The sequence below is a fragment of the Solanum pennellii genome, chromosome 11, assembly GCF_001406875.1.
Source record: "Solanum pennellii chromosome 11, SPENNV200".
NCBI classification, from domain to species: domain Eukaryota; kingdom Viridiplantae; phylum Streptophyta; class Magnoliopsida; order Solanales; family Solanaceae; genus Solanum; species Solanum pennellii.
The window spans coordinates 37,834,238-37,888,062 of NC_028647.1; the positions used below are offsets into that span (position 1 = coordinate 37,834,238).

Sequence of the window (53,825 nt, forward strand, 5' to 3'; positions counted from 1 at the left end):
TCCCCCCCCCCCCTCCCGACTAACACGGGACCTAGAACCATGAGTAACCCCAACTTAACCCTAAAATTACATATCATAAGCAGGCTGAATATTCTATAATTATTAGAATTGATGCGAAAATAAATTATGATAAAACTTATTAGGAATACCCACAACTGTTATAAATAAATAGGATACTTATGAGTTCAATAAAGATGAAAGATTAAACTCAATTCTAAAGTTGAAACTAAACTATGTCTGAAAAGAAGCCTCTACTGAATAAAGCTACAGGACATGCCCCCAGTTAACTCTACAAAATACTAAAAACTAAAATAAATGATTGCATATAGAAACATGTCTATTGTCCTCTAAATGTGAGGACTCACTACTGAAGATACTGAAAATATAGATCAGGATTCGATCTAAACGTGATCTGGATTCTAAGTACATGAACTTACATCATGAAAAGATGTAGCGTAGAGTATGCGTTAATACTTGGAATGTATTGAACGTGTAAGATAGGATAAAACTGAACAAAACATACTAAGGAAAAGTATAATCTGGACATACTGGAAAAATACTAAAAACATACTTCGAATGAACTTAAATAGATTTAATGACCAAGTACATAACATGCTAAGACCGAATACTGAAATATATCTGAAAACCATGATTCAATGGATTAATGTTTGAATTCGCGAGTTATTAATTACCGATATAAAACCACGTGAGCTAAATGTGGAGTCCAATATATACGACCTATCAAAAGAACCCAATATACCTTGCCAAGGGTACAAAGTCATGACTTGAAATGTCACTAAATATAATGCCCACAAAAAGGACTTATTTACCTACACAACATGTATTTCTGGGACTATATGGGTGCACTGAACCATAGTACACTTGGTATAAGACTACTCCCAACAAGAAATCTGAATAAACAACATAACTGAATTATACTTGATAGCTTAATATTCTAATATGTTAACTGAGAATATAACATTTTTGTACTAGTAATGAAACATTCAAAATATGAGGCTGGTAAATATGTGTATTTGACATCGCTAGTGTAATTCATGAACTAAATCAATCTACACCACTACGTTTAGGAGTTTCATGCAAAAAGCTAAGCACAATTTCACGCAAACATGATAATGTGATTTTGAATACCATAGCTGTTAAATCACATCAATTTATCTAAAGTTCTAGAAACCCTAAGTCTAAACAATACATTGGGAGTAAAGATTCTAACTGAATTTTAGGGACCTAATGGATGAAAAGAACCCACTAGTACAATCCCACATACCTTGTGATGAATTTCATGATTTTTTTTGTTATTTCGTGGATTGGAATATAAGAAACTTATCACATTCTTGGAGAGTGCTTCTCGACTTTCCTCTTTTGTTTTGATCTAAGAGGGATGAATTTTGGGTGAAATATTGATTAGGGAAGGTTCTTATAAATTTAATAGGCTTAAAATGACCAAAACTGCGTAGTTTAGGGGTCAAATGACATATTTAAGTGTCCAATTCATAGGATAAAAGACTAAACAATCCCTAACAAAATCTGGCGAGGCTGACCACGATTCCTTTGACGGACTGTCAAATGGACCAGGATCGTCAAGTGGGTCGCGGTCCTTGGTCTAGTGGCTGCTGGTTTTGGTTTGTCCAACAACGAGCCCTACCACGGGTCATGTGAAGGACCATAGACCGTAAAGGTCACAGTGGTTCTTCCCTTGTGTTGGGGTTTGGTGGCTCAAGTCAACAGACCCTCCCATGGACCGTCATCAAGACAACGATTCGTTGAGGGATCTGTGGTCTGATGCCAAAGCTTGGGAAGTTCTGCTGCACCCTCAATAGCCTTCCCACAGCTCATATGATTGTTCACAGCCCGTGAAAGGATTTTTGGTCCACCAACTTCGGGGTGTGAACCATGGGTAGGTCGATGAAGCGTGGTTCCTTTCACGGTTCGTGAGCCCTATCGTGGTCCACTATTTTCTTGTGTTTTCTGCTGCAACTTCTAGGTCTGATTTTTGAGGTGTTCCAAGTTTAAATACATTATATTTGATTTGGTAAAATATATTTATTTCTAGAATATATTGAACTATTTTAAGAGTTTTTGAACTACTATGCATATATTAAGAAAATTGCTTATATGTGTATGTACACAAGACATGTTATCTTCTGAAGTTTATTGGAAATCTAAATATTTAAATTATTTATTGTCTAATTTAATGCTTAATATTATATATTGCAAAACAATATTGTTGGATTTTAGTTAGAAATTGTGGCATATAATTATTTTATAACCAAATTGGTATTACCACACTTAAAAGTGTAGCAATATGGTTGTTAATTTTGTAGCATATTCCATGTAAATTGTGGTATGCACATGGGCAAAGACTACACTTCAAGGTGTTCTCATACATAAGATAGAAAAGACAAGACTTTAAAGTAGTGGGCAATAAGGAAGCAATGGCCACACTTGTTATCTGAGATAGAATGTTGCTATAAGAAGTACGTCAAATCGTGGCCTTTTGTCTTTTATGCTATGCTTTTAAATGTAGCTGATAATGCAACACTTGAAAAGTGTTGCATAAACTCTAAGGTTAAGCTTCGTTTGGACAACCCTTAAAGTATGGCTTAAAGTAAAAAAGTGTGGCCTTTCATCAAAGGACATACGTTTTTAAAGTTTAGGCCACACTTTCCTTGGGTGGTTGTAGACATAAAATGTTGTAGTATCATACTACTCTTTTGCTCTTTTCTTAGATGCAACACCTAGCAAGACTCACCACAGTCAATCTTCACTAAATCAACATCCTTTTGTTATTCAGATTGTGGTGAGCTCGTCACATTTAGAGGTGTCACGCCACGAACTACCCTTGAGGCGTGTAAACGAGACGTAGGATCAGAAGTGACCCCAAGCTAACTTGCTGACATAATCATGAGCATACTAAAGATAAACTGAGAAATAAATCTAATGTGGAAGCTAGTCATAAGTAAATTTGAAATGATGGGAAATACCCATACAATAACTCAATATATAAATTTTGAGTGTTTTAATACAAAGAAATATATAACTCGAAAGAATAACCTGAATCTAACTATGTATGAAATAAGCCTCTAAACATACAAGAAATTTTAGTACATGCCCCAACTAAATCTAACAAAACTAATATAAAAGACTTAAATCGATAAAGATAAACACGTCACTATTCCTCTAAGAATAAGGACTTACCACTGATGCTGCTAAACTAGAGATCTTGAACCGATCTAAGCATTATCTACATATTGAGCTCCTGTACCTACATCACGGGAAGATGTAACACTGCCTATGAATCAATACTTAAAAGGTACTGAGCACGCAGGATAGAATATAACTGAAATAACATATAACTCCCTAAAGTAATAAAGCAATGATATAATCTGAACATGATACAGATAATGAACATTGAGATAACTGGATGCAATGACAAATTTATAACATGCTGAAACTGAATACTGAATGTACTATTAATTAGTCAATGCAATTGAATCGTACTGAATTGTGGGAGTTACTAATAACCAATAATAAAATCACATAAGCTGAATGTGGAGTCCGATGTATACACCCCACCGAGAGGACCGAATACACCAGGGCAAAGGTGTAGACGCATGTTGGCGTGATCACTCAAATGAGGCCCACAGAGGGGACTTACAGCTATGTGGATAGTAGTTCTGGGACTATATCGGCAACTTACCCTAGTCCAACTCGATATTATACTACTCCCAATAGATTAAGTGTTTATGACATTACGATGGAATTATTGTAATACTAGCTCAGAAGTTAAAACACAAACTGAGAAGGCAACAAATAATTTGATATTGATGCATTAATATCTTACCTATAGCATGAGTAATTCACGAACTAAAGAAATACATATCTAGGGTTCTGAAGATCATACAATAAACTAAGTAATAACATGATAAATTAATTGGGATCATTTACCTAAGTGATTCATGGTAATCTTCTAAAATTTTAAAAACACCAGGTTTGTTTTTTATTAAGGAATTAAGAAACTTATTGAATTATAGGGAACTAATGGATAAAAGGAATCCCACATACCTGCTGATGAATTCCTGGAGAACTCTTTGTATTTTGGGGCTTTAACTGATAGAACCTTGTTCCATTCTTGAACTAGGGTCGTTGGCCTATTTTCTCCTCTTATGCTCTAAGTTTATATGTTTTGATTAAAGAATTAACTTAGGTAAGTTCTAGTGTTGTTTCTAGAATAAAACTAATCAAAGAACATATTTTAGGGCTAAAATTATGTAATTTAGGGGTCCAACGCATAAGGAAAAGATTAAAAGACCCTTGAATTAAAATTTGCTGAAACAACATAGAGAGTGGTCGACGATCCGTCCTGTCAGTCTGTTGATGACTTAAGAGAATAGGTTCTGCGATATCGACCTTCAGATTGATTGATGATCCATCAACGGATCCACGATCCATAATGTCTATCCGTCTATCCACTTAGACCAGTATCTAAAGGTCACGACCAATAGACTAATCAAACATCCGTTTATGGAGTCACGACCCGTCATGTTAGTCTTTTGGTCATGCCTTAGAATGGTTTTTTGTCTGAATTTCTTGGGATGGTTGCAAATGCAAACTACCGAACAACAACATAGGCAGTGGGTTACCCTAAGGTCCCTTGGTCACCCTATGGTCCGTGGGTGGTAAAAGTGGGTTGCACCTTCAACTTCTGGAAATCTTCTTTACGTTATGTTTACGGATATGAGGTATTATAGGAGGCTTGTTGATTTTCCCTATGTATTTATTATCTACATATTTTGTATTTTGTTAGAAATTTATGTTATGCATAAGTCTACTTGCGTCTTTAGATTATCTTGTACCTATACTATATTTTAAGTTTTGTTCCTTGTATACATTTCATATCCTTCAGTCCTTTTTTGAGACTTTATGTATATTTTACTTCATTTTGTATGTATCTATGATGGGGGTGATCATCATAATTTTTTTATCTTATAATATCATGAGTCCAACTTGCCTACATGTAATAACTCGCAAATTGAAATAACTAGTGAGAAACTTCGAAGTTGAAATAGTCAGTTTTGGAAAGAATTAAAATCTGGTAATTTTCTTAAGTTGGACAAAAGTGAGTTTTTGGTCAACTTCAAACGGAAGTAACTCCTATCTCAGAGTGAGTTAGAGGTAGTTCTTGATATGGTTGGAAATACCTTGAAGATATCTTTCCAGTGCCGCTGAATTTGCACGATTTCGACATCGTATGAGTGAGTAATGCCTTTCGGATGTTGGGCTGTTGGAGTAAGGATAGTCCAATACGGATTTGGGAAGGAAAAATTTGTGTTTTTCTTACCTAATTATTTTATTTCATTTTTGGGTAATAAATTGGGGTCTAAAATGTTCTATTCAGTTCACGCGTTTAGAAAACAAGTTAGGCTTTTATGAGAAGAGAGATGAAGAGGAGAAAGGAGAAGAGGAAGTAAGAACATTTAAGATCGTCAAAGTTCAGCTTGTGGAATACGTCGGATGCGATCCATATAAGGTATATGAGATGTATCCGTGTTGGGTTAGTTTACCCACACACCAACTTGTTTATTTCAATGATTTGACTAGATTGAATGATGAAAGGTGAAAATCTTTAAGAACATTGTTGAATTCTTGTTGGTTGAGCTATTTCATGCCTAAAATTAATTTGTTTAATGTTTCTGGGTTGTTTTTCGAGTCAAATATATTGAGTGTTGATGGTATGAGTGATCCTAAGTGTTTGGGGAAACCATGGAAGTTTAGAGGGTTAAGAGATTAAAAAAGGAGAGGAAATATCGAAACGCCTGTCCGTCGGGCCCTGGGGTGCCGCACTTCCTATTGTAGCGTAGGACAATCTCTATCTGTAGGGACATGGGCGGCGTGCCAGCCAGAGTACCCCAACTTTGCCTCTGAATTTTGGACCTGGTGCCCCACGCCTCTGAAAGAGCCAAGGACACAATTTTCACCAACTCATTTCTACTCTTTCGTACTACTTCCTAAGTGATGTACCCATGTTTCCTAGTTTATTGCAACATTCTAATATACGTATAAACATCATGAAATCATCTATAAACATGAGATCATGAACCTTGAATCCATAATCCAATTCAAGGAAAGTTAATATTAAAGTAAAAGAAGTTAAGAGTTAAGTCTAGAAGTGAAGAAGTAAGTCAAAACAAAGTTTCTTAAGGTACCAAGAGTTTTTAATAAATGCTTTAACTTTATTTAAAGACTCAAGTTTCAAGTAAGTAAAGAGTTGAAAATCTTTCTTCAAAGAAATATTAGGGAAATAAGTATTTCCTAAAAATTGATTTAAGAGAAATGTTTTCTTTCACATTTGAACAAGAATGGGAACTAAGTTTTCCAAAGATCCTTCAGGCTAGTTTTCACAAAAGAGTTATAACTTTATAAAGTAAAGCAAGTAGAGAAGCTGAGATTTGCAAGATAGCCTTTGAGCTATGTTTTGAGCACTAATATCAAATCACAGGAAAGTTGTTTTTAAAACATATAAAATAAGTATATTTTTTAGAGTAGTATTGAACACCGTGGTAGGGATGTGAGTTTCATATTAACTCAAGTATCCATGAATACCATGTAGCCATTATTAGTAGAAAAAGTTCATACTTTTTAGATGAATCCTTTTCACAATAGACTAGTGGATCCACTTAGTAGTTCAGGTTCTATACTGAAGGCAAGGTATAGGACGATCCTCTTGCAACGTGAGGCAAGACATTGTACCATCACTTAGTTTCATAGTGATGGTTTTCAGTTAGAGAAACTTCCACAATATTAATTTCATTGTTCCTCAAGGGGTTCTACTTAGTATGAATGGGGTTATGGGACTTCATCCATGTATTGCACAAGTAGACTTTGCGAGGAAGCATTATATGTCATTTATTATGACTATGAATTGACATCTGTTTATTTTGTATTTTTACATACATCTCAGAGTTATCTTGTATCTTTTATGCTCACAGAGTTTACATCATCAGTTTAAACAACTTATCTTTATCATGCACTTGCTTTTAAATTGCTTAATATTGTAACGAGTTTAGTTAATTATTCATGAGTTTAGAAGATTCAAGGTAATTGTTTCTTTCATAATCTTTCCAAGCCTCTGTTTTTATAGAAATTCAACTCGCATACATCGTACTGAGGCCATTAGGCATGCATCATCTTATGATGTAGACGCAGGTAACCAAGATCAGCATCCAGCGCTCCATTGATCGAGTTTGAGAATTCAGAGTCAGTGGTGAGCCTCATTGTATTCTGGAGGTCTCCTTTATTTCTTTACATGTTACTTATAAAATAATTAGGGGTTTGTCCCAACATTCATCGTAGTATTATATAGGCTTCATAAACAGATGGTCTGTCAGATAGTCAGAGTTGAGTCTCTCTTTATTTTACATTATAGATATTCTATTTTGAGACTTAAGGCCATTTTGTCCAAAACATTTATTTAAGTTATTTTATGAGAATGTGTCTTGCCTTATGATTATGTTAATCCTTCCACTGAGTTAAGTAAGTTATACCAAGGATTCATTCAAGAAAAACAATTTTCATTTGTTGCCGGCCACGTCTACGGTGTATGCTCGGGGCATTACAAACTTAGTATCAGAACCAAGAGTTAAACAGTCCTAGGGAATGTATGGATTCGTGTCTGTAGAGTCTTTGTCATTGCTGTGAAGTGCGCCACATATATGATTAGAAGGCTACAATATTAAGGAATTCGTCACTTCTTTCATACTCTTTTCGTGTGTTAGAGTTTATACCTAAAAGTTTCCTTTTAATTCTTGCATGTACGCATTTTCAGATAATCATGCCTCCACAAAGAGCAGTCAGAGGTTGTCAAGTTTGGATGAATGTTGGACAACAAGAGTTACCAAATGCACCTGAAGTGCAACCTCTAGGAGAAATTACCCATGCAAAATTTTGTAAGACTATCCGGATGTTATGTCAAGTTGCAACTCATCAAGTTGGAGAGAGATTTTATTGACATGAATTGGATGATACCTCAAGGATTCACTAGTTTTAGGGATGAATCAACAAAGCTTCACAGGTTAAAGTATCAAAGAGGATCCAAAGGACTTTGTTAAAGTACTTTAGAATTTTTTTGATACAATGCATGTTGTTGATATTGGGAGGGTGGAACAAGATTCATACAGACTAAAGGGTATCGCTAGAGTCTTTTTCGGCCAATGGAAAGAGAATAGGGCTGAGGATGCGCCAATAGTGAGTCAGACTGTGTTTGAGAATTCACTAGTAGGATGTTTCGTTCCCCATGAGTTTTGAGAGGCAAAGATTAGAGATTCTAACCCTTAATCCGGAGTCTTAGAGTGTTCATGAGTACAGTTTGAATTTTGCACAACTTTCCTGTTATACTCCTGACGTGACTGCTGACATGAAGAGCAGAATGAATTTATTTATTGCTTGTTTGTCTTGTCAGTCACATAAGGAAGGCAAGGCAGCCATGTAGATAGGGGGTATGGACCTAGAAAGTTTTATGACTCATGTACAACAAGTTGAAGAGGATAAGCCGAAGGATAGAGAAGAGTTCAAGAATAAGAGGGCTAAGACACGAGGGAATGAGTTCAGGCAACAAAAGAGTGATGACAACTGTTAATTCCTCCAACAAAAGCAGAAGGTATCTACTCCATCATATGCGAGTGCACCTACGTCTTAAAAAAAATTGAGTACAATGGTCAGAGATTCAGAGCTAAGCCTGCCTTTTCTCAAGGAAGTAAGGCACAAAGGAGTAGTAAGGCTCTTACATGTCCTAGGTGTGGTAGAAAAAACCCGTGTAAGTGTCGTGATTGGCAAACTGGTTGCTTCAAGTGCGGGCAAAAAGGTCACTTCATGAAAGAGTGTCAAAAGAACATGCAAGGAAATGGCATTGGTGGAGGAACAAACCGCTTATATGTTGTCAATGGTCGCCAAGAGCAATTGCTAGATGTTGTCACTGGTATGATTCAAATCTTTGACTTTACTGTTTATGCTTTGCCAGACCCAGGAGCGAGTTTATCTTTTTTAACTCCATATGTTGCTAAGAATTTTTATGAGCAACTTAGTGAGCCATTCTGTGTTTCCATATATTTTGGTAATCCATTCTAGTAGAGAGTGTCTATTGTGATTTTCCTTTATTCGTCCATCACAAGAATACCATAGCTGATATAATTAAGTTAGACATGGTAGATTTCAATTGTCATTCTTGATATGGACTTGCTTCATGCTATTATGTATCAATAGATTTCAGCACTCGAGTAGACAAGTTTTAGTTTCAAGTGAACCAGCTATAGAGTGGAAAAGCATTTTAATAGTGCCTATGAGTCATTCCATTTCATACCCTAAGGCAAAGAAGTTAGTTTCCAAGGGCGTTTCTATCACTTAGTATGTAGTGAATCAACTGCTGAGATACCTCCAATTCAGTCAGTTTCAGTAGTAAGTTTCCAGAAGCCTTTCCAAGTGATCAAACCGTAGTTCCTCAAGAAAATAGACTTTAGCATAGATCTTGATCCAGATAATCATCCTATCTTCTGTTCCGCCATATAGAATGGCACTAGTAGAGTTGAAAGACAAGTTGAAGGATTTTCTAGAGAAGGGTTTTATTTGAACAAATTAACTTAGGAGACAGTTAAGTTTCAATAGTTTGAAGGTTGTGAGAAAAGTTTTTATGAATTGAAAAAGAAGTTGACTACTGCCCATTTTTAACTTTACTGGAAAGTACTCAAGTTACTTTGGTGTATTGTGATGCATCTAGATTTAGGTTGGGTTGTGTGTTAATACATAATGGAAAAGTTATAGCTTATGCCTCTAGAAAGTCTAAAGTTCATGAGAAAAATTATTCAACCCATGACTTAGAGTTGGTTGCTGTAATATTTTCTTTGAAAGATGACGCCATTAACTTTATCGTGTTCATGTGGAAGTGTTTACAAACCACAAGAGGTTTCGGCATGCGTTTAGTTAGAAATAGCTTAATCTCAGGCAAACAGGACAGTCTATGGGTAGTATCGCCCATTTTGAGTAATATAAGAAAGAGTTAGCAAAAGAGGTGCGTAGACTTGCACGATTAGGAGTTTGATTAATGAATTACACAGAAAGAGGATTAGTGGTGATGAATGGGTCTGAATCATCATTAATGTCAAAAGTAAAAGGCGAGCAAGACCAAGACCCTATCTGGCTTGAATTAAAGGCAAATGTTCATAAGCAAAAGGTAATGACTTTTGAACAAGGAGAGATGGTGTATTGAAATACCAAGGTAGGTTTTGTGTACCAATGGTTGATTATTGAATTACTTTAAAAGTTCACCCATGAAGGGTGTTATGAGATTTGGTAATAAAGGAAATCAATTTGAACAGAAGTTACTTGAGAAGCTAAAGAGGATAGGAAGAAGAGACACCACATCTACTCGAATTCGGAGAAGTTCCAAATTGAGGTAATAATTCTTTTCTTGGCATTGATATTAAGTTGGCATGTTGTTTTTATATTTTTATGTTTGGTGTTTGAGCCGAATGTAAGATGTTACACCATAAGCCTAATAATAAGTAATCTCTTTCGAGGATTAATGTTCTCAATGGGGGGATATTGTAACATCTAGCAAATTGAAATAGCTAGGAAGAAGCTAAGAAGTTGAAACACTCAGTTTTGGAAAGAATTAAAATATGGAAATTTTCTTAAGATGGGAAAAAGTGAGTTTTTATTCAACTTCAAATGGTCATAACTCCAAGCTCATGGTGAATTAGAGGAAGTTCTTGATATGGTTGGAAATTTCTTGAAGATATCTTTCTAGGGCCGCCGAGTGTTGACACCCAATTTGGACCCTCCTGATAGGAATTAATTCACGAGTTTCTTAAATTCCAAACAAGTTAAAATGATTGATGTTTTAATACTTTTTTAGCAATATATTTTATATGTTTTTATATATTTTGAATAAGGTTGAAAGCTCAGAAAAAAGGGTGTTTCCCCTTTAATGGTGAAAGTGTGGAATTTGAATTCAAAATGGATCCTGGTTTTCTTTGAAGACTGAGATAAAAAGAAAGCATCACAAAAATTGAGAGTTACAGAGTATTCATATAGCAAGAGCTTCTGGTTTTGCTGTCTAGAATTCGAATTTGCATCAAAATCTTTAATAATCTGGTGAAGCTCGTTCTGTGCTGGGAAAAGGTCGTGACTCTGCTCGTTCTATCTCAGTCCGCTTCCCAGAAAAGGAAACATTTTCTAGCATGAGTTTCTTTCCATCATCTTATAACTGTGACATGACTCAGTTAGTTGCGAATATATGATTTTTTACGTCTAATGTATCTTGGTTCCTGAAGGACTCGATCAAGGTTTTTTATATATATATTATTTATTTTGTTTGCCTCATTATCATCCTTCTTGTATGTCTGTTTGAATACTGTTGAATCTATACTCTTTTATTTTTCCTATTTCTTCACGTTTTGAAAATTCCATCACTGATATTTTCTCTTTTTTTGACACAAGGCAGAACCTTGAGGATTGGTTGATATGGAGGTTATATGTGGGCATTGCTCGTAGTTTGTTAAAGATTGTAGTTGAAATTTGGTTGAACTGTTGTGTTCGCTTTGACTTTTGTATCTTTTGTTTTACGCTCGTTTAATGATTACTGATGAAGCCATATCATGTTTTTGTGTCTTTCATTTAGAACATTATTTCCTCGCATATTTCTTCTTGTTTAAAATCTAAAAGGTGTGAGTACATTGAAGTATCTATTTCTCACTTCACTGCTGTTTGAGTAAAGTGAATATTTGGCTTACATTGAGTAGATGTCTTGACACCTATTTATGTGTTTTATCTGGTATGAATTGATAGCTTGTTAAAGTAGTGCTACGGTCACCTCTTTATTGTTTGATTTCCTCTTTTTCAAATGAAGTTGCAAAATGCTTTCTTCAAGTGGTTAACCATATTCCAAAATATATTAATCCACCTTTAGCCTTAACGTTATTAGTCACATTTAGTAGTTAGATTTGAATATTTATTTAATGGTTATCTGATCAAGTTTGCTCTTTGTTTAGAAGAATGATAAAATTAGTTTATATTGAGTTGTATGTGGTGTTGTTCACTGTTAATAATGGGTTTGTGGTCTACTCTTCCCCTCCCTTTTTTTTTGCAAAGTCGTAAGTTTCAAACTTCTCTTCTTATTTCTGTTTGGGGCTAGCATGAATCATTGTTACATTTTGTTAGCGCCATCTTTCCGTTTTGTCCATGTAAAAAGTGCCCAACAATTTGGTTCACCATGCACGTTAAGTCAGTAGTTAACTGCTCATTTTTTAGCTAATCCTAAACTGAATATAGTATGTTGATTTACTCATTTTTTGCACATTTCTTTTTCTTCCATGAATAAACTATTTTTTCGATTTGTTCCCTCTTGAAACAGCGTATCATTTCGTTTTTGCTATCTTTACGTAACCTTTTTTGTGCATCCATAATATAATAAATTAATCTTTAGCTAGTCGTATATTTCTGTAAACTTCAATAGCCTACTGTTAGCCTTCCATATCTTCATTATTCTTGATCTTCTATGCTAAGTCTTATTGACAATATATAGAGGTCACTCTCTGTGCATTTACTGCTTTCTTTTTTTATTTGTTTCCAATGTCTTCTAGTTCGTACATATCACTAATATTAATAGGATATGTTCTTGTTGCTTTTACCTTATTCTTATAATCATTCATAATATTCCTTGGTGATAACTGTGTTAGTTTTGATCACTATCTTTTAAGACATCTAATTTTCCAACTTCTTTTCTCTGTGCTCTTTAGTTTGGATTACTTATTAGCATGGCTTCCAATTTTAGTCAATGTCATTTGCCTTGTTGTGTTGTTCTGTTCCTATATGTGTCTTGCTTGTTTAAATTTTTTTTAGTCGTGTTTCTTTGGACATCTTCTTCCTTAGTAAGCTAATTTCTCCATTTCTTGAGGTTATAATTCCGAGTGCTGATTCTTACTCTTATTCTCTTATTTGCATGTGAAATATGTTTGGTTTCTTATGGACTATGTATATGCATTCTCCTATTGGGCCACAAAGGCCCAAATCTCCATATTTGAGTCATCTTATCAAAATAAAAGAATATGTTCTGAAAGGCGTACAGGTGCCGGAGTTCGAAGAATTCGAAGCATGTTGGAGAGTTGAAGAAGTTGGGCTATTTATTTTTTTTCTAAATTTACTTATTATGTTGCTTTGGGACTAAGACCTTGTATCTTTTTTATTTATTTTACTTATTAATATTGTTAGAATTTTAGGACAGGCACAACTCAAATGGGCCTAAAGCCCCAAAACCAAAATGGGTCCAAATACCGGTCCAGGCGGATAAAAACCGGGTTTTGACCCAACATCTCTCTCTCTCTCTCTCTCTCTCTTTACTTAATCGTATTTTCTTGTTAGTTAATTATCGTTAGTTTTAGGGTTAAAGAATCCAAATCCCCGCAAAATGCCACTTTGGTTTTAATGACTTAATCAAATCAAGTTAATAACTTAGAATAAATTTTACAAACTAAAATTCACTTAGAGAGTAAAATTAGTACTTCACTTTTCAAACATCTCTAAATGTTTCGTTATCTTAAAATAAGTTAGACATTTTATCAAAAAAAGTTAGTTGCCGCGAAACCGTATTAACGGATATTTTAGGTGCCTTAAACACTTTCCTAAAATATAAATAAGAATCCCCAAACCCCCTTTAAAATTTTCAATCAATTTCCTGTTTTAAGTCTTTTTGAAAACCAAGTTTTCTTAATTTTTCTTAAAAAGTTAAGTGGCGACTCTAAGTCCTAAAACAATAAAATATTTTTTTTTCCGAATAAAACAGAATGACGACTCCGCTGGGGATTTTGAGGATTATAAACTTAAAACTAAATTTATTTAACTTTGTGAAACAACTGTCTATTTGTTCCTTTATCGTATTATATTAACTGTTGCGTTTTCATGGCATATCATACTCCATTAAAAAACAATTGTTCATTTATCACTTAAAGAACGATTATGCCGGCTCATAGTCATTCTTAACAAAAAGAATTTCGGGGCACCCTGACGAATGTAGTTGGCTACTTGATAGCCAACGATCGTTAGCTGTCCCAGCCCAATTAGTCCGCTTTGGTCACCCTTTCCACTATAAATGAAAGTCAATCCTAGTAAAACTAAGATAGAGCGAAACCATATCCGAAAAGTAGAACATTGGCCTAAGATTACCCAAACATCCAAGGAGTGTTGGGCCCATTAGAAAGACCGCCCTGAGTCCAAAGATCCCACGGCTCGATCGGATGATCATACTTATATGCTATTTGAAGGATGTTTGCGTGTTTGACGAATTGTTGTGTCTTGGGGATGGGGTGGAAACTAACTATTTGTATTTTTTTGTAGATGTCAGATCAATTACTAAGTTTCAAAATGGTCACCGAGACACCCAATCTTTTTCGTGTGTGGTGGAATAACTTCAAAGACTGTCAAAAGAGAGAAATATTGATTCACATGGGCCGCCTACCTTTGAAAATGGACTTTAAAGTTTGTCTTGAGTTTATCGAGGTAATTACTCAGTTTTGGGACGACAAAAGGATGGTTTTCTGATTTGAGGATGTCGAAATAACACAAACAATAGAGGAGATAAAAGATTGTTTGGATTCTATCGGAACGTGTGGCAAGGGGAAAAAACATCCAGATCATCACATCCTGCTACCACAAAGGCCGGCTAGTCTAAAAGTTAAGGACACGTTACTGTTATGGGAAGCAAACTGGTTAGATACTCAAAGTGTACCATTGTGATATCCTTTGAACAGTGGGGACAAGACATCTATTTCAGAAAATTTCCAAGCGAGTTCCATAATCATAGTAATTGAAGACAGACTCAGACTCCCATTCTCAACATTCCTCTTAGGAACAAAGTTATTCCCTCAAATTGAAGGAAATGAGATCGATACCTGCATTGTGATGGTTGTAGACGCTATGTTCAGAGGGATTGGAAAAGAAGAAGAAGGAAGAAACACTACAGTTTGTCCCCAATTATTTTGGATGACAACTATCAATCTTTGAGTTTGTGTAAGAATGGATTTCCATTTTTACAAGTGTGCAACATCTTGCTTTAGAGGTGGGTGACTTAACATCTGTGTAAAAAATACGGCACCCAACAACAGGAGTTGTCCAAGCCGACCCAGATGAGTCCCCTTGACAATTACAAGTTTTATCTAAGCATCCGCAAGTTCCCAATTCACACCACAAGGGATGCATGGGCTAAAGTATTCTATGACCTGAGAGAAGGAGACATACAATGGATGTTTCAAAACTTTATGTCATAGAAGATAACGGATAGGGGGGCCAAACGTCCTTTTTTGGTTCTTCATGACATCAAAGGAATGTGACCATATAATCCAAGTAGGGTGATGCGGCAATATGGTAGAAGACAGATCACACCTATTCTATCCAAGGTGATGCTAGCTCCTTCATCACTGATTACAACGTCTGTGTTAAGATACCTTTCATCATAACATCCTCCAGGAATGGGCCGCGCGGGTCAACATGAAAGGAAGTATTGTTAAAAGCAGGTACGAAGCGGGTATGTTTATGAGTACAAAAAATGGTAGCAGGATGATTTGCGTGGTGTAGTAAACCTGACACCACGCGTGGGTCGCGAAATCGAAGACGTCCAAGTGAGGCTTCAGATACAAACATATCTTTTTCAGTAGGAATGGGACCAAAGGGAACATGAATTTTTTATAAGAGAGCAAGAATACCAATGCAGAGAATTTGAAGCCAGAGGGCCTTAGCTGTGATGTCACAAGAGTTAACCGATGCGAGGGCCTTTGATGTGTCTAGATACAACCCTGGATGAGCATATCAACACTCTCCGGGTCGTTCCGCCATCTTCCAAAGCTGAGTTTGCTATGTGGTAACAAGAAAGTACATCATCCGCGAAGAGGTAGAAAACGCAAGAGGAGGAGCGGAACCTTCAACTTTCTAATTCCCCTGCGTGGGATTGTTTTCAATTTTGTATTTGTAATGTATTTCCCTTCCCGCAAAATGTATTCCCATTTTGATTAAAACTCTGTAACGAATTTTATAATTATTTGTGAAGCTTATTTTGGGGGGTGCAACAATATGTTTTAAATGATGCAATACATCGTTCAGATCGCTAGGCCTACCTTTGGCATAAAGGGCCACATGCATGATTAGGACGTGAGATATGTGTTTTTAACTTTTTACGTGATATTTTGCTTTGAATGAGGGAATCAGTAACCCACTCCATTCCGTAAACTTCCGAAAAAATATACACAAGTCACTACTACAAAGTCTGACCAAATTTTCAGAGTCTTGAGTTTCCCAACCAAAAACAAATCTCATCCCCAAATCCTAAACATTACTTTATCATCTCTGGAAAGCTAAAATCACCGCTATGGTGTATGTCAAGAATATCCAGACTGAACCAATAGAAGAGGAGATGATCGACATACGGAGGCAGCGCAGAAAGCGCCCATATAACATATTGTTTCCCCCTAAAAACACTGAGTTGGAGAATATTGAAGAAAGTAATGAGGAAGCAATTGCCCGCAAACCTTTTATCCAAGGACGTCTGGCAGAAGGAGACATCAAATTCACTCTCGAAGCATATCCACAAGAATACCAAATAAAGACAGAAGTCATTTCGTGCACCCTCACTTTCGAGCACTATCAGTCTAGGCGTATATTGAGGCCTGCCGAAAGAGCATCTTCCCAAGTAGGATTAGGGGACGTCCGCAAGACCTGTGACTGTCATCCTAATCAGAAAAGGCACACAACAGAGAAGTGTGTGGGGTTCAAGAATGCGGTTCGCTACCTGCTCAATAGGGACAATATTGCAAACAGTTGGGGTGATGACATCATCATTGCGTGTGATGAACCGAGGCTCGACATACCGGTCATCGAGAAGACTAAGTGATACCATTGCTCCTTCACGCCTTTCAAGAAAACAATGGCGGAGGTCTACTTAGAGTTCGTTAGAAATGGGGTCTTTACCCCTCTCTATAAGGACGTGGGAGTGTTATATTCCTTTGGAATAGAAGTTCGGAAACGTTGCCCCTATCATTGGGCCACTGATCATAGCATTGAAAATTTTCTTGCATTCCAGCACGACGTGGAATACCTCATCAACATAGGAAAGATTCGGGTCGAGTCTGTTCCCCGTGGCTGATGTAACGTCGAGAAGAAAATTGGTTGAGATAGAGCCATCTTTTATCTTTAAGGCTTTGTTCTTTATCTTTCAATTTCCCTGTAATTATATGAGAATGAATGAAAACAAGTATTTCTTTTGTACCCGAACTACGTAGAGCCTGAATTCTCCTTGTGAGATACGTAGGAAGCCTTTCAAGGCCCGACCCCTATCTTTAAAAATTTTCATTCTCCTATTTCCATTTCACAAGGAAATATGAGTATTATATCAAAGGAGGTCGAAAGAGATGAAACAAGGAAGATCTTATCTCAACGTTATTTATCTTTTCTGGGATAATCCCAAATCAAAACGAGCAAACTCCTGCTTGTTCAAAAAATAAACCAGTTTCTCCTTTCTCGTGGGTTAGCATGTCCTTAAACAAAGTAACTTTTATGTGTTTACCTGTTCTCTATGCGATATCTAGCAATATATATTAAGAAATCAAACTAACAAATTTGAATTTGAGTTGTTTTCCTCCACAGGTACTTACAAACTGGTCTGTATCGATTAAACTGGTTGATCATCCCTACTTCACTAGATCTAAAGGGTCCGCAGATTCCCTTCCGGGCCAAAGTTCAGATAAGGGAAAATTGTAATGGAGGACAACAACGAATAACTCAATCTTCCTGACGTTGTGGTGGCTCGACCCACCATACCGGATCAGAATGAACTAATTATGCAGCTAATGCAGGAGATTGTCGAGATGAGGGTGAAAATTCAAAGGAGACATAATCGTCCTCCACCAAGTTTTACTGCCAACGCTGCAACAGATAGAAGGCCTCAGCTTTACCTTCCCTCTTCAAACATTACAGGTTCAGAACCCGCCATCCACTCCTGCTCAAAACCCTTCAATCATCGACTTAACCACGCAAATCCTCAAAATGCATAGGTTTCTTACCAAACCCCACCCACTCCTCAAAATAATAATCCCCAAATACCACCTTCCCCTCAAAATGCCCATCACCAAACCACTCCACCTCCGCAAAACCAAAATACATTCCATCCCCAAACATCCCTTCATCACCAAAATCAACATACTAACCCCCAAACCTACCCTTAAAATTACCAAGCTACTCAAAACACCCCAATTCCTTCGGTTTCTCCACCACTAACCAGGAAAACCACCTTCCAAATTCCCGTTCCAAATGAGCACGACGTGAATGAGCTCGACTATTATGGGGACAAGGAAAGAGAATGGAGGTTGAAAGAAGAAGCTGATAAGGTGGATATAAAAGAAGAGATATGAAGGACAATGAAGGAGCTACAATGCCTTCGTGATGTCGCCGGTTTGAACTATGAAGACTTATGCATTCATCCAAATCTGGACCTTCCTGAAGGGTTCAAAATGCCAAAGTTTTACATTTTTGGAGGAATGGGGAACCCCTTAGAGCATCTAAGGGCCTACTGCAACCAACTCGTACGAGTTAGGAGAGAGGAAGTCGTACTTATGCGGCATTTTAGCCGAAGTTTCAGCGGGAAAGCTTTGGAATGATTTACATCTCACGAGACCAGACAGTGTCCCAACTGAAATGCTTTGGCTAAAGACTTCATTGAATGATTTTCTTACAATGTAGAGATCGTCCCTAATCGTTATTCCTTAGAGGAGATGAAACAGAAATCCTATGAAAGCTATAGAGAGTTTTCGTACAGATGGCGAAAGGAGGCAGCCAGAGTTCGATCTCCCATGTCTGAAAAAGAAATTGTTGAGGTGGTTGTGCGGGTTCAAGAACCTGAATACTATGACAGAATCATGCTGGTCGTTGGAGCAAAATTTTTTGAGATAGTAAATGTAAGTGAGACTATCGAGGATGGTTTGAAAAACGAGAAGATTGCCCGCTTTGCTGCTTCACCCGGATCCTCAGACTTGTTAAAAAAGAACAGACAAGACGTGTCAGTTATTTCTTATGAGGGGAAGAAGACCCCGAGAAGATCATCATTGTACCAAGGACGTTCTCAACCTTCAGAGGTTTTATACCAGGCTTGTTATATGCAAGGCGATTATCAAAATTCTCCCCCTCCAGGCTACTAAAATACTCCTCCCCCAAGTTATCAAAATACTCTCCCTTCCATTTATCAAACTCCACCCCTCATCTACCAAAATCCTCCCCCATCTTACAAAACTCCATCTCCTTATTACCAAAGCGCTGCCCCTAACTGCGCCAACGTGCAGTCAAATTACCGAGCGCCTCCCCCAATATAATAAGCTCTAGTATACAAAAATACATCCACAAACTACCAAGCTCCATTACCTAATTACCAAACTAATCCCTATTCCAAATATCAAGCTCCCATCATAATGTCCAAAACTATCGTCAGATGCCTCCTCCTCAAGGCAACTACAATCCCCATCGTCCTAGATTTGAGAAAAAGCCCGCTAGAACTTTTATCACACTTTCCAAAATCTGAACAAAGTTGTAAGAGAGATTAACTGAGGTAGGTTATATACATCCTGTGGGACCCAAGATAGTGTCAACTCCAATAGCATTGGGCATGATACTGAGGATTGTATTGACCTCAAGCACAAAATCCAGGATCTAATAGACCAGAACGTGGTCTCCCTCCAGACAGCCGCACCCAACATAGACAGTAATCCTTTGCGAATTCATGGGGGCATCAATATCAATATGATAGAGATGGACGAAGATTGGTGCGTGACAAAGGAGATAGTATCGATTGTTTATGAAGAGCTGGAACGAGTCGTGGCTTTGTTGTGCATCAAGAATAAGAAGGAGATCGCGATTCTGGCACCCGCAGAGGTTGTTGCCTTGGTGCCAATAAAATCTCCCGCTAGGCCAAGGTTTTTTATCGAAACCACTTCAAATCAGGATATGACGAGGTCTGGTAGATGTTATACTCCAGAAGATTTGGCCCATGGAGGTCAAAAGAAGGAACAAGCAAAGATCCAATAAGGGAAGGCAAAGATGAATAATTCTGGAGAAAAATGCAACCGAAGGACTATTCTATCGTTAAGCATTTGGAGAAAACTCCGGCTTAAATTTCCGTGTGGGCCTTGTTGATAAGTTCGCAGCTACGTAGGCAAGCCCTGATGAAGGATTTGGATGATACATATGTGCCCGTGGGCACCAACAATGACAATGTAGCGGCCATGATCAATTAGCTTCTGTGATGAAGAGCTTCTCTTCGAAGGGAGGATGCACAATAGGGCATTGCATATCACCGTAATATGTTGATAAAGGGTTATAAACCGTGTCTTGGTTGATGATGGATCTAGTCTCAATATTTATTCATTTTCGACTCTAAGGCAGTTAAGGTTTTATTTGGGGAAGCTTGAACAAAAAAACCAAGTTGACGTGAGATCCTTTGATGGGGTGCAGAGATATACACTTGGAGTATTGAACCTTGTCATTCAACTGGGCCCTGAAGATTTCAACGCAAAGTTCCAGGTCCTGTACATGAACACTAGATACAACCTTCTTCTGGGAAGGCCGTTCATCCACATGGATGGGGCTGTGATTTCTACCCTTCACCAACTGATGAAGTTTGTCTTGAAGGAGCAATCATTGGTTATTCAGGGTGAAGGAAACCACTCCGGTGGAAATTCCCCAATCATAAATGAAGTCTCTCGAGGCACTAATTTCTTCACGGTGGATATGGTTAATGCCATCGATGATGATTTGGCTCCACCACCTCATGTTCCCTCTGTGTACAAGATGATTGCCACGATGATGCTCCAAAATGGATTCGAGCCAGGTTTTGCATTAAAAAGGAATTTCAAAGGAATCATCGAGCCTATTCAGGTTCCCAACAGAAAAACAAAGTATGGTTTGGGGTACGTCCGCATAGATGATGAATTGCTATGAAGATCAAGCATTGGCTAGACCAATCCCTCATTTGTACTAGTCATTTCCAATCTGAGAGTACGCCGATGATGATGGCCTTGGGGAAGGGATATGGCACCTTTCTTAAGAAATTGACGTTGTCATAGAGGATGAGGACGATCTAGATGGTATCCGCGATGCTGAGCCTGGAGAGCAGCTGCAAAACTGGACTTCCACACCAATCTTGATTCCCCGATAATCTTATAATTTTAATTAAAACCTGCCAATGTCATGTCATGTAAGAAGCTGAACGAACAAAATGAGGCAGGTGATGACAAAGGTGAAGAGTATGAAGAAGAAAATGAGGTATCAGAATATGTTTCTAAGAAAATTTTGGCAGTTTTAAAATAAAGATAAGCCAAATCGGGAAGAAACTAAATCTGTGAATCTGGGAGACGAGGAGTGTGTCAAAGAGGTCAAAATCAGTGTCCACCTAAATGAAGCTCAAATAAAGGATCTGATTAATTTGCTTACTAAATACATTGATATGTTCGTCTGGGGAGTCAGCGACATGCTAGGGCTGAGTACTAATGTGGTGTCTCACAAGTTTCCGATTAATCCGGGGTTTAGTCCAGTGAAATAGAAGGCTCGGAAGCTCAAGCCTTAGTTAAGTTTAAAGATTAAAGAAGAGATCACCAAACAAATCGAGTCTCGATTAGTGGAAGTGATGCAGTACCCCACTTGGTTGGCCAATGTTGTTCCGGTCGCCAAAAATCAGAATTTGTTTCGATTATAAAGATCTCAACAAAAAAATCCCAAAGGAAAATTTTCCATTGCCGAACATTCACATTCTGATCGATAATTGTTGTAAGCATGAAATGCAGTCATTTGTGGATTGTTATGCAGGTGATAACCAGATCCTGATGGATGAAGAAGATGCAGAAAACACAGATTTTATCATGCCCTGGGGTGTATTTCATTATGGGGGGTGTTATTTGGTCTCAAAAATATTGGTGTTACTTATGTGAGAGCTATGAAGACCATATTTCATGACATGATTCATAAGGAGATCGAGGTGTATGTAGATGACGTCATAATCAAGTCCCGCAAGAGCTCGGATCACTTGACGCATTCAAAGAAGTTATTTGAGCGTCTGCGCCATTATAATTTGAAGTTAAATCCCGCCATATGCGCTATTCGGGTGCCTACTGGCATGTTATTGGATTTGTAGTCAATAGAAGGGTATTGAGCTCGATCCTTCCAAGATCAAGTCCATTCAAGAGTTATCTCCTCCGAAGACTAAGAAGAAAGTAATGAGTTTCTTTGGAAGGTTCAACTGCATTAGTAGGTTCATAGCTCAATCCACCGTGGTGTGTGAGCCTGTCTTCAAGTTGTTGAAGAAAGATGCTTTGACAAAGTAGAATGAAAAATGTCATACTGCTTTTGATGCTAAGAAGAACTATTTGTTGAATCTACCGGTGTTGGTGCCTCCGTGAGAAGGGAGCCCATTGTTGCTATATTTTTCCGTCTCAAATAATGCATTGGATGCATACTTGGTCAACATAACGAGACAGGGAAGAAGGAGCGAGCAATTTATTACATAATCAAGAAGTTCACTCCGTACGAGTCTCGTTACACTCTGTTGGAAAGCACCTGTTGTGGTTTAACTTGGATTGCCCAGAAATTGAGGTATTATTTGTCTTCTTATACCACATACCTCACTTTCAGGATGGACCCACTGGAGTATATTTTCAAGAAGGCGATGCCGACTGGAATATTATCCAAATGGAAGATGTTTTTGAGCGAATTCAACGTTGTGTATGTGACCTCGAAGCGCGCGCAGTCCTTCGCTGATCATCTTGCAAAAAACCCTGTCGATGAAGGGTATGAACCTCTCAAAACTTATTTCCCCTATGAAGAGGTATCATTTTTAGGTGACTATATTTCTGAGGCATACCTTGGTTTGAGAGTATTCTTTAATGGAGTGGAAAATCACCAAGGAGGAGGTATTGGAGTTGTTTTAGTGTCAGAATCCAGTCAGCATTTTCCTGTGACGGCCAAACTCTTATTTAATTGCATGAACAACAAGGCAAATATGAAGCATGTATTATAGGATGGCCATGATATGAATGTTTATGATCTTCTGGTTATCGTAGATTAAGATTTGTTGATTCATCAGGTTCAAGGAGAATGGCGCTGTGAAAAACCCGAAGATCACAGCGTGTGTGCAATATTTACAGAAGTTGTGCAAATGATTCTGTAAGATTGATTTCAGACACACTCCCAGAACGCATAATGAGTTGGCTAATTCTCTTTCACACCATCGCCTCAATGATTAAACATCGAGATAGTGATTATGTTGATCCTCTGGATATAGAGCTGAAAGAACATCCGGTCTATTGTTCACATGTTGAACCAGAACTAGACGGTTTGACATGGTATTCTGATATAAAGAAGTATTTGGAAACTTGGACTTATCCTAAGAATGAAACATTCAACAATAAGAAGTCGATACGTCGTATGGCCCTCAACTTCATTCTAAGTGGGGAAATCCTTTATAGGAGGACTCCGGACTTGCGTCTTCTCAGATGTGTTGATGCTGCCGAATGCTGCGAAGCTTATTGAACAAATACATGCCAAAATTTGCGGCACACACATGAGTGGGCACACTTTGGCGAGGAAGATCCTTCGAGACGGTTATTTCTGGATGACTACGGAGCATGATTGGTGCAAGTTTTTGCAAAAATGTAAAGTGCATAGTGATTTGATCCAAGTTCCGCCTCACGAACTCAATGGTATGAGTTCACCTTGGCCATCTGTAGCTTGGGGCATGGATGTCATTGGTCCAGTAGAGCCAGCCACCTCTAACGGACACAGATTCATTTTGGTTTCCATTGATTACTTCACCAAGCCGGTGGAAGCAGCTTCTTACAAGTCAGTGACCAAGAAAGTTGTAGCAGATTTTGTTCGCAACAATCTGATATGCTGGTTTGGAGTACCAGAATCCGTCATTGTTGATAATTGTGCAAATCTCAATAGTCAATTGATGAGAGATATAGGTGAGCAATTTAAGATTACTCAGCGAAACTCAATTGCTTATCGTTCTCAAATGAACAAAGTTGTAGAGGCTTCAAATAAGAACATCAAGAAGATTATGAGGAAAATGATCGACAATTATTGAGGTTGTCACAAAATGTTCCCATATCCTTTGTTGGGGTACCGAACGACCGTCAGAATGTCGGTTGGAGCTATTCCATACTTGCTATTATATGGATCAGAAGCAGTCATACCTGCCAAAGTTGAAATACCATCTTTGAGAATCATCCAAGAAGCTGATTGAAGTAACGTGAATGGGTCAGCAAGCTGATTGATCAATTGAAATTGATTGATGAGAAAAGAATGGTTGTTTTTTGTCATGGTCAACTGTTTTGAAAAAGAATGATTCGTGCTTTCCACAAGAGGGTTAGAGCCATAATTTTCAAGATCGGTCATTTTGTCCTTAAGTGCATTTTTCCTCATCAAGATGACTACAAAGCGAAATTTGCACCGAGCTGGAAAGGACCTTACATTGTTTGCAAATTATTTATATGGAAGTGTTTTGGTCTTGTCGTAGATGGATGGCACCGCATAGCCTTAACCAATCAACTCAGACTCTGTAAAGAGATATTATGTGTGAAGCTTCAGTTTGCATTTCTGTTATTTCCTTGTAATCATCCTATTTTCTTGTACTTGCTTTGTTTAAAATTTATTCCCTTATGTAATGAAATACGTCTGACCTGAATTCTCAAGAATGAGATACGTAGGCGGTCTATGTCGGCCTCGGTCACCCTATTTGTACCCTTTAATATTTCTTGTTTGAACTACGTTCGGCCTGAATTCTCAAGAATGAGATACGTAGGTGGCCTATGTCGGTCGTTTTCTTTTAAAATTTCTTATTATCGCTAACCTTTAACAAGGAACTATATTTGACCTGATTTCTGACTCAACGGGATACGTAGACGCCACAAGGATTCGGTCATATCTCCCACAAGTTTTCTATATCTCTTTACAATAGAAACTGGGATAGAATTTTTGAGAGGGACTCAAAACTCTCGAGAAGAAGATTTTTCCTCAACAAATCAAGACTGAAGTTGCTTTGAATTTTGCAATTGGGACGAAATTTTTTAGAGAATCTCAAAAATTCTTTGATTTACTTATCAGCAGTTAAAGATGAGCCGATACAGTTAACTGGGACAAAAATTTTGAGGATAACCTAAATATTTCAACATGGGCTTATCGACAGTCTAGAGTAACTTTGAATACTCCCCAGCAAATAATCAGATAGACCTCCAAGCATCAGATTCAGAGAAGTTCGCTAAGCCTGATATGACATGATACTTGACAGTAACCTTTTTTTCAAATACTACTTTTCGAAAATTTATTTTTCTTAAAATGTTTGCTTTATGTTTCATTTGTTTTGGCACAAAATATTTTGTCTTATCTATCAAGAGTTGGGAGATCAGAAAATGAACCGGAGATGGAAAGACAAGGAGCAGGCAACTAAAGAAATCGACACAGATCAGTTTACTTTAAACTAACAATTTTTCTGTGGACGCAGGTTTATAGGTTTACTTTGAAATTAGCCAATTCCTCCAATCCATGTATATGGAGAAGTCAAGGGGGAGAGTTTTCCCAAAATTTACAATTTTTGGATTATTTTATGTTGCTTATATCGAAGACTTGGGAACGTGAAAAACATTGTTTCAGCCAAGAAAGACATTTTACAGTTTTCATCAGGGACGTCATCTGCATAATATTTTCATGCATGATAATATTACTACTCGGAGGTTAATTTTATTTGTATTGCCGATTGTGATGATACACTATCCAGAGGGTCATTTTATCATTTAGTTGATAAACTACCTGGAGGATAATTTTATCGTATTTTCAATTGAGATGATATCACTATCCAGAAGGCACCTAGAAGACACTATGTCACTGGATTGAAGCACTATCCTCATTTGGTACAAACGATGCCTAGCGGAAAATCATGCATCGTGAGTTGATATTCATGCATCGCGGAAAATTCATGCATCGCGAGAACATATTCATGCATCACGGAAAATTCATACATTGCGAGAAAATTTCATGCATCGCGAGAAGATATTCAGGCATAGCGGAAAATCATGCATCAGGGAAAATCACGTATCGCGAGAAGATACTCATGCATTGCAAGAGGAAAATTTCATGCGTCATGGGAAGATATTCATGCATAGAGGAAAAGTCATGCATTGCGGAAAAGAAGTCATGCATTGCAAGAGAAGAAATTCATGCATCGCGAAAAAGAGGCCACGCATAGCAAGAGAAGGGATTCGTGCATCGCGAAAAGAAGTCACGCATTGCAAGAGAAAGAAATCGTGCATCCCTAGAGTATATTTTCCAATCAACATCCACCGCATCCTTTTATTTTGACAAGAGTAAACGCCAAGAGAATCATGAAAGACGACATCAAGAGAAATATCAGCATAATGCATCAACTTTCATTTATTTTGGCATCCAAGGAAGAGTACATTGAAGATTAAATTGCAAACATTAAGACATAAGCTTTATTTGTCTTTACGTCAAACCCAGTGGAGTTGACGTCAAATTTTGAAGGAGTGTAATTAGGTGTCAACATGGTAAAAGACACTATCTCCCATTTGAATTGCATTTTTATGCTGACAAGTTTATCTCAGTCTTTGTCAAGAGCATCCGAAAGGATGAATTCTCCAAAAAACCACAGGTGTGGGCAACATAAAAAAGGATGCAGCACAACGTGAAACTTTTTCTTAGCAGCGAATTGGGACATAGTCCAAAGAGGCGTCAAACTCTTAGGACACGAGCAGAGGAGTGACTTCTACAACAATCAAACCACACCCCTATCAGAAGGCATGTGGGTTTTTCTTTAGATTTCTCAGTTTCAGTTTTGCGTTCCAAAATTTTGGTATCTGTCGGAAGCAAGTTACCAATCTGAGTGACAATGCGCCAAGATATTTGGAAATTATGTCCGTGTAAGTTCTTAATTATGGGTGTGAAGCGCGCCACATTCATGGATAAGAGGTAACAAGCCTCTTTTTCAAACTCAACTTACTTTGTCACTTGTCCAGAACCGAAGGTATTCTAGCATAATAGATTTCCTTTTCCGTCAATCAAGTCGAACTACAAACATCCTCATTCCTAATATTGGAGGATATGTAGGAAAGCTCAATGTCGAAAACTCAATTGTACTCCTATGTTTGCTCTTAAAATCTTGTTCTCGAGCATTCTGGTCCCTTCATAATTCGATGTCAGAGTGGCTTTTGATTTTTTTCATATTCGTGTGTTAAGTCAAGCGTATTGAACTACAAGTGTCGTGAATTCTCATATAACGTGAAATATGCCGAAAATCCGTTTCCAGTGTTCGAACATAATTCTTAAAATTTGTACCAAAATCCTTTCCAAAATATGAATGAGTGGTCGGTCCAAATTGGGTTGGTCAATTTCATTTTTCTCGAATTTCTTGCATCAATCTAAGTAAAATGAGGGACAGTTGTTGACACCCAATTTTGACCCTCCGCGATAGGAATTAATTCATGAGTTTCTTAAATTACAAACGAGTTAAAATAATTGATTTTATAAGACTCCAATGTTTTTCAAGTCATTTTAAAGTAGCTTTAGTCGATTTTTATAGTTTTGAAGCGATATATACTTTATATGTTTTTATATAATAAATTTATTTCATAAAATATTCGAAAACCGTCTCAAAAATATTTTGGTTTTACTTAACGCCCTTTTTAATTAATTTGTCTAAATCAGTATCTTAAATTTTGAGTCCTTAGTTTATAATTGTGTTAGCTGTTTTATCTTGTTAAAGTTTAAAAAACTCGTTCATTAACTAATGTCGATTTAACTTTATTTTTTAGACGAATTCGCTAGTCAACTAAATTTCGTTACGTTCTATTTTAATTTGGCCATGACATGTTGTACTCACTGTGTCAAATTTGCCCAGCCAAATATACCAAAATGACCCACATTTTCTTTGAAGGGCAAATTTTATATATAGCAAAGAAAAAATTGATAATTTTATGTTTTAGCAAACAATACAAAATTGCGTTCCGTAGCAAACTAAAAGTTTGCTACATGTCTTCTTTTGTGTATAACAGATACTTTTTTACACTTCCAATTTAAAAAAAGAAAAAAGAAAAAAGGCGGCAGATAAATAAGGAAAATATCCAACAATTCACGCGAAATCAATTTTAGTTTCATTCTACCTTCTTCTCCTTCGATCGAAGCAGCTTCATTGTAGACATTTCAAAAAATTGATCAAGCTATTAAAAGTTTTAAGCAATCAAGCAAGATAAATTTGTTTTTAGAGATAGAAATAAGAGGTAATTTTGATTTTGTTTTTAATTTTGTCGACAATGGTGTTTAAAATTCAAATTTTGTTTTCAATTTCATCAAATCAGTTGAATGTATATTGAGATGTGAATATTTATCCGTAATTAATTTGATTAGTTAAGGTTAATTATAGAAAATTTTTTGATAAATTTGTTGTTTTAAATTTTGAATTACTGATTTGAGATTTGCTACAATCATATTATTGTTTGAATTAGGAATTGTATATGAGATATTATTTGAGTTATGAAACTATTATGTTTGCGTTCTACATTACATCTTAATTTTGTTTTTTTGAATTTTCATAATATTTATAAGTGTATTAGATTGTTGTTTGTATGTTCGAATCTATCATATATAGTGTTATTTGATAAATTGTATAATTGTAAGGAACTATTGTCTATTACATACGAATTTGTCCATTATATTCATGTAGTTTTTAATTGTTGCTATTGAATTCTATACTTCTATAAAGCTATAATTTTGTGTATACAGAGATTTTTTTTGTATAATTTGAAAATGTGTATAAGTTTAAAACTGAAGTTGCTATAATATGTATAAGTACATTTTTTGTTTGTGCTGCATTTCTTTAGCTTATAAATGTATATGTATATAATTTAATTTTTTATACATAAATTCTTAAAATGGCTTCACTGGCTATATTGGATATGCATTCTGGTAGATGGGACGATGACAATTGTTACGTTGACTATACAGTTGAGGAGGTAGTTTTTAAAGACAGTTCATCATATAATGAGTTGTATAATGTCATTGCAATGCAACTAGGGATTGATATGAATGTCAATAAAATCAAAATTGAGTATAAGATTGAAGAAAGCAAGACACCCATGTTGATTCACAACGACATGGGTGTTAGTGTTTATATCATGCTTAAAAAGGCTGGTAATGAGTTCAACAAGTATCGACTGTGTATTAGCAAACTGCCTAGTATAATTGGTACCAATGAACTGTGTGGAAGTTCAAATCAGGATAGTGATACGATTTCATCTATTAGCAACAATGAAAATGATGAATTTGATAATAGGCAGCTGACTATTGGTGAATTGGTAGAGCCTCTTTGTATTTTGGGGTTAGGGAGCTGCGATGGAGTTATTTTAGATCCTTGTAATAAGTAAATGGAGGTAGACCAAGTGTATAAGACCAAAGACATATTGAAATCTGTGATGGAAAAATATGCAATGGAAAAAATATTTCAATATAGAACAGTGAGGTCAAACGCAATTACGTACCTGCTTTATACATACAAATATTTAACTGTATATGTTGTTTTAATTATTTGTATATTGATGTGTTGTGTTGTTTTTGCTAATGTAGTTATACGCTGGAGTGTATTTCTGATGAATGTGAATGGTTAATGAAAGCATCTAATGTCAACAAGTCTGGTATGTTTAGAATAAGAGCATTTAATACAGACCATAATTTTCCTTTGAAGGATAAAGTGTATTCACAAAAACATGCCACAAGCATGGTGATTGGAGGGATCGTTAAACCCAAACTTGTTGATCACAAGAGAAAATATACAACTTCTGATATTCGCATTGATGTAAAGATATATTTGGGAGTTGAAGTAAATTACTCGTTGTCTTGGAGGGCTAGACAAAAGGCTCTAGTTTCATAGAGGGGGACTGTAGCTGCATCTTACAGCAAACTTCCAGCATATTTGTATATGATAAATATTACATATCCAAGCTCACATATACGTCTAAAGAAAATAGATAAAAATGAGTGCTTGTATGTTTTTGTTGCATTGAATAGTTTTATACAAGGCTTTGAACATTGCAGGCTTTTAATTGTTGTGGATGGAAGTCACCGAAGAGGACCGTATAATGGAACATTTGTTGCTGCAAGTACAACGGACGGAGCAGGTATGATTCATTGATTTTTTAATGTAAATTTTTTATTAAAATTTTAATATGTGTGTAAATTAAAATGCAGGATACATTTTTCCATTGGCATATGGTATCATTGATTCGGAAAATGATGCAGCTTGGTTTTGGTTTTTTCTACAATTAAGGGAGACTTATGGTGAAAGGATTAATATGTGTGTAGTGTCAGATAGAAATGAAAGTATCATAAAGGCAATGAATCAAGTGTATAGAAAGGTGCCACATTATGCTTGTATGTGGCACTTGTGTGGTAATGTAGAGAAGAAATTTAGGAAGGCCTCCAAGGAGCTAAGTCTTGTGTTTTATACAATGGCAAAGACTTGCAACAAAGTTGAGTTTGACAGGCTGATGGATACTGTAAAAAAAAAGTTGATGTAGGTGTTAAATAATATTTGGAGCTAGCTGGATATGATAAGTAGTCAAGGTTGCAGAAACTCATTGGGGATGGGCTATGACGTCTAACATTGCAGATAGTATAAATGATACATTAGTATCTTCAAGGGAATTACCAAAATTCAGTTTTCTGGAAGAGGTCAAACTGATGTTTGGGAGATGGAATCATGATAACAAACACGAGGCAGCCTGCACATTTACTCTGTTGACTGGAAAAGCTCAAAATTTACTAATCGAATATGAAGCAATGAGCACACGAATGGGTCATACCTGAAGCCATAATGTATGATGAAGTCTGACCTCCAAAATTCAAAAGACCTCCAGAAAGTCCTAAAAATAAACCCCTTTCAAAAACTAAACGTGAATTGCTTGGACTAAAAGGGAAGCATACGTGTAGCACATGTGGATTTGCAGGTCACAATAGGCGTTCATGTAGAAATAGATCTCAAGAAGTTTAATAAGCATTTACGATTCTATTGAACTGTAAAATTTGATTTGGTATACAATTGAATTTTATTCTGAACTAGTTTTGTGTTTAAACTGTGTGAGTTAGTATTTTCAATATGGAATAAAGTTGTTATATCTTATTAATTGTGCTAATCGTTGTTCTTTATTTTGTCGTCATGCTATTTCTAGGAATTATCGTTTGTGTCTATAGTATACATCATATACATAAATACTTTATGTATAAGTTCAATTGAGCAATTATATACAATTGTAAAAATTTTACCAATTCATAAGCTTGGAAAATACATAGTTGTATAGTTTGTTGTTTAAGATGAATGTATATTTATACTTCATAAAATTTGTATAAATTTTACAGATGCTTAATTGTATGCTTATACAGTTTATAAGGAATTAACAATTGTATAACTATCGAGATTTATACAGTTAATGTATAAATATATGTTGTTGTTTAAGTTGAATATATATGTATACTTTATAAACTATTTTGTAAGCCTTGAAATGTATATGTATATGTCCAACATAAATGTAATCCTAGTTTTATATTGATAGTGTATAACTATAAATTGTATAATCTTGTTTGTAAATTTGAAATTTCTGAACAATTGTATAATCCTAATAATGTATAATTATACAGTTCATAATGAATTAACAATTATATAAACTGTCGAGATAAAGTAAAATATACACATAGGTTTATACAATTAATGTATAAATATATATTTTATAATGTAGTTTGTATAAGTATTAAATTGTTAACAAAAATAACAAAGTGAAAGACTAAATTGAACAAACAAGTATATTATAATAAAAAAACATAGAAGTTCACAATGTTAAAGGTTCTTATGTTTTTGCCATATTCAAAAATACATAAATCTAGTACTACAGTTCTAATCAATTGTAATCATGTCACTGATATCAACATCCCTATGAATCCTGACTGGCCTTTCTGGTGCCTCATTGTCACTGGTGGCATTAGCTTGGATTTGTTGCATTCCATAATTCCACAGTAAAGACGCGTATTGAATACGGATAAACTCTGCAACATATGTTGGAACCAAATTCCCCTTACTGAATGGTCTGCATAAGCAACAACATATAGTCCACAATCACTGAAATTATACGCAAATGTCGCGCCCCATTTTCGCAGAAAACGAGTTTTGTGCACAACCTAACAACTGTTTTGGGATTTCGAGTTTGGAGTCGCCACCTAACGAATTAAGGAGCGTTAGGGCACCTATCTTACCTAACTAAGTCTAGCTAAGGTCAACGAGCCAGATATCGGGGTAAGGGTTCAAATTACCTCGAGGGGAACGTGTTAGGCATCCTCGAGGTCCACAAATGTGGGTCCCGGCCGTATCTCATGCAATCTATGTGGGGGTTACAAGTAGCAATCAAGGTCACTTCATTATTATTTATTAATATGCTTGCTAAGTGATAACAAGTATAAAACAATTAAGACTATTTATTATTATTATTTATTTAGATATGCAAGGCTAGGTGATAGCAATAAATAAACAATCAAATTTATTTTTTATTATTTTAACATACGAGACTAAGTTATAAACAAAATTGGCAAATATTAAGCAATTAATATGTGCGAAAGTAAAGTTTTGAAAATTGAGCAAGTTTTGAATTAGGAAATTTTATTTAAAAAAATGTTTGTTTCTTTGTAGGGATGATGCCACGATATTGTTGATCGCGCTCCTCCACCCTAGAAACAATTTTGATTTGAGGTCGGTCTTTAAAAAATAATAGTTTATATTTTGAAAATGATTTTAAAAGATATAGTTTGCATATAGGCACATGAATATTTAAGTACACATAATTCCTTAAAAAAAATCATGGGTAGGTGGTACTTCCGGGGACGCATCGGTTTAATTTAAAAATTGGAACTAGACCTCGTAGTTCCTTTGACTTTCCCACTAATGATAGGTTAGGAGATAGTGCTTATAATTTATTTTTAAAAAAAAAATTGACAATGTCATAGTCAATCCAATGTTTTAAAGGAGAATTGAATAATGACTTTTTAAAAAAATTCATGTTGCAAAACTTTGTAAGAAAAAAAAAACTAGTAGAACATTAATGTGGTAAATTTATTAAATGCAAAGATTTTGCTATGAAATATATTCAAAAAAAACAAGTAATTTGTTAAATGCATGAAATGATTTAATTTAATGTCATTATTATTTTAAGAAAACAACATATTGCATCATAAGTGCGGAAATCTTGAAAAGGTCAAATTAATAATATTAGCTAATTTAAAAGGGGGCAAAAAATATACACAACAAATTTTATTGGAGTGGGTATGTTAAAAAAATTTATTTATAAACCTACAAATATGATTTCTAAGTGTTCAAAGCGGAGTAACACATATAGGCATGATTTGTAAATCTAATTGATATGAATATTTTAATCCTTAGGCATGATTTCTACGTGATAAAACAAATGAAAAGTTATAACATATTTTTAACATCTAACAGCCTACTAAATTTTTAGGATTTGATTTTAACATTCAAAAAATTAATGGAGTCTAGTTATTTTTTAAACTTATAAACAAAGCGTCAAGCATGTTGAAAATTTGTTAGATTACAACACCTACAAAAGAAAATTCTAGGTGGTCAAAGATAAACCTATAGGCATGATTTCTAACTTTAAAAATTACAATTAACAAGTAGCAAGTAAATCCCCTTCCCTTAGACGATCCCCCAAATAAAATTATATATGAGAGCTTTAGAGTTATACAAATATTACAAAATTCAAATAATTAAGAAATATATAGATTCAAATATATGAATTGAACAAATAAATCTTTCTTCATGGCTAATCTTCAACTTGAACTTCAAGTTTGAGACCTGTCAAAGCAATCAAATAACTATACAAGTAATCACATTTATTTAGGCGAGATGAGACACATATAAAATTGTTTAATCAACAAGTTATATATATAGAAGCATAGAACAATAAGCTTTCGTAGATGTATGAATGCGAAAAGAATACAAACCGGTTGAGTAGAAAGGGATGATAGCAATGAGAACGAGTTGACCCAACTTCTATTTTTACAAAGCAAGGTAGCCAAGTAATAGCAAAGAAGAACACCGAAATCTTAATTTGCTTAAGAGTAATAATAGTATGAGGTGAGAGGATGAGAGCTCTTGTGTTGAGAGAGAGTGAGTGAGTGTATGAGTTGATGAAATAATGAAGGGAGGGGGTCTTATTTATATAGCAAAAAGGGGGAAACAAAATAAGGAAAAGAAATATTTAAAGGAATCAATTAAATATACTGTTTTCCTTATTATAAAAGAGGACCAAATTAGAAAATTTTAAAATATTTCATTACCAAATATAAACAAGTAAGAAAAAATTAATAGAGAGTAATATATTTTCTCCTTAAACAAAGATGAGCCAAAATCAGAAAGATATTATTCTACCATAAATAAGCAAGTAAGAAATCAATAAGCTTACAAATAAGGAAAAATAGATCATATTTTCCTTATTTCAAAGGAGCCAAAAAAAATCAAAATTATAATAATATTTCAATACCAAATATAAACAAGTAAAATAAAATAAAAAAGAGTAATATTATTTCCTTTAACTAAAGAAGAACCAACTTGACTATTGATATATTCTGTATTTTTATTCCCAAATAAGAATATGAAATTACCATGAATAGGATAGTGACAAACTTCATTAACGGGTGTAAAACGAATTAGGTGACTAAGAAAAATTCAATAAATACACATAATAAAGATTATTCCAAATTACAGAAGGATACGATATTAATAGTCTTTACAGATATATTTTAACTCAAACACAGAAAATATACAATCTAAACAAGGATTTCTTCTATTTGAATCTTAAGAGTGAATGATTCCTTAATGACACGCTTTTAACAACAGATTACACGCAATTAACGAACAACATTTAAGCAAAGCAAGTACAGCAAGATCGAACCAGACTCAAATTCAAGAAATATTCATCTTATGATAACTAAGATAAAAAAACTTAACAACATTTAAATTAAAACTTACTGAGACGGATCTCAGCAGATCCGTCATCGAACTTTAACGGTGATGAAGGCGCGAAGGCCTTGCTGGTTACTGTTGTTGCTCGTCTGGTGGCTGTCGCCGGCAAGAGCTGCGGCTGTTTGATGCTGCTGGTTGACGCCGGTGGAGCCTGCCGGCATCGACTGCTGCTGTACCTGCAAAATAAGAAGAAAGAAAGAAAGGGAGGAGCAGAGAGGGGTAGGCAGTCGGGGAGGAGAGAGGAACGAGAGGGGGTTCAAGCGGCAATGCCTGGCCGCTGGTGGAGCTTGCTGGTGGCTCAAGCTGTTGCCGCTCGCCAGTTGATGGAGCCGCTGCTGCTGGGAGAAAAGGGAAGAAAAAGAGATGGGACGAGGGAGAGAAGAGGATAAGAGAGCAGGGGAGAAGAGAGGAGAAGAGAGAACAATGAAAGGGGAAGAGAGAGGGGTCGCGAGAGAGAGGGATAAAGGGAGAAGAGGTGGCCAGCGGCTGACCTCGCCGGAGCTGCCACTGGTCGCCTGTCTTCGTCGGAGATGAGAAGAGGAGAGAAGGAAAGAGGGAAGAGAGGAGAGAAGGAAAGAGGGAAGAGAGGAGAGAAAGAAAAGATGGAGGCGGAGAGAGGGAGAAGGACGGGAAGGGGGAGGAAGCGGAGGGGAGAGGAGGAAAAGAATGAGGGGGCGGCTGGAGAGAGAGGTGAGGAGGAGAGGGAGGGGAGGAGGAGGAAAAAAAATCTTTCTTAGGTTTGGATAGTTCAAAATAGAGAGGAAGAAGGATTTGATCTCAACCAATGATTCAATAAGAGATGAAGGGTTAAGATTTGATTAATAAAATGAATGATGAGATTAAAAAATGAGATGTATTGAAATCAGATTGGATTGAATATGGAATGGCTACAATTGCAATTAAAATTTGGCTAGAATTGGAATGAAAGAGGGGCTATGATTGAAATAAACTCTAATTCAAGTGGCTAGAATTGAAAGAAATTATGATAGAATAGGCTAGAATTTAAAATGTAAGGAAAGTGTAGGAATTACTATTTAATTAAAATACTACATATATTAAAATATTTTTATATAATTCAAAATCATTTAAATTTGAAAACATTTGGAATTCATTGATAATTTTAAAATATTTAATAATTTTTACGATAATTTTATAAAGTAAAACATACTAAAATATATAATTTTCAAGCAAAGTCGACTAAAAATTCTAAAATTTAAAATACGTATTTAATCGAATAGTATTCCTAAAAATGGTCAAAGGTCGGTCAAAATTGGGTGTCAACAGCTGCCCCTTGGTTGATTGAGAATGAAGAATGAATTGTCAGGCAACCAATGTTGACTTAGTAGCCGATTTTGTCTGACCGACGAGAGATGTCAGTTGGATCAATTGAAACGATATAGAGTTGAAAAAGGGTACGACGGAGACTTTGGTTTTAAGTCGCCTACATATCTCTGGTTATACGAGAATCAGGTCGTGTGTAGTTCTAGATTCAAGAGCAAATGAAACTCTTAAAAGTTGAAAGAGCGCTAAGGTATTCAGAAGGCACGATATCGGCTTGAATGGATAAGATTAGAGTAGCGAGAAAGAAAGATTGAGAGGCTAGAAGAGCATGACAGAGAAGCAGGAAGAGCATGATGGAGTGAGGTTATCAGCATTTGAGCAAGGTTCGGAGTATGAGTAGCAAAGAATTGATAGGGTCTTTGTTGTGATAGATGATAGCATGATAATTGTAATCAAGGGCGATCGATCATATCTGCAAATTCTAGATAAAATGTTAGCTTATAAATATATAAAGTATGACCAACAATGATAAAATATGAGCTCTAAATAAATGACAAGAGGTGATAAGAAGCATATCTGCCTTGAAATGCCCTCGTAGACTTTGTCTTAACTTGTTGAAGAATTGCAACCCATCTCTGAAGAAAACGTCAAACTCCAATAGATCTGATAGTATTGCGATATAATACTATAGACGGAAAATGTCTGGTTGTAAGGAGAGTCTAAACGTCATTTTAAGGAGGACGAGCCTAAGTGTCGTTTTAAGGCAGACGGCCTAAATACCTTATAAAGTGGACGAACATAAATGTCCTATGAGGCGGACAAGCCTAAATGTCCTTTTAAGGTGGACGGCCTAAATGTCCTATAAGATGGACAAACCTAAATGTCGTTGTAAGGCGGACGAGCCTAAATATCGCATTGTAAGGCGGACAATCCTAGATGTCGCATTGTAAGGCAGACACGCCTAGATGTCGCATTGTAAGTTGGACGAGCCTAGATGTCGCATTGTAAGGCGGACGAGCCTAGATGTCGCATTGTAAGGCGGACGAGCCTAAATGTCGCATTGTAAGGCGGACGAGCCTAGATGAAGGACAGTAGGTTACAGTGGCGAGTTGAATCCGAAGATATCTTCATGGTAGCCTGAATGATAGATGAGTAGCAAAACGATAGTGCGAGTAGCCAAGAATTTGTCGAAGCCTTTGTTTGTAAGCAAGTGAACATCCGTTCAAAAGGCGACTTTATCTGTAAATCTGCACATCTGTAACTTGTAATATAGCTCAAATAGAGTAATTAGAACACACATATCAAAATAAGCGGTAAATGTAAACATGATGCAATTCCCATGTTGACCATGAATGTTTGCCTTAAGAACATGAAAATGACGTCTTAGGCTATGATGTCTAGGGCCATGATATGCAAAGTGTATCCTCAGGTCATGAAAATGTTGTCTGTAGGCCATGAAAATGACGCCTTTAGACTATGACACCTTCGGATCATGATAGACACACATTAAACCCTTAGGCCATGATATGATGTCCGCAGGCCATGAGGATGATGCCTTTAGACTATGATGCCTTAGGAACATGATATGCATAAAATAAGTCCTCAGGCCATGACATGAAGTCCGCAGGCCATGAAAGATGATGCCTTTGGAGAATGACGCCTTTGGGATTTAAGTTATGAGTAAAGAGAGCGTATCTGTTTTTGGCATATGTTGATACTCTTGTGACTTGACTTGATTCGGGCGCATGCAACTTCGAGCACGATGCAAGCTTGGGCTTATGCAAATTTTGGGCGCAATGCAGTCTCGGGCACAATGCGATGATGCATTTCTTCGGACACATGCAATATCGAGCACATTCAATGATGCATTTCTTCGGGCACATGCAATATCGAGCACATGCAATAATGGATTTCTTCGGGCACATGCAATGATGCATTTCTTCGGGCACATGCAATATCGAGCACATGCAATGATGCATTTCTTCGGGCACATGCAATATCGAGCACATGAAGTAATGCATTTTTGCGATCTCGGGCATAATATAATGATGTAGTTTTTCGAGCATAATGCGATATGAGGCGTAGGTGCAAATGACGCAACATCGGGCAGAATGTAATTTGCCAGCACGGCAGTTGCTTGAGGGCGTTAGTAGCTTGGGCGTCCTCCTTATTGAAAGGGTTGAGTGTCATTTGTCGGACTCAAATGTAGTATGTTGATTGTTGAAGTTGCCTTTGTATATGTACCTGTATTTTCTACATTCAAAGAAAAATAGTTAGTTTAAAGGGGGGAGGTTGATCTTTATCCATGATTTGGTGCAGCGTGCTCCTTTGGATCGCCATCCACACCTCTTCGAGCGTCTGTTTCTCATAAAAGGGAGAAAAAAAACTTTGAAAGATTTTGAAATTATCATTTAGTAAAAGCTTATGTCGAATCTTTGACCATGGCCTAGGTTGAGACTTTACAACGTCTGACTCAAAAGTAGAGCTATCATTTGATCTTCGTTGTAAGCTGACTGCTTGTTGAGAAGAAACTTTTGGTGAAATTTTTGAGTTTACTCAAAAATTTTGCCCCAGTATGAAGATGTGCCAGGAGAATTCTTGATGGAATTTTTGAGATCCTCTCAAAAGTTCTGCCCCAGTTATCAATAGAAAAGGGAAAATGAAAGATATTTATAATAAGACCGAACCCCATAGGAGCGCCTACGTATCCCCTCTTAAATGGGAATCAGGTCTGACGTAGTTCCAAATTACAAAAGAGCATGAATCAATATCTAGATGTAATACTTTTTCACAGAATCTGAATTGATAGGTTTTGGCCAAACTTCTCCATCCATTTTTGCAAGTATGAGGGCCCCACCTGTCAGTACTCGAGAGACTATGTACGGACCTTGCCAGTTTGGTGAAAATTTACCCTTTGCTTCATCTTGATTTGGGAAAATCCGCTTCAAAACCAGTTGCCCAGTTGAGAAATGTCTGGCCTTAACCTTCTTGTTGAAAGCTCTGGCCATTCGATTCTGATAGAGCTGACCATGACAAATGTTGTTAATTCTTCTTCCATCTATTAATGCCAAATTCTCTGCCCGACCTTGTATCCAGTCAGCATCACTCAACTTTGCTTCCTGGATGATCTTTAGGGAAGGTATCTCTACTTCGGCGGGTATCACAGCTTCATTGCCATATACTAACAAGTAAGGTGTGGCCCCTGTGGAAGTTCTGATTGTGGTACGATACCCCAGCAATGCGAAAGGTAGCTTTTCCTGCCAGTGTTTGTGGTTATCGATCATCTTGCTCAATATCCTTTTGATGTTTTTGTTTGCTGCCTCAACAACTCCGTTCATCTGTGGCCTGTATGCTGTAGAGTTTCGATGACTGATCTTGAACTTCTCACACATTGATCTCATTAGGTCACTGTTTAGGTTGGTGCCGTTGTCAGTGATGATTGACTCAGGAATTCCGAACCTACAAATAATGTTATTTTTGACAAAGTCATCCACAACTTTCTTTGTGACTGATTTATGGGAGGTGGCCTCAACCCACTTGGTGAAATAGTCAATTGCGACAAGAATGAATTTGTGCCCGTTGGATGTTGTTGGCTCGATTGGACCAATGACGTCCATGCCCCACGCTGCGAACGGCCAAGGTGAACTAGTGACATGGAGTTCATTGGGGGGTACTCGAATCATATCTGCGTGAGTCTGACATTGACGACATTTCTAGACGTAGCGAATGCAGTCTGTCTCCATAGTTAGCCACTAATATCCTGATCTCAGAATCTTCTTTGCTAATGTAAAACCGTTCATGTGAGGGCCACAGGTGACTGCATGTATCTCTTCGACCAGCCTGCGAGCCTCTCTTGCTTCGACGCATCTTAGCAGCCCCAAATCGGGAGTTCTCCTATATAGGATTTCCCCACTTAAAAAGAATTGGGTTGCTAACCTTCGAATTGTACGCTTTTGTACATTTTTTGCATCTTCTGTGTTTTCACCACTCTTCAAATATCCTCTAATGTCATCGTACCAGGGCTTTCCATCAGGCTCTTCCTCAACATGGAAACAATAAGCTGGTTGTTCATGTATGTGAATGTGAATAGGATTGATGTAATTGTGATCAGGGTGTCGAATCATAGAAGACAGAGTATCTAAGGCGTCTGCGAATTCATTTTGGACCCTTGGTACATGTCTGAATTCTGTTTTGACAAACCTTTTACATAGCCTATGCACGCACTCCAAATATGGTAACAACTTTCGATTTTTTGTTGCCCAATCACCTCGAACCTGATGAATCAATAGGTCTGAATCCCCTATTATTAGCATTTCCTGGACATCCAAGTCAATCGCCCGTCGGAGACCTAATATGCAAGCTTCGTATTCGGCCATATTATTTGAGCAAAGGAATCTGAGTTTTGCTGATACCGGATAATGTTGCCCGGTGGGTGAGATCAAAACAGCCTCGATGCCAGATCCGTTAAGATTTTTAGCTCCATCAAAGAACATTCTCCATCCATCATATTCTTCAGAAATGTCCTCTCCCACAAAGGCCACCTCTTCATCTGGGAAGTAGGTTTTCAACGGCCTGTAATCATCGTCCACAGGATTCTCTGCCATGTGGTCTGCTAATGCTTGTGCTTTCACTGCTTTTTGTGTGACATACACTATGTCAATCTCGCTCAACAATATCTGCCATTTTGCCAGTTTACCTGTGGGCATGGGCTTTTGAAAGATATACTTCAAAGGATCCATCCTTGAAATCAGATAAGTAGTATGCGATAAGAGGTAATGTCGTAACTTTTGGGCAACCCATGTTAGAGCACAACAGGTACGCTTTAATAGAGAGTATCGAGCTTCGCACGATGTGAACTTCTTGCTCATGTAATATATTGCCTGTTCCTTCCTCCCTGTTTCATCATGTTGTCCCAAGATGCAGCTGAAAGCATTATCCAATACTGAAATATACAAAAGTAATGGTCTACCTGACATTCGCTTGTCCATTTCACCGCAGCATCCTTGTTTAACAACTTGAAGATAGGTTCACAAATGACAGTAGACTGAGCTATGAAACGACTAATGTAGTTAAGTCGCCCTAAGAAACTCATTACCTCCTTCTTGCTCTTTGGCGGGGGAAGGTCACTAATGGCTTTGATCTTTGATGGGTCCAATTCTATACCTCGACGACTGACAATGAAACCTAAAAGCTTTCCAGCAGGAACTCCAAAGACATATTTCGCTGGATTCAGTTTCAGATTGTACATGCGTAGCCTGGCAAAGAATTTCCGTAAGTCCTCAAGATGATTTGAACTTTCCTTTGATTTGATGATGACATCATCCACATAAACTTCAATTTCCTTATGGATCATGTCATGAAACAAAGTATTCATTGCCCTCATGTACGTAGCCCCAGCGTTCTTTAATCCAAAAGGCATCACCTTGTAGTTATAGACGCCCCACGGCGTGATGAAGGCAGTTTTCTCAGCGTCGTCTTTGTGCATCTCAATTTGATGATAGCCGGCAAACCAATCCACAAATGACTGAGTTTCGTGCTTAGCACAATTGTCAATCAGTATGTGTATGTTTGGTAAGGGAAAGTTATCTATAGGGCTAGCTTTATTGAGATCCCGGTAATCCACACAAACTCTAACCTTGCTGTCTTTCTTGGGCACTGGAACGACATTTGCAAGCCAAGTTGGGTATTCTGTCACTTGGAGGATCCCCGCATCTAATTGCTTTGATACTTCTTCTTTGATTTTCAGACTCATCTCGGGCTTGTATTTTCTCAGCTTCTATTTTACCGGAGGACATGCTGGATCAGTAGGCAGTCGATGGGCTACGATTGAAGTACTTAGCCCTGTCATGTCTTCATAGGACCATGCGAAAAATATCCTTATTCTCTATGAGAAACTTGGTATACTCTTTCTTGTCTTGTTTTGTCATATGGATGCTTACTCGGGTTTCTTGTATCACCTCTGCATTTCCCAAATTTACCACTTCTGTCTCTACCAAGTTTGGATTGGGTTTTTCCTCAAATTCCTCAACCCTTTTGATTAACTCCTCGGGAACCTCATTGTCTTCGACTTCTTCTAAGTCATTAATGTTAAGTTGAGCAGTCTCATTGTATACCATAGTTTCAGATTCAACATTTTTATAGTGAATTTTGCTGGTGAAAAATATAGCGAACAATTAAATATAAGGCAAAATAGGGAAAAGAACTTTATTGATAAAGTTTTGAAAATTTCATAAGTTCTCATTTGAAAGCAATACAGGGGATGGGAATTAAAACATTTAAAAAAAAAACTCTTTTTATTTGAATTAAAACTTGATAGAAAACATCTTCCAAAGCTACCCAGATGCTCGACGAGGTCTGGATGGAGTCGAGGTCCAATTGCTGACGCTGATCTTTTCTTCCTTGCTTCCACTAGGGCCCCCTTTCTCCTCCTCGTTGATCACGACGTTGCAAACTTTCCCCTCTTCTTTGGTTAGCGACAACCCCTTCAAGTCGTCTGAGATCTCATCAATAATGCCTCCCATGAAACCTGCTGATCGAAATGATTCATGCAATGGCGGTATGGGTTTATTTAATGGATAGTAGTACCCATCTCTAGGTGGTTGCCAATCGAGCCGTTCTTCGGTAGTGTACTTATATCCCAAGCCAAAAGTGGTGGAATGTCGAACAGGCTGTATAGGTTCGACTATCCCTTGCAATTCAGCCCCCAAACCTTTCCCAAGCTCGAAACCGAACCAGGCCATCATATCTATGATTTTTTTGGCTGAACCAAGGTTGCAACTCAATATTACCAACAAGCTCCACTGTATGGTACATTTCACCATCCATGTGCTCTCTTCCTTCAATCGTGTATACATGATGCCCTTTTTCTCCATGGACTACAACCTCTTCGTAATCCCATTCAAACTTCAAGCATTGGTGAAGAGTAGATGGGACCGCTCCAGCCATATGAATCCATGGACGACCCAACAATAAGTTGTATGATAAAGGGATGTCCAAGATTTGGAAAGCTATGGGGAAAGTGACAGGACCAATGAGCATGTCCAAAGTTATCTCCCCAATAGTGCCTCTCTGAGAGCCGTCAAATGCCCTCACATTCATCTTCCATGTCTTAATTCTTGCACTATCCACGCCCAGCCTCGTCAGTGTGCTCAGAGGGCATATGTTTAAACTTGAACCTGCATCAACTAATGCTTTGTTTATCACCTCATCCTGATACTGAACCGAAATGTACAGAGCTTTATTGTGGGTTGTTCCTTCGAGTGGCAGCTCATCTTTGTGAAAAGATATTTTGTAAGACTCAAAGAACTGCCCCACCATTTGGGCTACCTCTCCTTGAGTGATGTTAGATGGGACATAAGCTTCACCAAGGATCTTCAGAAGGGCATTTAGATGAGTTTCGGAAGATTGCAGTAACGCCAGAATTGATATTTGGGATGGGGTTTTACTCAGCTGCTCAATGACAGAGTATTCTTTAGCTTGAACTTTTTTTCAAATACCCTGATCTTCAAGCTCTACGACTGGTGCTTTGGATTTGCTAGAGCTTCCTTGAACCAAATTTTCAGAAGTATAAATTCTTCCAGATCTGGTGACCCCTGTTGCAACATCTGTCTCTTCCACTTTCCTTTCTCTTTTGTTGTAATCCCAAGGTACAGCATGTGTATTATATTGTATTGGGGAAGATGCCTTATAGACAGTGAATGGTGGTCTAGGTGCAGCAACTTCTACTTCAAATGGGGCGAGTCCTTGCACTATTATCGGTGCTTAGGCGGTGGTAGACATGGCTTCTTTTGTTTCGAGTGTCCAGATAGATTCTTCCCAATCCCAGACATCACCAGCTTCCACCATGTTGAATTGATGGCTATGAAGAGGATTATTCGCAACATTCGGTGTAGGATCCTTGAGTTGGATGGTTTTTGTATCAATCAACATTTTAACCTTATCCTTGAGGGCTCTGCAAACTTCGGTGGTGTGACCCTTCATCCCAGAATGGTAGGCGCAGACCTTGTTAGGGTCGTACCATTTTGCGCGAACATCCACAGGTAGTGCATGAATCGGGGAGACGTACCCAGCCTGTTTCAGTCTTTCATAAAGTTGTGTTATGGGTTCAGCCAAAGGGGTATAAATTTTTGTAGGTCTTCTTTCATAGGTAGGTCTGTTTTGGTAATTTGGTGTCTGAGTGGGTGGTGGAGTTTGGAAGTGTGTTGGTTGAACATTATAGACAGGATATGAGGCATGCAAATATTGAGGGGGAGCGTTTTCGTATATATTGGCATGGATTGGGGAGATATAGGGGGTGGAGCTGAGGGATGTTGAGGGTATGGGGTGTGAGGGTATGGGGATGGTGGTGGATTTGTTGTCTTGTGCCTCAAAGGGGTCTTGGTTCCATGAGCCATCATGACAGAGCCTGTTTTCTTTCGATTTTCTGTCATTCCACCAGATTGCAGAGCCTTGTTGGTTGCTTGTAAAGCCTCCAAGTTGATGATAGTCCCATTCTTTATGCCTTCTTCAATTCTTTCGCCTAGTTTGATGATTTCAGCGAAACTCTTTTCAACCACCAGCATCATTCGGTCATAGTATTGTGGTTCTTGGGCACGGATGAAGTAGTCTTTCATCTGAGATTCCTCCATAGGGGGTCTGGCCCTAGCCGCTTCAGACCTCCATCTTATGGCATATTCTCTGAAAGATTCACTCGGTTTCTTCTTCAAATTTTGAATGTAAAACCAATCGGGTGCATTTTCAATATTAAAACCAAACCTATTCATGAAATCAGTTGCCATATCAACCCACTCTACCCATTTCCGCGAATCTTGCTCAATATACCATGCTAGGGCCTCCCCAGTAAGACTCCTCATAAACAACTTCATGAGTATCCTCTCGTCTCTTCCCACCCCTACAAGTTTGTCACAGTACATTCGTAGGTGGGATTTGGGATCCCCAATGCCATTGAACATCTCAAATTTTGGAAGCTTGTATCCTTCGGGCAGTTCTACATCAGGGTACATGCACAGATCCTCATAGATCAATCCTCCTAACCTCTTGTTTCCTTCAACATGTTATATCTGTTGGTCAAGCTGTCTAATCTCTCAGTCAGGTTTTTTATTAGAATGTCCTTTTGGTGGGACTCTGATTCATGGAGGTCATGGTTCAGAGGGGCAGTTTCCACGTATATTGGATTGAGGTTGTTGTTTCCAAGAGTAGGGAGATTTGCATTTGGGGTTGTTTCTGGGAAGGTTGGTTTGGTTTGTTGGTAATAGTGGTGGAATGGAACTTGGGTATTATGGGCGTGTGGTGGTGGAAAGGTATTTGGATGAGTGGGTTCAGGTAATGATATATTGATTGGAGGATTGTTTGGTATGGTTGTTTGGTTAGTGTGAGGAAGATTGTCTATGTTTTCTCCAAATTGGGTTTCAAGAGAGATAGACAGCTTAGCCAAATCGCGCATGTGGGCTACCTCTTCTTCCAATTCTAGAATCTTGCGCTCAAGTCTTAGGACAAGATCATTTTGAAGTTGTCCTCCCTCAGAAGCTTCTACCCTTTCGTTGATGATGTTGTCGTCAACCATTTTACCTTTATCTTTGGAGCTTGCTCTTTGAGAAGAAGGAGAAGGGGGGGTCCCTTTTGATCGTGTATGTGCCAGGATGAAGGACAGATCAACCTTGGGAAATGGGAAAACAGTAAAATCAACAGAAAAGAGTTAGGGGTTAGGATAATATCATAATAACAACATGTTGTTTTGAGATAAACGCCCTAAATGCACGGGACCTCGTTGAGCCAGAGGTAGGCCTAAGAGACACATAAGTGATGCATAATCATTAATTCAAGCCTTATTTGCCATTTTGGAGTTTAGAATTAGACAATAAAAGGACTTTCAATTATTGAAATAATTTCTATTTATTACATCAATCTAAAGATAACTAAGGGGCTAGGGATAACATGTGGGGAATAAAGAGAAAAAAAATTCAATTATGTTGCTCTCCAATGTTAGGCACAATCTGCTTCCTCGTTTCTGGGGTAATGTCATAATCGGTGTTGAGAAGGTTGCGAGCCCATCTTCTCTCTTTTTCATCGCCATAACCAGGAAGACCTCCTTCGCTCAAATCTCTATGCTCTGCGTCTTCTAAAAGCCATACTAATATTCAGGTGTGCAGAAGGGTCGGTGCTCTTGAACATCGATAGTTATCACATTCTTCCATCTTCGCAATATAGTGTTCACTTGCGATAATTCTGACCCAAAGTCATATCCATAGTGGCTCATGTGGGATCGCAGAGGTATCATTTGGATCTGTCCGAATTGTCGAAGGACTCGAAGTGGTGGGTATGGTTGCACACCATTCAAACCGATAAGCTCAATGAAGTAAAGTTCATTTCCTCTTATGATGGCACGTCGTGGCTTCAACCAATAATACCTCCATTGGATTTCAACGGCTGAGCGCTCCTTTAGGTATGTGAACCAGTCCTCCGTTCCCACGGGGGAGATAAAATATTTCATCCTTAGGAGATGGTTGATAATTTTGTTCCCCATAGTCCCTCTAACAATGTCTACTTTATTATCTCTTTCGTAGAAATGTTCGACAGCCCAAAGTTGCAGCAGAAAGTTGCACCCCTCAAAGTATCTTTTGGCTTTGGTGCATGCAGTCAAGGCTCTTAGAATTTCTGCAAGTATCATGGGGACTAAGGTCTTCCCACCTCGAGCCAACATACGAGCCACGTAACACAAACCAGTGTGGATATTTCCTCTTTCTCTAGGAAAAACCAATGAGCCTAATAGGGCGACGGCGAATGCATTAAGACGATATCTTTCCCATTTTGCATAAGAGCAAGCAAATTCTCTGTGAAAGCTTTGATGACTTTCCTCATCCCCAAAGCGTGAATATAAGAACTCTAAAGAAATCCAACCTTATTTCAGACAAAGTAGATTTGGATTATGACACATGCCCATTTGCTTCAGAAAAGATCTTGGACTTGGCTTGTGTGGAACAATCATTTCCCGCTCATTGTATGCGAGGCCCAGGAATCCTCCAACCTCTTCGATTGTTGGGGTTAGCTCAAAATCCTTGAATTTGAAGACTAACCTCTCAGTGTCCCAGAATTTCAATAATGGCTTGATTAAGTGACGATCTGACTCTACGGAGATCAAAGCAGTGAGGCCGCCTAACAGTTCATTTGCTTCTAACTCTCGATTTTTTTGAATATCTTTCCACCAAGTCTTCAAAATGGGATTAACTTTGACCACCATTTGCGTGTTGGGAAAATGAGGGTGAGCCATGACTCTGCAAACAAAGTAACAAACGACTTCTAAACTCCATTTTGACAACGTTGGCTTGATTTAATTATTATGATCACGTTGACACATAAATATGCAATTTGTCTAAGGGTGTTGGGGCCCTTTAGACGAGAGGGTGGCTACTAATTATGTGGATTGACACCAAGGGTCAAACCACCTAGGGCTTATGCAGTATGTATGACATAACCAGGACTTTCAAGAGTTGGCTTAACACGGACTTGAAAGGGATTCTATGCGAGAGGCTCGTGGCTTCGCGGTAGTAAAACTATCTGTTACGTCCACGCATATGTCGACTCTCTATAATGGGTATTTGAATAGGATTAGACTAGTTGTGAGAGGTGCAAAGGCACAACATCACGAGAACAAAATAAAAAAGGAAGAGGGTCCCAATTGGGGGAAGTATGAGCGGATTGCCAGTTATCAAAGCAATAAACATTTAGCATTTAAATTGGAAAGCGGTAACATATAGACAGTTTATAAACAATAAATAGATAAATAAGCATGAATAAATAAAGGAATTTAAACATATCAAGATATTAAAAATCACATAAATAAAGAAAGAGGATATGAGATTAGACATGTAATTAAGCAAATAAGGGAAAAGGGAAGAGGTGAAACATGGTAGTAAACAATTAAGGAAAAGGGAAAGGGGTGGAACATGGAGAGAAGACAATAAATAAGGCAACAAAATAAACTAAACATGGTAGGCACCTAAACAAATAATGAATGACCAAAAATGAAGTAAACCCCACATAAATAAGCAATTAACACGTAATGGTAAGAACCTAATATCCCCAGCGAAATCGCCATTCTGTCGCGCCCCATTTTCGCAGAAAATGAGTTTTGTGCACGACCTAACAACTCTTTTGGGATTTTGAATTTGGAGTCGCCACCAAACGAATTAAGGCGCGTTAGGGCACCTATCTAACCTAACTAAGTCTAGCTAAGGTCAACGAGCCAGAGATCGGGGTAAGGGTTCAAATTACCTCTAGGGGAAGGTGTTAGGCATCCCTCGAGGTCCACAAATGTGGGTCCCGGCCGTATCTCATGCAATCTATGTGGGGGTTGCAAGTAGCAATCAAGGTCACTTCATTATTATTTATTAATATGCTTGCTAAGTGATAACAAGTATAAAACAATTAAGAATATTTATTATTTTTATTTATTTAGATATGCAAGGCTAGGTGATAGCAATAAATAAACAATCAAATTTATTTTTTATTATTTTAAATACGAGACTAAGTTATAAACAAAATTGCCAAATATTAAACAATTAATATGTGCGAAAGTAAAGTTTTGAAAATTGAGCAAGTTTTGAATTAGGATTTTTTATTAAAAAAAATGTTTGTTTCTTTGTAGGGATGACGCCACGATATTGTTGATCGCGCTCCTCCACCCTAGAAACAATTTTGATTTGAGGTCGGTCTTTAAAAAAATAATAGTTTATATTTTGAAAATGATTTTAAAAGATATAGTTTGCACATAGGCACATGAATATTTAAATACACATAATTCCTTTAAAAAAAACCATGGGTAGGTGGTACTTCCAGGGACGCGTCGGTTTAATTTAAAAATTGGAACTAGACCTCGTAGTTCCTTTGACTTTCCCACTAACGATAGGTTAGGAGATAGTTCTTATAATTTATTTCTTTAAAAAAAATAGACAATGTCGTAATCAATCCAAAGTTTTAAAGGAGAATTGAATAATGACTTTTTTAAAAAAAATCATGTTGCAAAACTTTGTAAGAAAAAAAAAACTAGTAGAACATTAATGTGGTAAATTTATTAAATGCAAAGATTTTGCTATGAAATATATTCAAAAAAAACCAAGTAATTTGTTAAATGCATGAAATGATTTAATTTAATGTCATTATTATTTTAAGAAAACAACATATTGCATCATAAGTGCGGAAATCTTGAAAAGGTCAAATTAATAATATTAGCTACTTTAAAAGGGGGCAAAAAATATGCACAACAAATTTTATTGGAGTGGGTATGTTAAAAAAATTTATTTATAAACCTACAAATATGATTTCTAAGTGTTCAAAGCGGAGTAACACATATAGGCATGATTTGTAAATCTAATTGATATGAATATTTTAATCCTTAGGCATGATTTCTACGTGATGAAACAAATGAAAAGTTATAACATATTTTTAACATCTAACAGCCTACTAAATTATTAGGATTTGATTTTAACATTTAAAAAATTAATGGAGTCTAGTTATTTTTTAAACTTATAAACAAAGCGTCAAGCATGTTGAAAATTGGTTAGATTACAACACCTACAAACGATAATTCTATGTGGTCAAAGATAAACCTATAGGCATGATTTCTAACTTGAAAAATTACAATTAACAAGTAGCAAGTAAATCCCCTTCCCTTAGACGATCCCCCAAATAAAATTATATATGAGAGCTTTAGAGTTATACAAATATTACAATATTCAAATAAATAAGAAATATATGGATTCAAATATATGAATTGAACAAATAAATCTTTCTTCATGGCTAATCTTCCACTTGAACTTCAAGTTTGAGACCTGTCAAAGCAATCAAATAACTATACAAGTAATTACATATATTTAGGCGAGATGAGACACATATAAAATTGTTTAATCAACAAGTTATATATATAGAAGCATAGAACAATAAGCTTTCGTAGATGTATGAATGCGAAAAGAATACAAACCGGTTGAGTAGAAAGGGATGATAGCAATGAGAACGAGTTGAAATAAACTCTAATTCAAGTGGCTAGAATTGAGAGAAATTATGATAGAATAGGCTAGAATTTAAAATTTAAGGAAAGTGTAGGAATTACTATTTAATTAAAATACTACATCTATTAAAATATTTTTATATAATTCAAAATCATTTAAATTTTAAAACATTTGGAATTCATTAATAATTTTAAAATATTAAATAATATTTACGATAATTTTATAAAGTACAACATACTAAAATATATAATTTTCAAGCAAAGTCGACTAAAAATTCTAAAATTTAAAATACGTATTTAATCGAATAGTATTCCTAAAAATGGTCAAAGGTCGGTCAAAATTGGGTGTCAACAGCAACAGCTTGTATGGTTAGTGTAAAATTAACAATTAAAATTTGATTAAGAGTTATAATAAGACTTACATGCTTCCTTTATGTTGTTGTGTTATATCATTGACATGTATCATTTCAAAAGAGTCAACTTCAGAATGGGACTTGTATTTCGGATGTGACGATATGTTAATGTCTTTCTTCCCATAAAAACCAGACTTAGATAGATACATGGGAATCAGTTGTGCATATTTCTTGATCTCATTTGAAACTGACATATCATGTAGTGAACCACCCCTAAGAGAATCATAGACATGTATACATCTCTCATTGAATGACACAACGGTAAGAACCCAATGAAATATCTGCTCGATGTTAACAGGGATAAGGATATTATCAACTGTATGCCAAGGTGCAGCAACATGAATTTTGTATCCATTATTGTACTCAATAATGGACTCCTATGTACTCTCCTTGTTGACTGCACTATCCAAACTGTAATAAGCATCCCACACATTTGCAATCAGTTTATTGAAATTGCAACTACAGTAATCAAGCTGAATTCATTGTTGTCGGAGTCGGAGTACTTGGCTCTTTTGCGTATGTAATACAAAATAATACCTATGTGCTGTAAAAAGACAGCCATAAAATGTATAAATACTAAAACTGTAAATTGTATAAAAAACAGAACTGTGTAAAAGCTTACCGAGTCACGAAGTAATTGATCTTTGTATGAAAGCCTATAAAAAGAGTTCTTGTTTTGGACAGTTAATTCCAAAGTGAAACCACATCTGTAAGAGAGACTTGTTCTTTTTATATCGCTCTTCTTTTCCAATCCTATCAAAATTCAAATAAAAAGAAAATTTTATACAAATATACACATATATGATTAAATAAGTATATTTAGTAATTACCAAATGATTTACTTTTTGGTATGCCTAACAAGCAGCCCTTCATTTAACCATTTCAAGAAATGCAGATATAAAGTTGTAAGATCCACATCCGACATTGCAACAAATGGATGTTTCAGTTCAAACGTGTAGTGGAACCTTGATGAACTACCTGAAATGTATAAAGAAATATATTAATTTTTTAGGTTTGTAAAACACTTGTTGATATAACTGTGTTGATATGTAAACTGTATAATTTGTTATACCAGACTATGAACTTAATGTTGTCACATAAGGCGATGTGTTGAATGGGCCTGGACGCCTTTCCCTCTGAATTGGTAATGGTGTTCATCCACAGCTAACAAATGATGTAACACAATGCTTCTTTCTGTATTAGTTTTTTGTTGATCATCATCTACAATCTGAAGAGGTTTTGGAAAGATGAAATCTTCCTCAATAAGTAATTCATCAGCGTTGGATGGTCCTGTTTTGTTTGTATCTTCCAATTCTTCTTTATCCATCTTTTTAGTTTGATCATATATAACATTCAATAATTCATGTTGTTATATAACAATAGACAAAATTTTGACAAAAATATACAAATTAACGATCATATTATATACAACTTAACCCCTTGAATTTACGAAGACAATAACATACAAACGAAGGATTGTTGAATTCTGTTTGATCATTCATGAATTGGGATCCCTCTTTGACCACTTCTACTGGAACATCTTCACATTTCTCCCTCTAAATGTATAAATTACATATAACATATATTATAAAAAAATAAAAATTGCTATTCAAGAATTCAAACCTCAAAATTGTTTTGAAAGTCAGAAATATTGGTAGTGTTTTAAACATCCAAGTTGATTGGAACATTAGAACTGTTGTGAACCTGTCACAAAATTATCTTAGCCTATTACTTATTTATACATTATTTTATAGTTTGTTGCAAGTTGAATTTTGTTATTACATTAAACAATAAAATATTATATATGTGATACATGGGTACTAAATTGTATATGTAAAATGATCATATCTGTACGTTTAGAATATATATATTTTACAAAATTGATAATGTTGTTCATAACAAAAAATTACCTGTGGCTCGGGAGTGCTGAATTGTTGAAATAAAGGGCTAAAATCTGATTGACCATATGGAGAGTTTGCAGGTGACTGCTGAAATATAACTTTGGGGCTAGATGATGTGATGTTTACTCGAACAAAGTTCTGCAAATATTATTAATAAAATATACATCATATGCAAAACACAATAAAAATTTGAATGACAAAGAAGATAAATAAGTATATTACCTATTGATCATTTAGATCATTCAAAACACACTGATAGTTGTCACGACCCAAAACGAGCCGCGAGTGGCACCCACATTTATCCTCTTATGTGAGCGAACCAACCAATCTAAACCCCAACCATTTACCCATAATGAACAAAAAAATAATGCGGAAGACTCAAAACTCATTAATATAACCAATAAATAACTTCTAAAATTTAATACTTATTATTCCCAAAATCTGGATGTCATCACCACAAGAACATCTATCCTCAAATTACTAAATCTAAGAGTATTTAAGAAACTAAAATAAGTAAATGAATGGTCCATGTCCGAGCTTCAAGGACATCAAGAAACGAATGAGAGAATCCAGTCCGAGCTAGGAACAATAGCTCACCCTGAAATCTGATATGCTGAAGACTGGCTAGAGTTGCGGACGAGTCGAAGTTGATGGCACGTTTGCTGCATTCCATAATTAACAAAGAAAAAGAATACAAGTAGGGGTCAGTACAAGGAACACGTACTGAGTAGGTATCATCGGCCAACTCAAAATAGAAAACAATATATATCAAATAATAATATAAAATCAACTACATACTCAACAGGTGACAACAACTAGTACCATAACCATTGGCCACAACACCCAACACATCTATGAGGACTCAAGGCTTCACACCATACTCATTTTGGGAAGTGGTTCTTTAAATTGGAGTATATTAACATAATTCAAGATTAATTCTCTTTATTCTCCTGGTGTCGGAACGTGACACTCCGATCCCCTACTACTACGTGTCGGTACGTGACACCCGATCCCCTATTACTACGTGTCGGTTCGTGACACCCGATCCCCTA

General features: G+C 36.8%; 1 protein-coding gene and 2 pseudogenes across 1 annotated transcript; 2 read left to right on the forward strand and 1 right to left on the reverse strand.

The window, feature by feature from the left end:
* The first annotated feature begins 23,650 nt into the window (after positions 1-23,650).
* LOC107003826 lies at positions 23,651-24,175 on the forward strand. The gene has a single exon (XM_015202097.1). It carries the CDS (start codon positions 23,651-23,653, stop codon positions 24,173-24,175), a length of 525 nt encoding a protein of 174 aa, XP_015057583.1.
* A 5,586-nt stretch (positions 24,176-29,761) lies between these two features.
* On the forward strand, positions 29,762-30,671 carry LOC114074736 (annotated as a pseudogene).
* A 1,370-nt stretch (positions 30,672-32,041) lies between these two features.
* On the reverse strand, positions 32,042-41,196 carry LOC107003827 (annotated as a pseudogene).
* Between the last annotated feature and the right edge of the window lie 12,629 nt (positions 41,197-53,825).

Coding starts and splice junctions, on each gene's coding strand:
- LOC107003826 (XM_015202097.1), top strand. CDS start 23,651: ATGAGTGGGCACACTTTGGCGAGGAAGATCCTTCGAGACGGTTATTTC.